Source organism: Gossypium arboreum, chromosome 5 (genome assembly GCF_025698485.1).
Source record: "Gossypium arboreum isolate Shixiya-1 chromosome 5, ASM2569848v2, whole genome shotgun sequence".
Lineage (NCBI taxonomy): Eukaryota > Viridiplantae > Streptophyta > Magnoliopsida > Malvales > Malvaceae > Gossypium > Gossypium arboreum.
This window is the reverse complement of record NC_069074.1, coordinates 21,987,239-22,059,327: the sequence shown is the minus strand read 5'-3', so window position 1 is coordinate 22,059,327 and position 72,089 is coordinate 21,987,239. Positions and strand designations below refer to the sequence as shown.

The following is a 72,089-nucleotide window of genomic DNA, read 5'->3' as shown; positions in this document are numbered from 1 at the left end:
GGACCATTTTTATTCTTTTTTGTATTTGTTGATATTAGGGTTTAGGTATTGTTGGGGTCTTCTTCATGTTGCATGCACAACTGACACCCCAGCTATGGCCGTGTTGCAATTGCTTGTCCTTTTCCTTCAATTTTTCTTTCTTTTTTCTTAAAAAAAAATTCAACTTCCCCTTCAATTAATCATGATATTTGGTCTCAGAGATTGGTTGGGTTTTGGTATATATATATATATATATATATATATAGTTTGAAATAAGATTTGTCTTAAGATTAAAGAAGACATAAAAAAAATAAAGTTAAATTTCGAAACATGATATGCAAGTTAAAATAAAGGATAAAAGCTGCCTAAAAATGAAGAGTATTTCAAATGAATTAACATGCAAATATTGTACAAATATGAGTATTTCAAAATTTATAAAAATAGAATAGCTTAAAAATGTAGGAACACATCTTATTGATTTATTTTATTTGATAGCTAATATTCTGTTTGATAAGTTGGATATTCGAGGACGCGTTACATGTATATATATATAAAGAACATATGCCAACATTGTAGAATCCAAAGTTTGGCTAGTTTAATCATGCTATACGATAAGTTTGTTTGGTATAACTTTATATATCTTGGATGTCAACGATAAATAAGATTCTATTGTCACTAATTAACTTTCCTTTCAATATTTGATTAAGGTTTAATTCGATTAGTACGGGTGTTGTTGCTAATGTAGGAGGATTTGGGTTCGAGTGCAATGAAAAGCATTATCCTCCTATTTATAGGTTGGAGATGAGCTACGGGTAATTTTAGACATTTTGTCAAAAATAGTAAATATGATCAAAACTTATAATGAGATTGTTTAAAAAAAATTTCCTTCTAATAACGTCATAACCCATCAAATCATATTTTAAATTTTCTTTTAAAAACAATTTTTTTAATTTTATCTTAATTAACATACATAGAAAATATTCGATACATTATTGGAGAGTTTTTAAACTCCACAACTAAGATTGGAATGATGATAATTATCTTATAAAATATAACTATAATCTTAATTTTTTTAAAATGAGATAATAAAATTTCTTTAACTTTGTTTATGGAATTAAAGAAAAATATATATTGTCAATATACTAAATATTAAATTCATGATTTATATCTAAGAAAAAGCTAAGAAATGATGGGATTTTTCTTTTGTCCCTAATGTTTTAATTACGCATATTAATGTGAGGTTAATTTGGAAAGATTACTTTCTTAATTAAAATGTCATTTTGGGAAAAAATTATAATTTAATGTTAAAAGATATAATGTGAAATTTAGTCTTTAATATTTATATATTTTTTATTAATTTAGGTTTTTTTATCTTAATTTTGCCTCAACCTTTTAAAAAGAGCCCAATCGCTTTATTTAATAGAAATACCTATTAAAATATTATTTTAAATAATGTTAGTAAGACAACTCGCTTAACATGAAATTATTTATCTCATATGTCATGTCAACAAATAATCTGAAAATTATAAAATACTAAAAAATATAGATTAAAATTATAAATTTTTCATAAATTAAAAAAAAAGAACATGAAGTACATGTAGATTGTCATGCGGTCTATCATAATTAAAATATTAATATTTTAGTTAGTATTTTCATTAAAAGTCAACAGTTTGACTCTTTTGAAAGATTTGTGGTCATATTCAACTCTTTCAAAAGGTTGAGGGCCAAATTTAACTATAAAAATAATAATGACTAAAATGACAATAAAATGTAAATGTTGAAGTCTAAATTTAATCTTATGCTATATTAAAAAGAAAGCCAAGTAGTTGGGTTGAGTGAGGTGGTTTTTTTTTATGGAAAAGAAAAGATTTAGGAAATTTTGAATATGATGTGATTTGAATATATTAATTAAAATGCACTTAATTATTTTTATGAATCTATTTAATTTTATAATGTTCCATCGATAATTTGATTACTGAAATTAAACTATGCTAATTTGTCATTATGTAATAAACGAAAAATATCTTAAAGTTGATTTAAAACTAATTGTTATTAAAATTATTTCAAAACTCTATTTTATATATATATATATATATATATATATATATATATATATATGATACGTGTATGTAAGTTATTATATATACTAAAATAAGGTTATTTCTTTATCCCGTTTCTTGCCTAAGAAATCTGATAAATAAATGTTATATTTATATTTGCTTCTTAAATTAATTCAAATTAAATTATTATATTATATAATTAATAATAAGGTATATAATATGATAATTAAATAAAGTTAATAATGAGTTTCTAATTATTAACTAATAATTAAAGAAATATTTTGAAACTATAAAATCTATCCCAAAAATGAATGTTTATATATTCTCGTTCCTCTTTGATATAATATAAATATATATGATGTTAAGATCAACGAGGTGATTTAAACATTAATGACCCTAAAATATTAAATGAGTACTTTATCTCTCCTTCAAAATAAACCTACTATTAAAAAGGTATAATAATAAACTTAGGTCTCAATGTTTACATATTTTATCAATTTGACTATTATTCTTTTTTAGTTAAATTTTCAATCCTTTAAAAATAATCAAATTATTTTTAATAAAAATATTGACTAAAACATTAATTTTTAATAATGTTGGTGTGGCAGTCCATTGTGCTTTGTGTTGACATGTTATTATTTACCTTATATACCATGTCAATAAATAATTTAAAATTACAAATTATTTTTGAATAATTTTTAAAATTCAAAATATATATATATAAATAGTTCAAAAGAAATATGAAATATATGTGGATTGCTATGCAAGTTACCGTGTTTAAAAACTTCACATTTTATTCCATGTTTTCGTTAGAAAATAGTTGTTCAACTCTTTTAAAAAGTCGATGGTCAAATTTTGAATTTTTTTTTTCAAAGGTTGAGAGTTAAATTTATTTCAAAAAAAAAAGAATAAGGGTGAAATTAACAAAAGATTTAAATGTTAAGGGTTAAATTTAACATTATACCTATGAAAAATAAGATTATTTAATGATAATGACAATTTGAAATTTTATTAAATGAGCAATACATAAATACAATTTTATTTCTCGATAAAAAAATTAGCATTTTTTCTGAATAATTAGCATTGATTGTTATAATTTAAAGTTAGTAGCATTTTCATATTTTATGGTCACATAAGTTGTTTTGGGTATATGATTAAAAGGTAGATTCTTTTAGAAAATTTTAACAAAAATTATAAAGACATGATTCGTGTGTACTTCAAGAATAGATTAGTCTTAAAAAACCCTTGATTAGTGATAAAACTTTCCGGACAATGCTCGGGCTGTTGGCCCATCCTTTAAGGGTTCTTTTTTCTAAATATATACAGGGTTCAGTTAAAATTAAATGAATAGATTGAATTGAATTAGTTTGGCTAATGCGCCAATCAAATTAAATTATTTTTAAAAATCAATTACAGGTGAAATGCATTGTGTTTTTTCGGTTTTCCAATTTCTTATTCCCAGACCTCGAGACACTTATGTGTAAGTTCTGGTGGTAGAAATCAGGAGGACTTAAGGGATTTCTTTTGTGTTTTTGGGCCTCATTGTGCAAGTTGTAATTCAATGAGGGTATAAGATTTCGTGATATGACAAAATTTTATATTACTCTTTGTTGAGTAAAATTTCGTCGTGTCTCATTAGTAGACTCTATGCATGCTGCATAAGTGTACTGTTCTGGGCTGCCTATTGGACACTCATTAGACATATGCAAACCAAGACCGCAATCTCCTTTGTGAACACCCCCTGGAGTATGTGAGCGGAGTCTACAAGCTCCCTCAGCGAGCACCCTTTGCGAGCTTCGTACTATAGGCGACCCATACCTTATCTAGTTTTCGGGTTGGTGATCATAAGTACATAACAATCTAGTGCCCTATATTGGGTCTAAGGAGGGCTATAAAGTGGCGATCCTTAGGGCCATCACTTCGCATTTACACAGCTTGCTGAATACGCAATGACCACTGAGACATGACATTAATTTTACCACGTATACGAGTGGATTGCGTCTGTTCTTATATGACCATTGGTGCTCCTCAGTCATTTGAACCGTCAAAATACGAGGAAGAGAAACATATTTAAAAGGGGAGTTTTGGAAACCCTAAACTTACAATCTTAACGTTTTCTGCAAACAGGCTTGATTGAGACTTTCTTCAAGGTAACTTCTTTTCCTTCTACATAAAAAACATGTCGAGAATGAGAGGTGCTGGTAGTCGATTAATTCCCCGTTGTCCACCGCGACAATGCGCTTCGAAGGTCCTTATAGAAGCCAATTTCTTCATTTGTAATACAAAAGAAGAAGAAATGAGTTGAGCTTTACTTATGCGTAGGATCCAAATCACTAATCTTGCTTACGAATTATCCATTCTTGAAGGGCCACATAGTCTCAGTGATACTAGTGATGGTAGCTTTTTGCTCCCTCTCCATTCTTTGGAAGTTGGGTTCCACTTACCCTTACACACATTTTTCTACCATCTCCTTCAAGAATACCAATTCGCTCTCGATCAACTTTATGAGTTCTCCTGGTGGATCGTGGTAGATTGTTTTATTTTACATTATAAATCCTAAAATAAATATATTATAAAAATAATTTGTGTATTTTAAAAGTTATAAGAAAAAAATTATATTATTTAAATCTTAAAATTTTTTAAAGCTATGATCAAAATTTTATTAAAAAATAATTTACATTTTATAAAAGTGTTATAATATGTTTATTTATAAAAGTTATAGCCAAGTATGAATATAACTTTTTATGTGTCCATGTTATATATTATAAAAATAATATACTTATTCACAAAAATGTTATAGTTTTTTTATCCTAACTTATTTATAAAAAATTCTAAATTTATGAAAATTTTTATATTATTTATAAGAAGTGTTATGAACTTTTGGACAATTTATAAAACCTCTTTTATAAATATTATGAATATTATATTATTTATTACTTAATTTACATATTATAAAATAGATATTTAACCTAGCATAAGATTTTCTCCTAATCAAATTTATATAAGTTTTATAATTAAAATTTTCCTTTCTTTCAGTTCTTTCGTCTGCTAGGGTTTGGCACATTTTTTTCTCTTTCATTTTTTCTTTATGTTTCATTTTTTTGTGGGCATTCATGGCGGCACAATTTAAGGTTTTGGTAGTTCTCAATTGAGGCAAGGAACCATAGACAGAAAGGCAATTATTAATGGAGGTTGATCTTGAAAACCTCAAATTGGAGGATGAAGAGGAGGAACTGATCCCGTGTGAAAAGAATCTGATTGAAGATGAGAATGAGCATCAACTATGCTTAGTTGGAAAAGCTTCAATTGACTGTGTTAATCATTTTCCTTCCCTCAAAAGAACTTTGGCTGATCTGTGGCATCTGTTAAGGGGAGTAATAATATCATATTTAGAGGACAAAAGGTATCTTTTTCGATTTTTGTACGAGGTGGATATTAAGAGGGTAATAGATGGAATGTCATGGTCTTTTAATAAACACCTTATAGTTTTTCATTGTTTGGTTACCGGAGAAGATCCTAAACAAATCCTTCTAAACCACGCGTATTTTTCGATTCAAGTTCATAGATCAGCCAAAGAGGTTAGCAAGGCAATTTGGGGACTATATAGGACAATTCATTCAATATGATGCCACATTAATCTCAAGAGAGGAACAAAGGTACATGAGATTTCGAGTGAAAATTGATGTAAGATTAGCTTTGAAAAGAAAGAAAAATTTAGCATTGGGAAAAGGGCGAGAAAGATATGCATGCTTTCATTATGAAATGAGACATAAACGATGAAGAAGTTGCACAAGGGGATTGACCAATGGGCTAAAGGGAATCTGTGTTGGAAAACAATCCAGTCATATTTCACGAAGGAAAAAAAAAGGCAAATAATAAGACATGAAATTGTGGCCAAAGAAGAGAACTCGAGTGCATTAATTCAACCTGCTGATAAATCGACGACTGCTAGTAAGCGTGCCTACTGGACGCAATGAAAATAATAAGTTGGAACATTCGTGGATTGGGGCATCTATCAATGATTAATCGCCTCCGGAACAAGGTGAAGCATGTACAACCCTAATGGAAAAAGTTCGTCAAAAGTGTGATTTTATTAATGGAATAGATGTGGGAGCAAATGGATCAAAAGCTGCATTGTCGATAGGATGGAAAAAGGGAATATGTGGTTCAGTTGAGAAGCTTCTCAACAAATTACATCGATGTGGAAATCATGGAAAAATAAGAAATGTCATTTTGGAGATTCACAGGTTTTTACGGTGCACCAAAAGAACACAAAAGAAGGGAAACTTAGTCTCTTCTAAGAAATTTTGGGATTGACCAAAAGCTATCACGGATAGTTGTGGGACATTTCAATGAGATAATGTTTTCCTTTGAGAAGATGGGGGTCTATTGAGGAATGATAGAAACATGGCTAGATTTAGAGATGTGTTGGCAGTTTGTGATTTTAATGATTTAGATTTCTCCAGAAAATGGTATACGTGGGAAAGAGGATGGTTGCCAGAAAACAATGTTTGTGAAAGAATTCATAGAGGGGTGATGAACCAAGCTATGTAGGAGTGCTTTCCAGGGTATTTCTTAAAACACTTAACACATACCATATCATATCACTGTCCAATCTTGGTTGATTTGTGGATTAATAGTGTTAGTCCAAAAACTGAAACGAAGGAAAATTCAACTTTAATACAAATTGGATACTAGAAGACATGTGTGAACAACGTATCAAGGAATTTTGGCAAGAAAATTTGGAGGACGCACCCACGAAGCTTCGAAAATTAGGAGAAGCACTTAAGGAGGAGATAGGCATTTTTATGTCAAGCAAAAGAAAGGAGGATGTAACACCCCTAACCCGTATTCGTCGCCAGAATGGGGTTATGAGGTATTACCTGACAAAATACAACTAGAAATTTACATGCATAACATTTCATACTTAATATGTTATTCTTATTCACTCAAAACATTAAATTTTAAAATCTTATAGCTAACATAATCTCTTTACAAATCATTTCATATCATATAATGAACATATATGTAATCACATAATTCATAAGCAAAAATATCATTTTTATCATTTTACCACACAAGCATATGCGCATATCCTAACTAATATAATTATTTTATTCCATTATTTCATACATAAATCATATAAATCAAACAAATCGAAACACATATCATTTTGACCATATCATAATTGACACAATAAGGATATATCAAATTGAACCAAATCATTCATGACATGTGTACATTACTACATATGATTTAAAATGACTAAAACATGAACAAATCTACTTATAAATCAATCAACTTGTGCTCATCATTTAATGATTAACCTATACACTACTCAAACATCAATTTTTAACCAAATTGAACATATATGTATCACATAAAACTCATATTATCTTCTTGTTTTACTAATGCACAATTCACTATTCATTTGGTCATTTTTCAATACATTAGCGAATGTATTCATGCTTAATACATAAGCTTTATTCAATGTATAAATTCATCATTTTTAATCTATCACTTTATAAGCATATAACCTTTCATAAAAATAAATCAATATTTATATATATCAACCATAATTTGCACATCAAATCAAACATATTACATTATATCTCATATAATATATATAAAATATCGCACCAATATATCATATACTTTTATATATATATATATATATAAATGCCAAATCATGATTAACTTACTAACATGATTCATAACAATTTCTTCACTTATTGCAAGCATATGGAACTCAAATTTATCACAAGCCACAACCGAATTACCTAGTTACCATAATACCTAACAAATATAAATAAAACATATTTCACCTATAAATACTAAACATGGCTGAATCATCAATCAAATATAATTCTATTACCTAAATTCAACATTTAATCAAAACATTAAACAATAGGTAACATATCAAGCATAATTCATACTTTTATACATTCCATAGTCGATTCAACCAAACCAAATAGAATCATCATTTGAGTATAGCATACAAACCAAACTTAGCACATACAAGAACCATGATCAAGATAGCAAATACTTATATATAAAATTAGCCATTATTAAGGCACAACCAATATATATATATCCATCAACATGTTTATTTCATTTGAGTTGAATCATAAAAATAAACATATACAAAACATACCATTATGACAAGCTTACCATAATGAATTGTCATAAGCTATACATATCATTACTTGAAACCGTAAGCATATACCAAGTACACTATATATATATGACATGCATATTACTTAACAAAAATATCTATTCACCAATTTGACATCATACCAAATATACTATACACATATACTTTGACATAACTTCATCATCATTAGCAAATATATTAAACATGATTCACATATAAATATATATATGTAACGGCCTAATTTTCAGTGGTGTCGGAAATGGTGATTTGAGATCACTAAATTCGACAAATAAGATTGAACAAGATAGTAATTTAATATTTATGAGTCAAGTAAGAATTTAGAAGAATTTGTGAAATGGTGAAATTAGTTAATTAAAAGAATTTATTAGGTCAAACGGGTCAAAAATGAGGTATCGAGACCTCAAAGTTGAAAATCGAGCTATAAATATTTTTATAAATATTTATGGAGTGTCATTGAGTTAGTATTAAAGTTCCGTTAGAAAATTTTAACGTTTGGATGGCTAATTAATTAAAAAGGACTAAATTGAAAATAGCGTAAAATTTGTTAAATTGTGAGTAAATAGCTTAAGTATTTAAAAAGATGGATTTAAAGAGAAATTAGACCCAAAGGTTAATGGCTGGACGGTTTGGGTATGAAATAAGCAAGAAAACAATGTGAACAAGGGGCAAAATTGGAAATAGTATAAAAGTTAATAGTTAAATAATGATGTAATTGAAAAATCTAGACATTTCTTCATATTTTCTCAGCTAAAACGCCATAGAAGGTCTGGAGAAATCTGGTTTTTCATATTTTACATCATGTGAGTTTAATTCTTACTTTTCTTGATAATTTTTATGTTTTTATGACTTTTACAATTAGGTCCACTTGTAGAATTCATTAGTTTTTGATTTTATGGGTGAAATTGGAAGTTACCCTGGATGGATAAGGGAATTTTATGATGAATTATTATGAAATTTAAGTTCTAATTTTATATTAAGGTGGTTTTATTAAGTGATTTTGATAGGAAATGATATTTAGGACCTAATTGTGAAAAAGTTGTGAATTGAAGGTTTCTGTTGAAATTAAGAATATAAAAGGTTTTGAAATAGTTTATAATGATAAAATAAAATGTTAATTGAGAAAAATTAGTTCAATTTATGGGTGAATTGAGAAGGGACTAAATTGTGAAAATTGTAAATTTTGGGGTAAAAGTGCAATTTCGAAATTTGAACAGCATAAATTGTGAAGTGAAATAGAATTGAAATGGATGCTAATGAAGGAATGATTTTATAATTATAGATCAAGAAAACGAACTGAATCGTGGAAGGGAGAAAAGTCAATAATAGTCCCTGAATTTCTACGACTTTTACAAATTAGTCCAGGTAAGTTCATATGGCAAAGTTCAATGTTTTGTTATGAAAATCTTATGATTGTTAAAGTATTTTATTGTTGATGAATACTATCAATTTGCATTAACTAATAAATAATGTGTAACTAAAAGTACAAATTAGTAGGAACAATGGATTTGAGTGCTTCTATTCTTTGACCCTGATGATTGACGAAAAATATGTGATAAGTGCGCCTGTTTAAGACCATAGCTGGGTTATGGCATCGGTGCAATGTGATAATGTGACTCAGATAAGACCATAGTCGGGCTATGGCATCGAGATAATGTGATAATGTGATTCCGTATAAGACTATGTCTGGGATATGGCTTCGGTATGATATGTGAACCGTGTAAGACCATGGCAAGGCTATGGCTTCGGTGTGTGATGCGTATCAATGTGAAAGTCCATAGTTTACTATGGCAATGTGATAATGAAGCACTCAATTCCTTATTGTTCCCTAATTTGACAATGAAGTAAATGAGAAATGGGCCTAAGGGAGTTAAATTGTGAGTTGCCATATGGAAATTATTCCAATGAGTTATTAATGAAATTGTGATTTGGAGGATGAAATAGTTAAACTAATAGATATATGATTGTGTACGATATTTGATATGATTTGTGTTTATATGCCTATGAGCTTACTAAGCTTCAATAAGCTTACTTGTGTGTGTTTAATATTTTATGTAGATTGACTTGAAGTGAAGTGGGTAGATCGGATCAACATAACAGGGCACACTATTCAGATCAATTCGGTAGTTTTTGTTTTATGTTTAAAGATTTATATGGCATGTATAGAGTTTGAATGAATTGAAGTAAAGATGTTATAAACTAGTTAACAATATTTGTACTAAAACAGTTTTCGGTAAGTAGCAGTAGTTTGACTTTGAAAAATCACTAAAAATAGTAGAAATGGAATTAAATAATGAATAAATTATGGAATCGAATCTTGATGAGTTTATTTTCATATGGAAGAAGCAAAACAGGTATATGAGCTATATTTTATGAGATGTTTAAATTTTTGTGAAATAGGGCCAGAGCGATTTCTGGATCCCCTGTTCTGACTTTGGAAATTCACCATAAATTTTACAAAGATAATTAGAAGTCATACTTTATATTTACAGATTCCTTATTGAGTCTAGTTTTATTAGAGACAAATGGCATAGTCATTGAAGCTCTGTACAGAGAGATATCTGATTCGTAATACACAAAGGTCAGAGTAGTCAAACCCTGAAACAGGGGAGATTTTAAATAATAAACTGTACTAATTGGCTTGACCAAAAATTCTAGAAAAAAATTGGTAAGTAGATATATGAGTATAAATTCAGAGAAAATTTACGGATTTTGATTTCGAGTTTTATAACTCGAGATATGAATTATTGAGCAACTATGACACAGTTGGACAGCTTGTCTGAAAAGTATTATATAAATTATCTAAATTTGGTTAAGTGCTCAAATAAGTTTAGTAGTGCCTTGTGCTCGACTCCGGCAACGGTCTCGGGTAAGGGGCGTTACAATATACTTATATATATATATAAGCCATAGCCGAAACACCAAAACCAAACATAGCCATCACTTGATCAAAGCAAAGGAATCCAAGCTTAACAAAATAATAAGTCATTTTCACATGGCTCATATTTACATACCCCAAAGTTAAATATATAAACTAGCCTATACATGCCATAGGTTTAAATTCAAACTTATAAAAGTACCAAAACAGTCGATAGTGTGATAAACTTCGCTGACAATCCCCGAGCTCGTAACTTGACTCCAAAATCTATAAAACAGAGGCAAACACACACACAGAGTAAGCTATCATAGCTTAGTAAGTCATAAGCAAATAAAAACCACAATGACAATATCAACTCAATTTAACCAAATCAATTTATGCTATCATAATCACATTTGATTTCAAGCTTACAATTTCATATACAACATATGCTTTCATATATAAATTTTATCTTGGCGAATATACATATATCTATTATCAAAGTAATATTCAATTTCAAAACCATGGTACCATTATATAACCGAATATATATACACTCATAAGCATATACTTTTGAATCAAACTTTAATATCACATACTTATATATAACATGTGGCCAAATATATTTCACAAATACACATATATTTACATAGGTATCATATATAATTTACATCACATATCAATTAACCAACTTACCTTATTTTCAAATAGGAGATCAACTATCACATACTTGATTGTTTTAGCTCGTTTTACACATTCGATCACAACTTATTATTGCCGATTGAACCATTCGGAATTGAATAGGGTACTCGAATAATCACACATATTGTACAATGCCAACGTCCTAGACGTGGTCTTACATGTAATCACATATTGATACCAACGTATTGAACGTGGTTTACTCGCACACATATATCGGAATCACATATCGATGCCAACGTATTAAACGTGGTCTTACTCGCACACATATATCGATGCCATGGTCTTACTCGCACATCACATATTGGAATCCTATGTCATGACATATGTATCCTAGCTATTCCTAAGGTTCGTATGGGGCTTTCGGACGTCGTAACTCGGTCGAAACGAATTCGTAAACATAGCTCCCAAGCATATTTATATTCAGCTACCACATATATGCTTTCACATAGTTCATTTTAGCATATATAGTTCGTATTTAATCAAATAAATAACATCTATTTGCTTACAAACTTACCTCGGACAACAATAATCAGAACGGGATGACTAATCGACAACTTTGGTTTTCCCCCGATCTAAATCTGATTTCTTTGGTTCTTGATCTAAACATATTCAAATTAAACTCATTCAAACATAATTTCATTCAATTTAGTCCAGAAACATATAAATAGGCAAATTACCATTTTGCCTTTGACATTTTACACTTTTTACAATTTAGTCCAAATTGCACAAAACACAAAACATGCAAAATTTGCACACGCCATGCTTAGGCCGAATATTACCCATGTTCATACAAGTCCATAAATTTCATTTATTTCACATTTTATTCCCTCAAATTACTATTTTTTCAATTTAGCCCTAATTACTCAAAATCATCAAAAATTCCAATACAAAACATATTAATCTAAAACATATCTTTCATAATTCATCAACTAACATCACAAAACTCAATTATTCATCAATGGCATAACTTAAAATATTCATCAAAATAAAAAATTAAAGCATGGGTGTTGTACAGTACATTGCAACGACCTCAAAAACATAAAAATTATCAAAAACCGAGCTAGTTACATACCTTAATCAAGCTTCAACAATGGCCGAACCTATGGAAACCTTATTTCTTTTTATTTTCTTTATATTTGGTCACCAACAGTATAAACATGCATAGCTTTTATTTATTTTATGTTTTATCTTATATATAACATTATTATCATTTACATTTTAACCTTTATTATAAAATATATAACCATTATAATTCATATCTTAAACCATCACTTTAACAATGGTAATATTGCATTATAAATGCCTCAAATTAAAAAGACAACAATAATTCGGCCCTTTCACATTTAACCATCAAATTTTCATTTTACGCGATTAAAACCTTTTTATTAAATCGACATTAAAACACGAAAATTTCATGGATATAAACTCAAACATAGTAAACACATAAAATATTTTTTTGACTTGCATTCATGGCCCCAAAACCACAGTTCTGAATAGGGTCTAAATCGGGCTATTACAGAGGAAGTATTACTAGAAAGGAAATTAACTGAACTAAATTTAAATGATCCAAATGACAAGACGTTAGCAGAAATTGAAGAAGTCAAACTGGTCCTAAATTTAGAAGTTGACAAAGAAGAACTATATTGGAAACAAAAAGCAAGGGCAAACTAGCTCAAATTCGGGGATTGTAATACCTCCTTCTTTCACAATTTCGTGAACCAACGGAAAAAAAAAAGAAATAATTTTAAAAAATTAAAAGGACCGAATAGAGAATGGGTTGTAGACGAATAAGTTAAGTTAAAGGTGGCAACAGATTATTTCAAAGTGTTATTTTCAGCATCAAATACATGGATCAACAATAGGGTGTTATTGGGTACTACAAGATGCATTCAACAAAATATGAATAAGGTGTTGATAGATGAATTTAGCATGGAGGAAGTAGCAACAACAAGAAAAAGAATGACTCATTTAAAAGCGTCAGGCATGGATGGATATCCTGCATTATTTTATAAAAAATATTGGCACATGGTGTGCGCAAAGGTTGTTGAAAGCAGGATTGGGGTGGAGAGTTGGAAATGGCAAAATAATTAACATTTGGAATGAAGCTTGGCTTTCCGAACCTAGACAAGGAAAAATAATGGGTCAGAACATCAATATCAACTATATGATGGTAGCATATTTAATTAATTTTGAGCAACATACCTGAAGAATAGATATCCTAAAGGAAATCTTTGATGAGGAGCAAGCAAACATAATCCAAACTATTTCGATTGCTGGAGTTGACATCAATGATATCAAGATTTGGAGAGGGGACAATACAGGGGTATATTCCGTTAAAAGCGATTACAAATGGTTTCTTACTCAAACCGCAACACAAGGGGAATAATTAATACAACCAACAAATATATAGAGTTTCTACAACAGATTATGAAACTTGCGAATTGCAAGTAAGATAAAAAAAATAACAACATGGAGAATAATACATAATTATGTCCATACTTTGAATAGTCTCCAATCAAGGAAGTTGGAAGTTGTGAACAACTTTCCACTCTGTCAATCAGAAGAGGCACCAATCAATCACATTTTCTGGAATTGTGCAATAGTCAAAAATACCTTGTAAAAGGGTAAGGATTGATGGCTCCGCCAGCCCCCAAGGACAACAATAGCCAATCTATTTAATAGCTTGGATGAAGAACAATATGCACGACTTGCAATAATTTTATGGGTAGTATGGTACTAGAGAAACAAAGCTTATCATCGGGGTGAAAAACAAAACACAGCAGGATTAATCACATTTATTAAGACATTCTAGCAGAAAGTAATCTTATAGACTCGGGAGTCTCAACAAATATACATCAACAAGATATTACTTGGAAACCGCCAAGAACAAACAAGGGTAAAGGCAAATTTGACGCAATGTATAATAAAAACTCACTAGTTTCGATAACGGGAATTATATATCGAGACTATGAAGGGTTTATTTTTGCAACATACACTTACCAGAACCGTTTCGTAACCGATGTAACCATGACAGAGGCGATTACATATCTTCAAGTTGTGTTAATGGTCGAAGATTTAAGGTTTTGCAACTTGGCTGTAGAAAGGGATTCCTTGATGGTTGTAACAGCCCGGTTTTAGCTAAATCAAAATAGTAGTTTTGAAACCATAAATTTGAGATTGTAAAATTATTTTAATATTATTTTTTGTGTTTATAGCATGTGAATATATATGTGTAAAAATTTCGTGGGCTAATTTTATCGTTTAATAGCTCAATTTGGGAAAAAGGACTAAATCGCATAAAATGCAAAAGTTGCATTCTACTTGTTTAAAATGCTTAATTGCCATGGCTTATTAAATGGGAGGTCACTATGTTGTAATTAGACCATTGATAGTGGTAATGGATATAAATGGGCATAAATTTGATGTTTATTAATGTTTTAAACCAATGTCAAATTAGTAAATTAATAATTAACATATTTTAATTAAACAAAACAAATTCATTAATTGATTCTCATCTTTTTACAACCAAAAATGAGAAAAGAAGATAGGGTTTGAAGCTTTGGAAATTTTGGCGTTTGCATTGCTTGATTGAGGTATGTTTTGAGCTCAGTTTTTGATGATTTCTATATTTTTGTGATCGTTACTTTGTGTTCTAGCTAGCCCATGCCTTAATTTTTGAAAGTGTTGATGATTTTGAAAGTTTCCATTGATGAATTCATGTATTTTTAGATGTTTGATGATGAAATATGAAAGCTTGGTGTTTGATATACATGTTTTGTAAAGTGATTTTGAGTAAAAATGCATATGAGGGATTAAATTGAGAAAAGTATAAATTGAGGGGTTAAATTGTGAAATAAAGGAAAAATATGGGCTACTCGGGACCTATAGAGAATTCGGTTAAGCATGGGTCTTATTGAATTTTGTGAATTTGGTGTATTTTTTAAATAAGGACTAAATTGTAAGAAATGTGAAAGTTTAGGGCCAAAGTGTAAAGTGGCTTCAATTCGTCATCTTTGTATCCGAGGTAAGTTCGTACGTGTTAAACTTTGTTAAAGTTATGTTTTAATGCTTTATTAATTTCATAAATTGCATATATGAGACTACGGTTGAGTACGACGATAAATCAACTATTTTTGGCACTTAGTGTGGGTTTCGAGATAGCTTTGCTGTATACAACACTTAGTGTGCGTATCAGAATAATTTCGGTTATATATGACACTTAGTGTGCGAGATCAAGATAGCTTCGGCTGTGAAAGGCACTTAGTGTGCGAGATTATAATAACTTTGGTTATGTTTTGGCATTTAGTGTGTGAGATTATAAAAACTTAGGTTATGTCTTGGCACTTAGTGTGCGAGTATTAAGTATTCGACAGTATCACGTAAAGGTATGAGTTTGATATGAATTTGTACAGATATGTACATATAAAGCATGAAATCCAAATAGAAGAAGTTATGAACTTGTTCGTAAACACTTGAATAAAAATGAGAAAAGTTTGTTGGTTACCATGATTTAGACATTAATTAGTTCAAATTGATGATTTGTATATTATGAACTATTAAGTATATTTAATACGAACTTACTAAGCTTTATAGCTTACCTCATTTGTTTATTCTGTGTTTTATAGTGAATTTAAAGCTAGCTCAGACTTAGGGATCATCGGGAAACGTCATCACACTATCGATCATTTTTTTGGTACTTTTGAAGCTTTGTATATATGGTATATGACATGTATAGGATAGTGTCATCTTGGTATGTTTTGAGTTATGATATTAGCCATGAGATTTGGCTTGTAAATGTTGGTATGTATGGCCATTTAAGTTGGCTTGAATTTTGTTTGATAAGTGATATATATGTGATGTATATAATGTCTTATGTGTTGGCTATTTTGGATAGTTGTAAGTTGGTGTATTAATGCTTGAGGAATGGTATATTATGGTATGACTTATAGATAATGATTTGGTATGTTTTGAGTATGGAATTGAGTAGTTGAATTGGTTGTGGATAGATGGCATGATATATGTATGAAATAGCATATTTTGGGTTGCTTAAATATGTATTGAATTGGTACCATTTTGGTTGCTATGGTGCATGAGAGAAGGGTGGCAAATTGGCCGTGTGCCTCACGAGTATGAAGACTGGCTGGGACATAACCATGTGACTCACATCGAATGCCCACACGGCCTAAGACACGGGCTTGTCTTCTGGCCATGTGGCTCACACGGCCGGCCACACTGGCATGTGTCCCTTGCACCTAGCAAAACTTTTGAAATTTTACGAAAAATTATTTGAGCTTCCGATTTAGTCCCAATTTGTTTCTAACCCATAAATTGGGCCTCGAGGGTCCATTTAATGGACAATATGATTGGTTTCAGACATAAATAGTAAATGACATAAATTAACTGTATTTGTTTCGTAAACTCCGGTAATGCTCTATAACTCTGTTCCGGCGACGGATATGGGTTAGGGGTGTCACATGATCATACTAGCATGTTGCATATTTCATAGTTTCAATCATAAAGGGAACCGAGGCAATCCATACTTCATAGAGTACATGGAAGAAGGAGATTTTGATAATTTTAATGATCTGGGTTCAAATTCAGAAGATAACGAATTTAGTTAATGACCAACATATGATAATAAATAGTATATATTAAATATTAAAGAGGGGATAGTCCAACAAATATGCACTAGAACAATTAGATAAAATTGCACATCATGCTTATTTTTCTTACAATTTTTTAATAGTCATATTATCAACTACATTTTAGACTAATGTGATATATATGATGATAACTTGTTTAAAAAATATTTTTATAATAATAATTATTTTTAAAATGTAAATTATATAACTGTATAATTATAATTTATATTACCAAACATAATGTATTCGCGAAATAGTAATCAAATAAATTGTTGAAGAAAGAAGTAATTGTATCACTTTTGATTTTAAAAACATCATACGTGTGAAACATCGGCTAATGTCATTGTAGCAAATTTTGATTTTTTTATTTTATATAAAAATTTAAGTTAGAGTTTTTAATTTTCAGAATTATTATGGGAACAGGATATGAACTCTAAAAAGTTAAAAAGGAACAAAGAGATGGAATATGAATTTCATGCTTCAAAAGCTAAAAGAAAAAAAAATATGCTATTCATAAAATGTGGACAGTTTCATTTTTTATATATCGATACGTAGAATATTTCAAAGTTAACGCTATTAAATTTCAACGATTCTTTTTAACTTTTTTAAGCATTCACTTCAAAGAATAAAAAAAACAACGTTTGACATGAAACCATTAATCTAATTAGCTGTTTAAAACGAAACACTTGCGTAGACGTGATTGGTTTTTATTTTGTATTTAGGAAAAAAAAAATGTAATTTTAAGTCTGACGCGGCACTTAAAAATGCGGGAGCTTAAGAAGAAGACACGTGGTTGACATGGGTGACGATTGTGTCCCGTTCAACGGGGGAAGATGGCAAGCACGTCGTACTTTTTATTAAGCGACGTCGTAAAAATGACCCCACTCGACAGCTAAAACACCTGGTCATGTGGGTCCCACTGTTCCAGCTCACGCGGTCGGTCCAACCGTGAAAGCGACTTTTGGATACTAAATAGGTTTGGCCAAAAATAATAATAAAATAAGCATTTTTTTTTTTGCAATGACTTGTGAATTATAGTTATATTAATTAAAAATCCTAAAATATCAATTAATGAGAAATTTTCACGCAAAAAAAAAAAAAGAAATATTTGAGTTACAGCAGATAAAACAAAGTTCAATATAAAATTTTAAAACTTAATCTTTCCTTGAAATAATACTTGATTTTACTTAAATTATATTTTCCTCCAAAACGAAGCAAAATGGTAAATTTCTCAACTGATTGGCAGTTGAAAGTTAACATCGAATCTCGTTATTCATTGGCTGGACCAGTGATGAATTGAAGCAGCAGGAAAAAGGCTCCTATTAATTTCGTGATTTGTTGACTTTGGGTTAAATTGAGCAAATATTGTATAATAAATGATGATAAACGGGACGTCTAAATAAGGTCATTGCCCTATATATATATATATATATGATGTATGAATAATTTTTAATATTATTTCACACAGTAAAATCTTTGCGAATAGGTTGTAGATTTGTCTTGAAGAAAAAAGGGTTTAAAAAAGGTTGGCCCGTCGTTCATTCTTTCTAATGTATTTTTGTCCACTTATGGAGTTAATTATTGTTACGTAGCCCAGATTCTCAAAAAAGTAAATAAAATAAAAATGATTATAGAACCTAAATATAATCGGTGACATATGTATATTACACGAATTCGATTAACAAAATTCACTTTAATTTTACTGTTAAAATAAATAATTAATTTATAGAATATAAGGATGATTTTAAAATTAAGATTTTTATTATACACTAATAAAATTTTGTCACATCATCAAAGTCTAAATATATGAAATTATTATTATACATTCATCCATAGAGAAATTATTTTATGGACCTTTTCCATTACATTATTCATGGTTTCTTTTCAATTATTTAATCACATTTCAAAATTTTTCTATACTTTTCACACATAATTTTGGTAAAAAATTTTACCCTAAATCCTAGATATAGAATCCCAAACCCTAAATTCAAAACCTAAAACCTTAAACCTAAACACGTAACCTTGAAACTTGTAACCTTGATCCCTTGAACACGAACCCATAACCTTGAACCTTGAACTCCAACCCCTAAACACAAACTCTAAACCTGAAATCTCAAACCTAAATCCTAAATGTCAGTGTCCAAGGTTTAAGGTTCAAGGTCCGAGTTTAAAATTTGGGGTTCTATGTTCGAAGTTCGATTAAAATAATTACTATAATAATGTGTTAATGACATAAAAAAGTGCACAAAATTACTAATTATTTTTAAATTTGTTGCACAGAAAAAATTAACTTAAGAAAAAAAACAAAATGATTAAGATTTGTAAAAGAAGAAGAAAATGATTGTTTATAATTTAAAAATTAATTATTTGAAGTAATTTAATTAAGTTGAATTAAGTTAGATAAAATCTTAAATATAAATGAGCGTATAATAATTTTTTTTATCTCTAAAATTTAATGACATGACAATAATTTATTGGTGCCTAAAATCACACTTTTAAAGATCATCCCAATATAATTTATTATATTATTTTATTAGTATTTTTATATTATCAACTTAAAGTTGCAGCAATATTCAAGGTATAGGATCGTGCAGGGTTTTTTGTCGGCTTGGTTATGGTTATACAACAATATTAGTTTATCTTATTCAAAACAACAAAAAAAAAATTGTAAGTTTACCCCTTAACAATTATCAAGTATTTAGTTTAAGCCCTTTAAATAATTTTTTAGCCCTTTAAATTTTCAAAATTCTATCTTCGACCCTTCAATATCAATTTCCTGAATTCATCTTTGGTAATACTAAATATATAATTAATAAATAATTTTTTATAAAATGAAAAAATAATTATAATTATTTGTTCAACTTTGAATACACAATTAATATGTATGTTTCAATTTTATTATAATAAACTAGTTTCTTCACCCACAGTTTGATTTGGTTTATTAAGTAATTTTCTTAAATATTTTCATAATCATTTAAAAAAATTAAAAATAGGTTATGAAACTCGTAGTGACAGTGTAATAAATTTTTATCCTATAATTATATTTGATTGACAGGTTAATAAATATAAAATCAATAATTTATATTATAGTAGTTGTAATTCGATCATCAAATAATGTTTAATACTCATGTTGAGTAGTGAAAATATTTTTAAAATGTAATTATAATTTTAATATATGATTGAATATATTATCAATAAAACAAATGTAGTTATCATTATCGATTGATGTGTGGTTTTATGTATTAATACATCATAAATAAAGCAAATATAATTATGGGTCTAAGCTTGATATATTTAAACATTTCATTAATATAATTATGCATTATCATTAAAAATTATAAATAAATTATAATTAAAAATGACAAGAAAATCATATTAAAAATAGAACTCACTTTAAAATATAACTAAAAAAGAAAGTAAGTAATAATTTATGTATAAAAGATAAGCCTGCAAATTTCGTTAAAATCATATCTGGGAGTAAAAAGTTTAAAATTATTTTATATAAGCTCCCTTTTAATATGAGAGTTGATTTTCTGCATGAATTCCAATGTTCTAAAAATGGACGTTAAGCTTCTATAACTACGCTTTTTATACTATTTCCATGCACTATTTCATGTAAAAGGTAGATGATGAAATAATAGAAACCATATTGTAATTTAAATTTTCAAAGTTGATGGGTACTGTATTTTGTTTGATTATTAAATTATCCACTATTACTAACTATAACATTAGAGCTACTTTTTATTTGTTTCACCAAAAATAGAGCACACCAAAAGAGAACAAATTCCAAACAGTAAGGTTTTTACTATAATTAATGGTTGGATTTATCATTAAAATTTATAAAAATAAAATGAATTCAACCTATTTTAATTCATTAATCTTTAAAAATCACAAAGTATGCATATTATTATGTTAATTAATGGGTAATTTTTATTTTTTAAAAGAAGAAGGTATAGGTTTAAATTAGAAGGACCATTACAAATAATATATTTGAACGATTAAAACCAAAATTAATAAATACAAATTGCAATCATACTGAAATACATCTGGTTTTAGACAAAATTTAGTCAAACTAAAACTTTGGTTTGATCATGTAAAGTTAGGAGTGTAGGTTAAATGGGATAACTGCAATTTTAGGTCATCATAAAAAGGAATTTTTATAATTTTATTTCAACCCAAAAAAATGAATAATCTTGTTGAATCTGTTTTATCTCTTATTTAACTATGGTCAAGCCATTGGCATCAACCCAATCTGTAATGTAAGAAAGATAATTGTTGAAAATTTATTAAATAACAAAATTCTCATAAATTCTATTATAGAACCAAAGCGTAATTTAGAATTAACATGAATTATACACATCATTTAAATGCATGGTTATTTTTTATATAATTTAGAACCAAAGAAGAATGAATCATCAAAAATTGGACCAGCAATCTATATGGGACCAAATCAAGACGAAGGACCACTCTCCCCCCATCTTTTTTTTCTTTTTCTGAGAATAAATGAAAAGGAATGGTGTTTATGTAATTAAAGTGAATGGGGAGGACAGAAACAGAACAGAGACACAAATGACGCACTTATACCCTCCGCATTTCCTAGACTATTCCGTCACGTCGCAAAGATAACCAGTGGAATAAAAAAAAAAAAAATACTCACTAGGAGTTGGGGGATACCGATATTTCGCACGAAAGATAAGGGCATAATCGATATGAAGGAACTAAATAAAAAAAGGAGAAGAAAAGAAAAGAAAAGAAAAGTAGTCTCTGAAGCTGAGCTGGTTTTGTGTGGTACTAAAACATTACAATTACTGAGCATAGTAAACAACGTTTCCCTATGCAAAAGCCGCCTCCCTTAGTCCCTTCCTCTTCTCTCTTTTAATTTCCCCTTTCCCTTTTATTTATTTATTTATTTTCACTTTCTTTTTTATTTTGATATAATTTTATTTCATTTCATTTCATTTAGGATTCCCCCATTCCCACCTATTTCTGCAAACACACAAAAGCACCAAACAGAAGAAAAAGAAAAAGTAGAGCAAATAACGAGAAATTTATTTTTCGAGAAGCGGTTGCCGGAGCCGGAAATGCTCTTTTCTCCGGCGTGTTTCGGAGTTGGGAAATCCAGTAGCTAAGGAGGGAAGGAAGACATAAAATAGTTAAGACAGAAAAAGCAAGTTTTTTTAAAAAAAATAAAAATGGAGGAAGTAGTGCTCAATGAGCCGAGTGACGTCGTTTTAAACGCCAAGAAGAAGAAATCCGACGAGGAGAAGGACCAGTTGGTGGTTGCTGTTACGACTCCTACGGATCACCATCACCGGAGCCGATCTCAAGCTGCCACACGGCGCGTGACTCCCACGACTACCGCCGCGTCTTTCTTCACCATAGGTTCGGGTGATACTGTCGAGAAATTCCTCCCTAACGGTGATCTTTACATAGGTAGCTTCTCAACCAACGCGCCACACGGATCCGGGAAGTACCTTTGGAAAGACGGATGCATGTACGAAGGAGAGTGGCGTCGTGGGAAAGCCAACGGGAAAGGTAAGTTTTCTTGGCCATCTGGAGCCACTTTTGAAGGTGATTTCAAGTCGGGTCGGATGGAAGGATTCGGGACGTTTATCGGATCCGACGGCGACACGTACCGTGGTTCGTGGAGCTCCGATCTAAAACATGGCTTTGGTCATAAGTGTTACGCAAATGGGGATTACTACGAAGGATCATGGAGGAAAAACCTACAAGAGGGGCACGGCCGTTATGTTTGGAGTAACGGTATCGAATACGTCGGTGAATGGAAAAACGGAGTCATCTCTGGCCGTGGAACCCTGATATGGGCAAATGGAAACCGGTACGATGGGCAATGGGAAAACGGTATGCCCAAAGGAGACGGAGTTTTCTCTTGGCCGGACGGAAGTTGCTATATCGGAGCATGGAACGGAGATAACATGAAGAAAACTCAAAAGTTGAACGGGACGTTTTATCACGGGAACGACGGGAAGGAGCATTGCCTGAAAGGAGGAGAGAGTTTGGTGCTTATGCCGAGGAAAAGATCGTCCGTAGATGGGAGGGGAAGCTTAGGGGAAAGAAACATGAATTTCCCAAGGATTTGCATATGGGAAAGCGATGGTGAAGCCGGAGATATCACCTGTGATATAATTGATAATGTGGAAGCTTCGATGATTTACAGAGATGGGTTTAGGCAATTTAGAAAGAATCCTTGTTGTTTTAGCGGGGAAATTAAGAAGCCAGGACAAACTATTTCCAAAGGCCATAAGAATTATGAGTTAATGCTTAACTTGCAATTGGGTATCAGGTGAATACACTTGGAAGCCTTGGGCGACACTTGATTTCAATAGGTCGATTCTGAGGATTTTGTCTGTAACTGTGAGTGTTTTTTGTTGTAGGTATTCTGTTGGGAAAGATGCCTCAATTTTGCGCGATTTGAAGCCAAGTGATTTTGATCCCAAGGAGAAGTTCTGGACTAGGTTTCCTGTTGAAGGATCAAAGCTTACACCTCCTCATCAATCTGTCGAGTTCCGGTGGAAGGATTATTGTCCGGTGGTTTTTAGGTCCGTTTGCTTTTGCTTCTTCTTCTTAGTTGAATATCTGTTCTTTGTTTGCAATTCGTTGGTTTATCTGCAAATTTTGAAGATAAGTGTTTAGGTACGGTTGGTTCAAAATGTTTTGTTGCTCTTCCTATTTGTTTTAATTGCTTTGTGCTATATTGTTGATTGCATTCCTTTTGGATTTTTTTTGTAGACATTTGAGGGACCTATTCCAAGTTGATCCTGCTGATTACATGGTGGCTATTTGCGGTAGTGATGCCCTTAGGGAGCTTTCTTCCCCGGGGAAGAGTGGAAGCTTCTTTTACCTTACTCAGGATGACAGATTTATGATAAAGACAGTAAAGAAATCTGAAGTCAAGGTTAGTTGGCACCCTTTTTGACTTAACGTGAAATTTGCTGTGTTTCCTGATGCATTCTTTAAAGTTGGAAAATTGTTTGCTTCTCATTTTTCAAATTACTTAAACTAACATTTTTTTAATGGTAGGGATGCTTAGACTGATTTAAGTCTATGATTTGCTGTATCAGGTTCTTATAAGGATGCTTCCAAGTTACTACCAACATGTTTCTAAATACGAAAATTCCCTAGTGACAAAATTCTTTGGTGTGCACTGTGTCAAACCTATAGGTGGCCAAAAGGTAAGTGTGAATTTATTCTCATTCAACGCTTTGATCATTGATGAAATTATCTCACTTGCTCAAAAATTGTTGTTGTTAAATACCAGACACGGTTCATTGTGATGGGGAATCTGTTTTGCTCTGACTATCGAATTCATAGACGGTTTGACCTGAAAGGATCCTCCCATGGCCGCTCAACTGATAAGCCAGAAGAGGAAATTGATGAAACCACTACCCTTAAAGACCTGGATCTTAATTATGTGTTTCGCCTCCAGAGGAATTGGTTCCAAGAGCTTATGAAGTAAGCTATATTTTATTACTTTACTCCAGTTATGTCACAGTGTCGTGTATTTTGCTAATTTCCTATGACTACATGGTGATAGGCAAATTGATCGAGATTGCGAGTTCTTGGAGGCTGAGAGAATTATGGATTATAGTCTTTTGGTTGGACTACACTTTCGGGATGATAATAGAGGTGATAAAATGGGGTTATCACCGTTTCTCTTGCGCACAGGTAAGTTAATAGAAAACCATACTATTCCTCATGAAATTTGAATGGATAATATCTGTTGAAATAAGAATCGGGATTTGAATATGCCTTCCCTATGCAGGCAAAAAGGATTCATATCAGAATGAAAAGTTTATGCGTGGCTGTAGATTCCTTGAAGCTGAGCTACAGGACATGGATCGGATTTTAGCTGGCCAGTATGTTTTGCTCTCTTCCTTAGATAATACTTTTGGTTCTAGTTATTTCCTTATTGTAGATGTGGAATTAGGCAAGGCTCCTCCATGATGATGCTTAAATTTTAAATTTCTTGGTCAACTGTTGATACTTGATCATATTCGATGGAATAATTGAAGGTTGATTGTGTTGTCTGAGTGATTTTGTGGAAATAATTCAGAAGACAATTTTTTTTTTTGGTGGGGCATGTAGCAATTGTGGCCCTTTATGATCCTACTAGATAAGAATCAAGGGTTGCCTTGATTTTTTGTTACCCATTATCTAGTTTCTAGGAAATGATTCATGAACTCAGTGGATGAGAATGGTGGAGAATGTGACCCGATGGTTTGGTGCATATCACTAGTTCTATTTTAAGGTCTCTTTCCCTTCTAATGATCTTTGGACTGTCACCATATGACATACCATTTGTTCATCACCCTCTTGGTGAAAATTATATACGCATTTGAGATACTTTAGGGAATTGGATCTGAAATGGACTTTGATAGTATGCAGTTAGAATTTTATGTGTTGTGGATTGATGCATCTTCTGCGAGTTGTGATTCTGTAGGGAAAGAAAACTTAACAGAAATTCTAAATAATTTTCTATGTATTTTTCTTTTGGCAGGAAACCATTGATACGGCTAGGAGCAAACATGCCAGCAAGAGCAGTGCGAATGTCAAGAAGAAGCGACTTTGATCAGTATACACAGGGTGGAGTCGGTCTCTTTTCACATAGTGGCGAAGTTTATGAAGTAGTGTTATACTTTGGCATCATTGACATCTTACAAGACTACGACATCAGCAAGAAATTGGAGCATGCCTACAAATCACTACAAGCTGATCCTTCTTCAATATCAGCTGTTGGTCCAAAACTCTACTCGAAGAGGTTTCGGGATTTTATAGGAAGAATTTTCATTGAAGAAGAGTAGAGCATGATCAGAAGGCTAATTGGAATAAAACATCTGGCCTGTGTCTAGTCTGAAAATGCCACTTCAGTTCTCCCATATAGGGGAAATCGTTCAGGCCCCCGTTACAAGCTTTGAGCTAAGACTCCACAGGGCACACTTAAAACCAAGCTAGTGAGCAAAACATCTTGGGATAGCTCAATCTCAGTCGACTGCAGCAGGGTTGGAAATGGTGGTGGGTGAAGTGAGGATTGATTCATCATCATCATATTTTGATGGTGCAAGCTCCTGTACATTCAAAGGAGGTGGGGGGGGGGGGACAGAAATTGGGGGATTATGGTGGGGTTCCTTGTTTTTATTTTATTCAATTTCATTATGATTTTCATGGGGGTGGAAATTTTGTGAATTTGTGAAGATTTAGGGAACAAGATGGTTCCAAGAGATAGATAGATTTAAAAAGTAGGGAGGTGAAGAGAGGAAACTTGGAATAACGAAGTGTACAGCTTATAGCAAGGAGATGGGAAATATCATGATTTTTTTATTTTGGGTGAGATATATTTTTGTTAAAAGTTTTTTCTTAAAAAGAAAAAATATATTGAATGAGATAAATTATAAAAAGAGGAGGATCAGTGAGAAGTCCCATACTGCCATGGGATTGTCTCATCATCTCTTTTCCCTTTTATTTATTTGATCAGTTTATTTATATATGAAAAAGTAAAAATGGGGGGGGCTCATTCGCTTTTCTTTTTGCAGTAAAAGAGCAAGGGTGGGGGTTTAAAATTTAAATCACATGAAAAGGCGAGAAAGATGCGCTGTCGTTTCTTTTTAATTTAATCCTCTTGAAAACCAACTCAAAATAGTACCTAAATTATTCTACGCGTATTATATGGATAATAATGATAATGAAAGCGAAGTTTGGGGGGACAAACAAGAAGACATATATTGGGAAGGGTGTGGTATTTTAATTGAAAATGGGGTAAGGGTCAAAGTCGGGCTAAGGAAACAGTAGAGTGATGCTTTTAATTTAAAGGGAGGTTGGGTTGGGGGGTTCTTTTGACCTTACTTCTCTTTTTGGGAGCTTCTACTGTCTGATTGCGCAGACCCAAAGCCACGAGTCTGGTGATAAGTGGGACCTTTTTCCATATGATCCGTCTCTTTTCATAATTCAATTTAATAAACCAAAAATGTGGTCAATAAATTAAAAAGAAATATGGTTATAGGTTTATCCCTTCCAGTTTCACAAATATTTTCCCTCCCTGGGTAGATTATTTTACAAGTCAACTGATTTATACATTATTTATTCCTGGATGTTCGAGTCAAAGAATGTTTTCGGGTTTTGCTACATTTAGTAATTACCAACTTATTCATTTTCTATATATTTCTTCTCCTCAACACCACAAATACAATAAAGAAAGAAGGAAAAATTAGAACCGTCATGTCATTTTGTTTCATAAAACAATGTTTTCCTTTCCCTTCTAGCCCATGAGATTCAACCTTTGCCACTTCTATTTACCGTTTAGGTTTTTTTTTTTTATTACATAAAATAAAATTATGCCCATAAAGTCTTATCTCACTTAGAATAAGTATTGTTACAAAAAATGGATTCGAATACGCTAAAACGTATTATTCACTTATTTATGAATTGGAGAGATGTTATGGTAGTTTAAATTATTAAAAATATAGTAAATTATTAAAAATATATATTAAAAAAACATGTCAATTTTTAAGGCTACTAGTAGAATAAAAAAAAGTACATTGAGTGTACCAAATACTCCTCATTTATTTATATAAAATATACAAATACCCTCAAAATAATATTTATTGCTTTATAAAAAAATTGACATTTTGGTATTTTTATGATTGAGTTGGGACTTGATTGACGGCTAACACTAACTCAGTCAAACTTTTATAGTAATATATATATATATATATAATTAATAATATTAATATTTTTCTAAATAATGGTTTAGTGATATTTTCAATTTTATTATATCATATAATATTTTTAATTTACTAAAATCTAACTTACAATTATATCAATAATTTGAATAATAAAAGTATATTAAAAAATATAATTTTTAAAATAAATAAATACATACATTATAAAATTTTAAAAATTGAATCGATATTTAGACGAGTTTTATATTTATTTACACTAATATCAAATACATAACAACTTAATCACATTAAATTAATTTTTGTACAATACAAAAACTATATTAAAACATATCTGTTACGAGGAGAACCAAAATAGCAAGAAATTAATTTAGTTTACCATTGAAGTTAAAAAATGCTTTTACAAAATAAAATGTCCATGTTTAATATTTAATTTCATTAATATTATAATATAGTAAATATATAAACTTAATTTATAATCGAAATATTTAAAATAATGTATTAAGTAATTAATATTATGATATATAGAATAAATATATAAACTTAAATTATAATAAAATTAATAATAGAATTAAATGTAAATTATTCTTATTTTTACATGTTATTATTACTACGATGCCAAGTTAGTATTATTTTGGTATTAAAAAAATTCAACTTGAACGATAGTGTAAATATAATAAAATAATTCACGGCAACTCATTGTTAATATTGTGGTATATGAAATATAAATTTTAAGTATTTTTAAATAATTAATATAAATAATTTTAAATTTTAATTGAGTCTCTTTTTTCACTCTATTCTTTCATTTCTTTACGATAAAGTCTCTAGATTGACTTAAAAGATCAGAGAGTGTTCCAAATCTTATACTCTGATTCCTTCAAACTTCATGTTTATCTTACAAGAATCCAAAAGCATTCGAATTCATCTTACTTATCTACAAGGCTTATTTTAAGCTCAATTCATAACCATATATAGGGTTTTTGAAAAAAAGAAAAATAAATGAAAATTGATGTTTGGATTATTTTTGAAATGTAAATTAAAAAGTTGTAGATACTAAAATCGAATTGGAGCGAATTTTATTTTTTATTAATTTATTATTTTTATGATGTAAAAATATTTTATATTTAAAATTATAAAATAATTTAAATATATTTTTTAACAAGAAAAGAACACGAGTTTAAAGAGACAATATTGTTAAAAGAGATATTTACAAATCTCCAATATAGACAATAAAATAAACATAAAAATATAAAAATATATATATATTTAAAAATAATTCATAGAAATGAAGTAAAAAATTCAAGCCCTAAATAAATAAATATATATATATATATATATATAAAAAGGAAAACCAAATTATTACAAAATGATTAAAAAAAAAAACATAGAGCGAAATATACACGGGGAACATACGATACGAGTAGGACGGTGCAATAAATTGAAAATTTTGGGTTGAAAGAGGTAAAGGAAGTTGAAGATGAATGATATTAAATTTGTAAATTGATTTATTTCTCGAGAACCAAACAGTGGAAGACGTGAGAGGAGAAACGTTTAGGAGATAGCTAGGCGTAGGCCTGCAAATTTTAACAGAGACGAGATCTGTTTGGGGTTGAAGGTAGGTGGGCGTTGCCTCTCCTGCAATTGCATGCCTAAAAAGTATATCAGTGTTTACTAAAATAAATAATAACAAAATTTTATAAACTCAGTCAGTCGATCCATCTTTGTACGGAAAGATTTGATTTAATCTGTTTTCCTGCCCTTTTTCTTTCTTTGTTTTCTAGTTGGGACCATTTTGAATTAAAGCATTATGGTGGTGGTTGTCATATGGGAGTATTATTGTTTTTTATATTATTCAGATTTTTTTTTTGTTTTTCAAATTATAAAATTAATATTTTTTGAGTTCACAGTTACTTTCCTAATAATCAACACTTTTAATCTTTGAATTCAATTCTTTTTTTAAAATATATAATATAATTTATCATCACACCTAATATTTATTAATATAAAAGTATATATTTTATTTTTTAGATCTAATTTACAAATTTAATGTATGATTAATATTTGTTTTACATCATTATTGGTGTAAAAATGAAAAAAATTTGAAGGACTTGAAAATAAATAATATTAACTGTATTAAAGATAGTTAAATATTAATTATAATTATTTTGTTTTTCTTTCTGTGTTTAAATTTTGAGTTTCAAGTTTTTATTTTAAATTAAAGATTTGGGGTTTTGAATTTCAAGTTTTGTATTCAAAATTTTAAACATAATTAAAATTAAAATTATTTTATTTTATTTTTCTTTCAAGCCTTAGGTTTCGGATATTGTTTTTAAAGTTTCAATTTTGAATTTAGAAATATATTATATTATTATTAACTGATGATGACGCATGAGATATTTAATGCCTTCAAATCAAATTATATTCAAAATGTTGCATTTTAATTAAATACATCAAATATTTGTAACTACAAATTAAGTGGGTTTTTGTTAATTTTTTTCAACAATTCTTGATTAAGGTTTTTTTTCAAAATTCTTATTTAATATTTATATAAAAAATATGCTTAAATGTGCTTAAACTCAATAATGATATCAACTAAGTTGAAACTCAATCGGCTTGATTGATTAGGGTTTCTAAATCAAGTACTGTCCATGAATTTAATAAGTTTGAAAATATTAAAAAAAAATACTTTTTAACAGCTTTAATTTTCTTTCAAAAAATAAAGTCTATAGCTAGGTTCCCTCTAGAAGATCATATATTTGCCATTGGAGGCTTGATTTCACCCGAAAGTTTTAATTAGAACAAGTGGGGAGTAAAGAAAATGTAGGCTTTTAGGGTTTTTAAAAAAATATAATATCAATAAATAACAGGATAATATTGTTTGAATTTGTACAAGAATTTTAAATAAGGCTTTACTCAAAATAAAAAATAATTCCCACTTATTTTTTAATTTTTGTTTTGAATTTAGATATTTAAATGTTATATTATATTTGTGTAATTTGTTGGTTTTTGAAGAAATAATTCTAACTTATATTTTCAATTTTTTTAGATTTTTCTAGCAAACAGTGGCTTGAAATAAACTCCTTTAAAGCAAACTGTTGGGTCATGAAATGTAAAATTGTTTATTAGAATTCTACATTCCTTAATAATATACTTATGTTTGGCTTGGATCAATATCCAAATTAATTAATCTAACAATTCGTTTATCATTTTGTCTATATTATTAATAAAATTTTTGATTAAATTGATATAACAAGTCAATCAAGTATCAATTCGCTTAAGAAAAAAAAACCTTTATGTGTTTAAAATAAGTTATTAAATGGTAATTTAAGATTTTTAAATTTAAAAAATAATAAAATATACATATAATGAGATTTAAACTCATGCTAATTATATTGAAAAATATTAAATTTACTATCCAACCAAGGCCTAATTTGTTACATTTTAATTTTATTCTCTATTAATTATATACCTATACTGTTAATAAAATTTCAGACTAAGTTATAGTAAGAGCCAATTACACCAACTCAATTAAAAAATTATAAAATAACTTTTCATATTTAAAATAAATTATATTATTTTTAAACAAACAACTATATTCTAAATACGTGATTTTCAGGAATGATAGCAGTATTAAAGATTTTAAAATGTTATATATCAGATTTTATACCCAAATAGCGAATAGGTCAGCAATAATAGAAAAAGGAAGAATTTAGTGTAATTATTAACACTTAATTTCTCCCCATTCAACTTTTTGAGTTAAAAATAAAGTGGCCATTTCGAGAGTTGTCCTTTTTTGTCAAGGCAGGCAGACATTTCATTTACTACGCACTTTTTATTCTTCATTTACTACAAGCTTTATTAATCTAAAAGCCGTAATTTTTCCAATAAACCTAACACTGACAATAACTCAAAATGCACTTTTTCTTTTAATAATGTAAGGGAAATTAATAATGTTAAACAAGTTTTTGTAGCATACGGCATCATATGGCATGAAAGTGACGAGAAACTCTCTTTGTTACCTAAGAAAGCTGCAACTACAACTCACTAAAACTTGTTCTCGTGTCTTCTAATGTTTTTTTTTTTTTTTACTGAAGTTTCCAGGAAAAAGGAAAAAGAAAATTCAGAAAACTGCTTTATTATTATTATTTTTTATAATCTGACTTGCTGACTATAGCAGCATATAATTATTGCTCACACGATTTTAGATTTTTAAATATAAATATTTTATCAGTAAAACGAATTTTATTATTCACATGCTGTTAATATTCTTCATGTTATACCAGAAAAATGCCTTGTTAGTTGAAGACAATAAATTGGCTCATGATTTTATTGATTTAATAATCTCAACACTCTTGTTTTAATCATATAGTTTATATTAATTTTAGGTATTATTTTAATTAACTTTAGTTTGTTTTATGATTTTTAAATATTATTTGATAAAATTCTAAAATATTTTTATAAATATTTTCAAAAAAATAAAAAGTTTTTCAATTAAACCCTCTTTGGTATTTAAGAAAGCTGCAACAACAACTAATTAATATTTATATTTTCTTTTAATGCTTCTTGTTCCTGAATTTTCTAGGAAAAAGAAAGAAAAATCATTAAACTGTTATATTTTTTAAAATATCTGATTTACTGACTGCAGCAGTAATATAATTATTGTTAACACAATCTCAGAAAATTGTTCCTTATTAAGAGGTAGAGTTAATCCATGAATTAAATTCGAAATTGAAGTTAACTAAATATTATATTATTTTATCATTCCTTTGAATTTTTGTTTATTTATCTTTTACATGTACCAGAAAAATATGCCTTGTTAGCTCAAGACAATCGTTGGACATATCTGTTTACCAAGAAAGAATATAAATAATTGAATACATTATCATGATTTTATTTATTTAAAATCGGAATATTATTTTCATAATCATATAATTTATATAAATTTACATTTTGGGGGTGTTAGATAAATTTCCATTATTTTTATCAATATATTAACATAAATTGTATTGGCTGTCCACAGTCCACACGCATAAATATGAAAGCAATAGGTCTAAAACCAAAAAACATAATAAAAATGCACGTGCATGTGCATTTGCCAGCAAGCACCGTAGAAAGAAAACTGTCGCAAAAAACCCCATAGTTTGTCAACATGTATTGGCAAAATCTCCATGCATGCACATGCACATGCACGCCCAGGAACATCAACAAGCCTGCCCACTTGACTCCTTCCTAATTCAACCATAGTTCCCCCAACACCTTCTCATGGAAACAAGAAAATAACAGGCAATGTTTCCCAACTCTTCCACACTTGCTTCTGCCATGTCCTCTAATATATATGAATTTATTTCATATTGAACTACATGTATATATATCAAAGAGAAATAAGTCCTTCAATTTCTGTGTATCGGCGTGAATCTAAAGAATTATCTCGTACGATGACTATGAAATGTTGGGTTTCCAACTTGAATTTCGTAGTAGTAGTTGGGAGTTTAATTACATGAAACTGAATCCAAGGCTAGGTTAGGTTAGGTTAGCTTAGCTTAGCTAGTTTGTGATCCACTGGGCAGCAGCTATATAAATAAGAGGGAGAGCTAATCTCTAGTAAAGTTTTTAATGAGTAATAATGAAGAATGGAAGGTGACTGTTCACATGCAAATAGTATAGAAGTAGGTATATATTGCCTTCAAAAATGAAGTGCGTTTTTAATTATGACGGTCCCTTTGGTTAAATGCCTTGAAAACAACTCCTTATTACCTCCCTAACCCCAATTATATTCATGTCACATTAATTCCACTGTACTGATAATTAGTGACTACATTATTAACGAATTTGTTTTTAAAATGTTCAATTAAATTAATTAATGGTATTCTAACCCTGTTTATGAAAAATAAAGAACTACACCATACAATTATCAAATAATTACTATGGATATGATTATTTGTTTGTGATTGATTAAGCTTCGTACTATGTTTCTGCATTCAAATTTTAGTATATTCATTTGAATATCTCAAGTTATTATAAATGTATTTAGAGATGAAATATCGCTACGACACCGTCAATAATAATCATCCTATCAAATCTAATCTAATTAATGTTTTTAATTTGCTAAGTTTGTTAACTCATACCTTAATCTTGACTTAAGGGGGACTTTACCAAGATATTATCATGAGAAAAATGGCACACTTCAAGCCTTTATAGATATCCCTTCTTTCAATAAAACCTGCAGACAAGAGACAAAGCTCATTACCCAAACTTTGCTCAATTACGGCCTCGACTCCCTCAATCCATTAGTTCTAGCGGCTCTCCACATTATTCACTCTATTTTAACGACTCTTTGTACCTCTTATAATATAAGCTGTTTCAACATTTTGTATAACTTAATTAAATCAATTCCAAGAGTTTGGTTGATACCTAGGGCAGAAGGGAGAGCCATTTTCAAAGGAATAGTTAGAGATTGGTGGAGGGTGTATAGCGGCGGAAACTGATGAATACAAGTATCAAATATCAATGAATGACCAACAAATTTTTGCAATAATTTAGGTTTAGTACATGGGTGCATGTGCTATTGAAATTATTACTTTCTTCTTTTCAATTTATTGTGATGAGAGTTGTAGCAACTTTTTCGTCCCTAATTATGAAATTCAAACTTCACTATTAATTAGGCTCTACAAAGAAAAAATAAAAATAAAAAACTAAAAACAAAAGTCGATTCCAACGGCAATGTTTACATGATTTTGGGAATATACTCAAAACAAAATTTTGTTTTTTATTTAAATTATAATTAATTTTATTTTTATTCATTTGAAAATTATATCGAAATTTTTTCAATGTCAAAAGCTATAAAATAAAGTTAATTTTGTCAAAGCAAGTTCATAAAAATAAAATTAGTATGAAAAATCGAGAGTCATATTTAATTATAATAATCGATTTGAAAATTCCAAAAATCTTGATTGAACTAAATTGAATCAGATTCACCACTATGATTTATTTCTCAACATAAAAATAGGTTATTACGTTAACCTATCATAGAATAATCAAATTTGATTATACAATTAATAGGTTAGGCATAACCCTTTTCTCAAATTTATTCAAACTATCCTTCAATTATAAATCTCAAATCTAATGATAACCCTTATGGATTACTGCAGTTTGCTTTGGAGGACTTGAAAAAAAAAAGTTAAGGCCTCAAGGGTGTGTATAGAATTCTTAAACAATATATTTTTGAAAAATAAAAATATAATTTTACTATTATATTAACTTTTAATATTATAATTTTTAAAAGGTTTTAATTAAAAATTTATCTTTTTTAAAAAGGTAAAGTCTCCTACTTGCTACTTGAGACCACCCTTATGGATGATTTTTTTTTTTAAGCTAAACAAATTATTAAATTTTTTATTAAAATTATTAAAATTTTAATATATATAATTTATATGAATAAAATATGTGATAGAAGAGTCAAAAATTTAAGTACAAAATGTGAGAGATACATGCTGGGGTTAGGCTCAAGGAAAATAGAGACATCCACAAGAATAACATGGAGTGTTGTGTGGGATTACAAGTTAAAACATGTAGCCAAACATATCTAAAATGATGCGAAGGGGGAAGCTTACATTATGAGATTGATAAAGACTAATGGGCTCTTTGCCTTCCTTTTCTTAAATGTGGTTCCACCCCATGTCGGGAAAATGGCATACTCGTACCAAACATGAGGCTTGTCTAGAAGGGGACATGATCTCCCCCAACAATTAATTTCTTCTTTTTTTATACACCAATTATTTATATTTCATCTACCCAATTTAAAATTTTATATTAATTTATATATGCAACAAAAAGTAGCTTGAATCCCTAATTATATGTCCCTATGTTGACCCAAATACATGCATTATTACTGTACTTAATTATTTCTTCTTTTAATAGAAATACTTTAGTAATTTAGGCGGAGGGGTGGGTTGGTTGGATGCATTGAAATTGCTAATTCTGCTTCACATTTTTCTTTTCCTACCCATTCATTTCTTTTCATGGAAATTTAAACTCTTCAAAGTGGGCCCTCTAACCTTATGAAAAAATCATTTTAGCCTTTTATTTAATTTTTGTTCTTTGTAACTATTGAAATTGTATTTTTTTTGTTAAATCATCCCAAAATAGATGAAAACGTTAATATTTTTTTACTTTGCTAATGTGACATACACGTGGATTACCAAATAGATGACATGCCAATATTTAATTATTTTTTTAAATTTTAAAATACTATTTTTAATAATTTTAAGTTTTTTAAAACAATTTATTATATATTTTTTGAACTTTTAAAAATTTAAAAAGTTAATTAAATGCTAATGTGTCATCCACATGGCAATCCACGTGTATGCCACATTAGCAAAGTTAAAAAATGTTAACTTTTCCATCTATTTTAGGGTAATTTGACAAAAAATGCAAGTTTAAGGGTTAAAAAATAAAAATTAAATAAATGGCTAAAATAACTTTTTATAAAGTTGAAGGGCCAAACAAGTCATTATGCCATTTAAGTTTTTGTTGGTAATCCTAAATTCTAAATACTGAAAAACTAATTATTTTAAATTTTGGTATTTAAACTTTTTATTCTTATTTAATTTGATAATCTCAAATAGATTTATTCAAGGGTTTAGTTATTTATTTAAATTTTATCAGATATTTAGAAAAGGTTTAATTAATATTAAACTTGAAAAATAAATTTGTATAAGCTCATTTAAAGTTTTAAACATAAACTAGGCTCAATTTAAATATTTAAGTGAGTTAAGCGAGGTTGATTTTTAAAATTTTCATAACATTTATAGTATAATATTTTTTTATTTAATATTTAGTAAATATAATTTTTTAATTTGTTTATATTTAAAAGGTTGATCAAAAGAATTTTCAAAAACAAAAAGAAATTTGATCAAAATAAAAATAAATTTTAAATAAAAATAAAAATAATATGTAATTTTTAAAATATATATAAATTTTAAACAAACTCGAATTAATTTTAGATAAAATTTGAAGCAGTAAAATCTAATTTTAATGAAGTAGATATAGAAGTGCATAAATTAATTTAAGTTTGGAGGGTTGAAGCCGAAAGGCAAAGACACAGGCAAAGTCTAATCAGATGTACTGTCTGCCTGCTATTATGTAACCTTAAACAGCTTATTTCAAAGCTCAGTCTAATCTTAAACAGAAATAGGGCTCAGCCTTGACTTACCATTTACCGCAATGTCGGGGGCTTATATTGGGATTTACATTTAGATATAATTTCCAAAAACAAAGCTGTTGAGTGATTATTCTATTCTAATACTACTTTTTGTTATTAAATTTTAACTAATGCTTTGTTTTACATGTAAGTGAGAGAATTTCTTGAGATTAGGCAGCAGAATCTTTAGTTTATTGGAAAGCACATATGTGGGAATTCATTACCCTAATATTTATATTTAAATGCAATTTGTTATTATATTATATCATAGAAATGCTAGAAAACGTGAGTGGCAGCACCAAGAGCTGTGCATGATTCACGTTTTCTTCCCTTTAACAAATTAGTAAATAAAAAAGATCCCATTATTCATCTACTAAATCTACATAGAAATTATATTCAGGAAAACAAAGGAAGATTATAGACAGGGTAAGGGTACCACACCATAATATTGTCTCTATCTTCAGAAAAAGGCATAGTTTATGATACCATTTTCCAGTTCCCTACTTGCCTCCCTTCACTTATTATTTTTTTTTTTTAAGGAAAGATCAAAATAAAATATATCATCTTAAATAATCATTTCTGTTTTGGTATAGTGGAGTGTGTTTAATCAAGTTTATTGTTGGAAATTGTTTCACCAAAATATACTACTCAATTTAGTGTCAACTTTGAGCTTCCACATGAGTAGTAAGTTTAATCATCTTTATTTTGATTGAGTTTTAGTTTGATTAGTGTCGATATAGTCGTCAATGCAGGAGGATAAAAGTTTAAGTTTGTTGAAGCGTATTATCCTCTTATTTATGAGTTAGGAAGGACTATATCTAATTTTAGAACTTATGTTAAAAAGAACAAATATAATTCTTTATTTTATTTTTAAATATATTATATTGAGTAGAAAAAGTTTGAATGATTGCGTTGATTTTTAAAGATTGTAAAGTTATGAAACACAACCATACATAGCAATGGAACAGGATTTTATTGGAAGGCAATGTTGTCAACATCCCCAGCTATATAGTGGAAGAGTGAAAGAGCTATTGTCTGTTGAGTGTTAAGGATGGAATCAATTTAAGTTTGAGTTGTAAAATAATTTATTTTATTTTTTCTTTTAAGGATTTGATACATCCCGAAATTTGCTTTATCGTTTAATTAAATTGTTTGATATTTTATAGCTAACTTAAATAACAATTTGAATCAATTTTGTTAGATTATAAAGGTGACCCAAATCTTAAACTATGCACTGGTTTTATGGATTATATTAGAGGTGTTTATGAATTGAGTTTAAGTCGGCTTACGAATGGTATTAACATACTTTATATTTGCTCAAGCAAAGATTCGAAATATTGACCTAAAATTTTACCTAAGCTCGTTCATATTTGTAAATGACTAACCTAATAACCCATTTTAGGCTGTTTATATATATATATATATAAATTTCAAAAATATATATTTATGTTATTTTTAATTTAACATTTAATAATTTTATATATTTTATTTATTAAAATTTCATATATAGGCACCTTAACACTTATTAATGTTTACATCATGGTAGTAATATTATACATACTATTATAGATTTAATTTTTATGTGTCATAAATTATATAATATATAAAAATAAAATAACATAAAACATTACTAGTCAGGACGGGCTTTGGCCTTAAATGTTCAAGTCCGAGTCAAACTCATATCTTAAAAGGGTCTAAATTTTTTGCCCGAACCCATATTTCGAGCCTAATGTTTTTGCTTAAATCCTTCTAAATTTCGAATAGATTTTTAGACTTAAACGAGTAGCTAAACCTATCAACAGGTAAACTGAAATGAAATGGAATGAGACTTATCATTCTAGTTAGTTTTCAATGTCTTTTAGTTTTGAAATTATTGTTTTATAAATACAATTTATTTTTCTCGTGGAAGAAGACCTTGGTGTTGGACAGAAATTATGGTGATCAAACATACAAATTGGTTGCTAGCGACTGCCACTTGAAAATTTGGGACCTACATGTCCAATTTTCTTGCCAACTGTTTTTTATTATGATTCCAAATGTCATTGCCCATCACCCATCATCCTCATAATAATTGTAAATAAAAAACATCAAGACAATTTAGGGTTTGGGCATCTGCAAATTTTGTGACTAACAGAGAAGTGTATGAAACCCAGCACAAGTAGGCTTCTTATGGCCCGAAATCTCTTCCTCGGCTCAATAGGCCCCAAAACTATATATAGCCTTTTATATCAAACCCAAAAAATTTATGAAAGGAACGATATTATATCCATTGTTGGTGTATAAGTTTCATGTACTATTAGTAAATAATAATATGATAATTTTTCATTAAATTAAATATAAAATTATGGAGGATTTGTTAATAAATATTAATAATTTTATTTAAACATTAATCATAACTATTATAAACAAATATTAATAGCTCTCGAATTTATGATATTTGGGTTTAAGGGTTTTACTATTTATTTATAATTAATTATTATTTAATTATATTTAAATAAAGTTATTAGTATTTATTTATAAGTCCTTCATTATATTTTTATTTTATTTAATGATGATGTGTCATGTTATTATTCACCGATGGTGCATGAGACTTATGCATCAAATATATTGTAATATTATATATATATATATATATACACTAATTTCTTATCATGTGTGATGTATGAGTTTGATTGTATATATCAATTAAATATATTATTTTATTTCTTAAAAATTGCTACAAAATTGTAATATTTTAGAAAAACTATGATTAAGAAATTAAAATAATATAATATAAATATTTAAATTTTGAAATCTTTATACTTTTGTATTATTATTAATATAATATAAGAATAAAAATTAATATTTAAAACAAATTTGAATTGTTTTCTATTTGTGAAAACATATTCAAAGTCAAATAATGATAATGTATTATTTAAAATTTTAAATAAAAATTCACAATTTAAAAATTATACAAACATGTAATGTTAATATTAAATTATGATAGTAAAATTTGTACATGAGCATTAATAAATACTAGTGTTGTTAATTTATGGATTGTAAAATGTTTAATAATAATACTTATTTTTTGTGTGATTATAAATGTATAATTTTGAATAATGTTATGTAAATATTAAATATTAGTAAAATAATGTTAAAATAATATGAACATGTATTATTTATTTAATTAGGTTATTGAACATTATTTATCAGAAAATTATTTTATTTTATTTATTTATTTAAAATTACAAAATATAGTTTTTAACATGTATTAATTAAATATTAATTTAATTTACATTTGATATCTAAAATAAATGTAATTTTTAATATACATTAGTGAATTTTTAATACTTAGTTAAAAATACGTAATATAATTTTTAATATTTATTAGTTAAAATTTTAAATATAACAATAAAAATTCAATTAATTATTTGAGTTATATGTTAATTATTAAAATTTTTATGTTAATTTTATAAAAATAAAATTTTATAAATTAAAAAAAGAGAAAAATAACAATTTTTTCATAAGTGATTGAAAATATATAGGGTTTTGTTTTTGAATCTAGAATAACTATAAAACTTTAGAAACTAAATTAATAAATAGAAAATGCGAAAAAATTAAAAGGATTTATGTTGCAAATAACTCGGTTTATTTATTTAGATATTAAGAAAACTTTACTTTAGTGTGTGTGAATTTTTATTTGATAGCATTTGATCAATATATTTTTTTTTATACATAAAGGAAGAAAACTAGAGGAAACTAAATCCTAAGAGCATCCTTACCACAAGCATCGGCTTTGTCGAGATTCGTCAGATAATCGGCACACCCTCTTGGCTCTACTTTAATTACCCATCCTTGATTAATCAAACTTCAACTATTGAATAAGAGTGTAGTCAAAGGATGAGTAAAAGCTTAAGGTGTTGGGAGAATCTTCACAACCGTCATAACATCAATTCAATGACGAGTAATTGAATGCAATTCTAAAACCTTCTCAAACACCCCAGATCTCCGCTTGCAAATTATCCCTTGCGCTGACTTCATCATGAAACCTAAAACCTAGTCACCCATGTCATGTTTTAATCAAATCCCAAGCTGAAGTCGATTTCACAGCCCCATTCATATTAAGAATATAGCTTCCTGCAGGTGTGGTTTCAACCAATGAACACAAAGCGGTATTCGTGCTATCTTTGCCACATCATTTAACACTGCCTTGCAAATATCTTGTGCAGAAGACTTCTCATACAAAAAGACTGCAACTGTCAGTTGCTGATGCAAACCATGAAATACAACTCGTTTCTACATTTTCAAATTCCCCACAAGATCATAGCGAAAAGTACACACCAAGGAATATTGAATCATAAGACAGACTTGCTAACTTACAATTTCGCCTAAACTATTCCTCGAAACTAACTGAAAAGAAGTTCGCTTGGATATTCAAAGCGCATAGCTCCATCCAGATTTCTTGGGCAACATTGCATTCTATGAAAATATGATCCTTCGACTTTGTAATACTCCCATACTGTGGACAAGCATTCGTAGTTGCCATGTTTTTTTTTCAGACGAACGTGGCTAGTATTTTGTTTTCTCTTATGTGATCAATATTTTCTCTTATGTGAATTCTCTCTTTTTTGCCCTCAACAAATTTAGTATCAGAGCTAAGTTTGATCTTGTTTTTGGGTGATTAGTGAAACATAAGAACTTTGGAGCATGAGGATGAAAAGCTTATTACGATCTCCGGGTTCTTATTAGAGATGGGTATGTTGACCTCGATGACGTAGCCATACTGAAAGAAAATAAGAAAAAGGATGCACAAGCATTATTTTTATTCAGCGAGCTCTTCATGAGGATATTTTTCGAAGAATTATGACAGCAACTAAGCAACTAGATCAAACGAGGCTTGGGTGACATTGTAGAAGGAGTTTCAAGGTGACACCAAAGTATGAGCATATATGCCCATACGTACCATCTCATTAAGTGTTTCTACCCCTTGAACCATTACTTGTTGACTCAATATTTCTGTACCGAACCACCAATCAAGCAAAAAACGAATGCTATCATCCCACCAATTTCCCATTTACAACTCTTAAGAGTCACCTCCCTAGTTATTGTTAGCAATGCTCTCCATGTAAATGAGGCATTTTCCTTCAATTTTGCCATTGAAAACGATTCATTATGGAGATATTTATTTTGAAAAACACAACACCTTAAAGATTTCTTATTCATGAATAATTACAAACTTAATTTGGCAAGCATAGCAAGATTATTAGGTCTTGCTTTTCGCAGCCCCAAACCTTTTAATCCCATTTCATGAGAAAAATATTTGCTACTTAGATTTTATCATTCACTTCTTTATATCTAATTTTAGATTAGAATAAATTTAAAAAATACTTATTTAGTGGTACTTAAATTTAGAATAATATCAGAAACTCACATATATATATATTTTTAAGTGGTGGGATTCAAGCCTCTTATAAAGATGTTAAAAACTCAGCTTTTGCCAAAAATATTTTTCTATAAATTTTTGTTTGTGGTTTGTAAGGAAAATGTGAAATTTCAATTTCCCGATATATTTTCAAAAAGAAATTAAAATGAAAACTTCCATTGATTAGAGAATGGGAGACCACTTTGTATTCGCTTTCTATTCATAGTAAGAGAAGAGAAACACAAACATGCAGTACTTCTGCTAGTAATATTAATGTTTCTTGACTGATCTTTATTCCCATGCATGGAAATACCACAGCACCCAAGGCGCATATATAGAGAAAACTTAAGTTTAATATCTAAAATAAGGAATTAATTATGAGTCTGAAGTCCTCCAAGCTAACAGCTCCATCACCATCAGCATCCATGGAGGCAATAACACTCTGGCAATCCTCCAAGGAAAGCTGATCGATGCCAAGGTTCCCCATAACCTCATACAAGTCGGCAGCAGTCAAAGCATCATCCCCTTCGACTTCAAAAGCTTGGAAAGCGGTCCTGAGGAAATTGGCAAGCTCCCCAAGCTCCATGTCCTTGGTGTTCATCTCTAGGAACTCTTCCATGCTCAGTAATCCGTCTTTGTTGGCGTCCCCTTCTCGCATCATGGCCCTCACGTCTTGCTCGCTAGCGTTGTACCCCAGCGAACTCAGGATTCCCCCCAGCTCTGCAGCATTGATTGCGCCATCGTTGTCTGAATCAAATGCTCTGAAGGCCTCCACCAGGCTTAGGACATTGCTCAGTGTCTCGGTTTCTGCTGACAGAGACGACCCTAGTTGAGCCATAGATTGGTGCTTATTATTTTATATATTTAAATATATAGATACTTGGGTATTTAGCTTACCTTTGCCTAGGCTCCCTTGCTCATCCCTTCCTATAAATAACCGGTGGAGTTATTCTGTTTTGGGGCAAGGTGGCACCTTTATGTCGACATAAAGTTGAAGTGAAAATAATGCCAGATTCTTATGCTTATATAGATAATTATCCTACATCCTGCAAACCTTTTGGTTTACTGCATGTTGATCATATATGTATGTACATATCAACTTGGCAAAGAAAAGATGCCTGATATGAAGGTGACTACAATTCAGGTGTAAACACTTGTTACTTTTTAGGATTCTAGATAAGGTAGATGCCAATTAACATTCCTTTGTACAAGTAAGGGTTATCTTTTCTCTTGGGAGAAAATAGCCAAAAAAAAAAAAAAGAAAAGAAAAAAAGACCCATTGGTTACCGGGTTCAAATTCCAGGAAAACTAATAAATTTGCCAACATTGAAACCCTTAACACAGCAGCACAAGATCCTGGTGAAGGATTGGGCCTTGATCATAACATGAGGGATTGGAGTAGTTTCTTCTGCGCCAGATATATTGTTTGGGTATGGGCCTAAATTGTTAGGGTCTTTGGGATTGAATTGTGTCGTTAAAGTTTGATTCTTTATTGAACTTCACTACTTAATTTTAATGAAAACAAATTTCAATATTTTAATTTAATACTTACAAACAATAAATTAATTAATACAACATTAAAAATTAATAAAAATAATTTTATTTTATAAAAAGTAAACTTAATTTATTGAATATATTTTTCAAGTCTTTCTATCATTAACTACAAAATGTTAGTTATTCTTTTAACCTTTATTATTTTATAAATTAACTTATTGCTAAAATAAAATATTTAAATAATATTTTATTTTTAAACCATCAAAACCAATAATAACTTATTAACTTCTAAAGTTTAATTAAAATTAATAATAAAATTCAATAAAAATTAAAATTCAATGGCGAAATTTGATCACACTCAAATTGTGGGTGAAATTTAATCATATTCTCAAATTATAATGACAAATATCAATTAAAATAAAATATAATCACAATTTTTAATATGGTAATAAATTTACATTTTAACTAAAAAAATAGAGGGCAGCGAAAGATCCAGCAGTAAAAAATACAAAAGTAAAATATCATCCTTTACCATTAATGAAGAAGAGTAAGCATAAAAGCTTGTAGTTTAATGTAGGATTTGACCATACCACTCAATCTCGGAAAAATAAAAACTAGGGGATGGATGTAATGCGAAAACGAAAAGAAAGCAAAGGTAAGCCTTCAACATGGTTTGTTAGTTATGGCCACAGCAAGCTTGTCGTAGTCAACAAAACCACTCTTCCTGGTGCGTAATGATGACAATGGCTTAGCTTCATCTCCCACATTATGACATACATTTTTTTTAAAATAATTTTATTATAAATTTTAATTATATTTAATTTTTGATATAATGTTTAGAACTATTCATAACCCCTCCCTAATATATAAAGAGAAGGATAATGAACTTCAACACACTCGAATTCAAATCTTTCTACTTATATTTGTATGAGTAAATTTTTTTATTCGAATTTCAAAAATGATCTTAAATCAATTATCTTAAAACCACCTCTTTCTTAATTAATCATTCATTATCTTGCTTTCTTTTTCAAAATTATTATTTTGTAATGTAAACTTTTCTACAATTACACACTTTTGAAAAAAAATTACTATTTTACTTAAACCAAAATAAAATAATAATATTTTTTACTATATATTATTATTTCAGTTGAGGAAAATTAAGATTTTTGTCTATACAAACATTTCAACTATTGTTATTTTTAGATGAAGAAAATTAACAATTTTATCAATTCTATTATTTTAATTAAATTTAACCTTAAATCATAAAAATAACATGTTTTAGTAAAAAATATATTTTTATTTCTTTCTTTTCTTGTCACTTTAATCAAAAGATAAGCCCTAACTATGTATTACTCTTCCTCATATTTATTTTATTTATTTGAGAAAGTAGACATGAAATTAATTTATTTAAGAAATTCATTCATTTATCAATACAATAAAATATTACAAACTTCAATCTTTTTGTAGTAAAGAATAAAAAGAGCAAAATTTATAAAAATAATTAAGTAAAATTAGTTTTAAATTGTCTTATATTCTATCAACTAAATAATAAAATTTTACATTTCAACTAAATAAACCAAATAAAGTAATGTAACATATTCAGTAATGTGTCAAGTAATCTTACGTGTTGTTGATATAATTACCAGAGATAATCTTTAGATTCGTGAACCAAACACACTTAATATATATATTAATTTCCGAAAGAGTAGTTTTATTATTTCTTTATATATATTATTAGTACAAAATTTAAAAAATTTATTTACTTCCATCTACGTTATACTTAAAATTCTTAATTGAGTCGATGTCACGAGTTAATCAACACCAACTCAATTGAAAAATTATTAAAATGAGCATTCCTTTATAAAATAAAATAAAATAGATTGTTGTTGTTGTTGTTGTTACTATCATTATTATTAAGGTGTTTTGTCTTTTACATTTTTATGTAAAATTAATAAAATATCACATAAGATAAAATTTGAATCTCGGTTGTTATATAAATTTAAAACCTTCAAGTTTACTATTTCAATCAAATGTTATTTGATTAAATTTGTAATAAATATATTTGTTGTATATATATATTTACCAACATTGCGAATATATTGTAATTTAATAATTTTTATACAATTAATATTTTAATAAATTTACCATTCAATTTAGTCATATAATTTTATGCCATCATGTACATCGAATCAACCTATTTTTATATCATACTAATTGAGAATTCTTCATGATGATGTTTATGATATAGGATATACGAAACTATTAAACTTTTAACACCTCTTGTATGAGTTCAAGAATATTCAACTTTATCTCAATCATTTGTCTAAACTCAAAAGTTTTCTTATTTGTAAGAATTTAAATAAAAATATTAAATTTAAAAATAAGTTCATAAAAATTAAATATTTTAAAATATGAGTCAAATTCAAACTTTAATATTTAAAAATTTGAGTTTGGCTCAAGTCGTTTTAATTTTAATTTTAATTTTATAATGTTATTTTATATGTAATTTATGTCCTATAAAAATTAGTTGGATGACCTATTTTCAAGTTTAAACAAATCTAACTCAATCCAAATGTCTATTTTATAAAGTCGTTGAGAGGAGATTGATGTCAAACTTTTAAGGAAGATATTGTTTTCAAGTTTGTTTGTTTGTTTGTTTTTTTTTTTTAATGTAATCTGGCTTAGTACAGAATACCTGATATCTATGGTTATTCTTTTCTTAATCAAGCAAACAAAAATTTATACAATGTCCGGATTTTATTTATACGATAAAAGTTACAATAAAATGTTATCGATTTTTTTTATTCTTTTAAACATTACACAGTTAACTATAAAATACAGAGATTGTGATTGTAATCATAAATTTCCTTTTTCTAATTATTCTATAAATAATTTCATAGCACTATGATTTTTATTTATAAACGATAAAAATAAATTGAGTCTGATAAATTAGTTCAGGAATCATGATGGTGCATTTTATTATAATCAACCATTACCCATTTATACTAATTTCCAGTACACTGGTTGTAAAGAGAATTAACATCGCAAAATTAGATAATCATAATGCAAATAGAGGTACTCGTGGTTGGGCAGGTAGGTTGAGTCCATTAAATTAAAGTTTTAAATTTGAGTCTAGTCGGTTTAAAAATAGATTTATTTTTTAATAATTTAATTTAATTTAAGAAAGTTAAACTCAAGTTTAACTTGATCCATTCATATTTGATTTTTTAGATTAATTTTATTTAAAAATATTTTTAAATATAATAAACTAAATACACTTAAAAAAGGCTAAAATAAAAGTTTTCTAACACATTAAAATATTTATATTAAAAACACTACCATAAATATAATAAATATTTTATTATATTAAAAACACAAATAAATATAATAAATATTTTATTGTATTAAATATAAATTTTAAAATTTATATTTTGAGTTAAGTTATTTAGTTGGGTACGTTTTTAAAGTTTTAATTAATAAATTTAATTGTTATTAAATTAGTAATTTAATATAAATATAAATATATATAATTATTTAATATATATAATTAATATATTTTTTAAAATATAATATTCAGGCCAGGTCAAACTTGAGCCCAAAAAAATCTTACCTAAAATCTAACCCATAATTTTTATCCAAATTCATTTTTCTAACCTCAAATCCAAACCTCTATTTTTAAGCCAAACCTCCAACTGCAGGTCTAAATGCAAATAAATATATTATTTATGGTAATAACAATCATAAAGTGACGTAATTCTCGTAATCTCAATATTAGATATAGTCGATACATAGAGCAAACTAGTATTTATTTTTTGCATCAATAATGAGAGACATATATACAAACTTTCTAATTGTTACTACAATTTCTCCTACAGCTAATGTTTCACCCAAATCCCAAAAAAAAAAAAAAAAAATCTACATAAAATAAGGGCTAAATCAAATCCCAGACCTGACAAAACTATAACAAATAATTTTAACATTAAGAGCAGCTCAGCTCTCTACAGCTTCATCGTGGGTTCATGGTCATGGATAGTTAAATCTAATGTCAATGCCATTAGACCATAGCCAAAGCTTCAGAATTGCTTTCTGCCTACCAGGTTTGAGACTCTTTGAGTCTCTAGGAGCAAAACTAAAGGTAGCAACATCAGAGCCCGAGAAGGCAAACTTGTCTTCTTCCTCATGAAGGACGGAGCTGCATGCAATAACTAGACTCCGTGAATGTGTAACTTTCTGCACACAAATACAAGAACAAAGCTCTGAATGAAGCTAAACTGATACCAAAAATGTACCATTGTTACCGGATAATATTCAGGTATCTTAGGATATGGATAGCTAACATGTTGTGATAATGAAGGTTCCAGGACAATGTTTCTTCTGAAACCTGACCAAAGGAGCATGTTGCCAACGGATTTATGATCAGCAGAAAATGTTTACCTGATTACTTGTTGCAATTTAGTTTCATGGCTAAACATTCATATCCGACGACCAAGATGAGGAGATGCTGAGCCTGAGTGTGTGGGAAAAGACCTCTTCACAAATGGATGCTGCAAGAGTTTAGCAGCAGTTGGACGAGCATCCGGATTTACTTGTAGGCATTGCAAGATAAAATCCCGTGCATCTTTCGACAATGAATCAGGAACTGCAGGTGGCTCACCTCTGCCAATTCTAAACAATGCTTGCATCTGTTTTGAATTACACAAACGATGACATTATTGCACAATAAAGGAGATTATAAAAATTTAACTCAATAGCTCTTGTAGAAGGAAATTATTTGAAACAAATATAATATTCGTCCACACCTTTCTGGACAAAGCTTCATGGTAGGAACCAAATTTCATGCTTTAAAACCCTATAAGCCTTTTTGAAATTTGGAGATGACAGCATAGAAATTTCCAGATCCTTTTTTCTTCTTTATTTGGATTTTACATAAACTTAATTGTCAAGTAAACTAATGTTCATATCAGGAAGAAGAGGTACATACATGTTCCAAATAATAGTATGGAATCTGACGTGTTAACATCTCCAACACAGTACAACCAAGGCTCCATATATCAGCAGGAAGTCCATACCCTTGACCCTTCCTATTGACAACCTGTAATTCAACAGCTGATAATCAGAATTCGGGAGGACTAATCATCACCAGTAGTCTGTGTCACAAAAACAAATAACTACTACGTAGAAAAGACAACAAGAATGGTGTGTTTCTAGAAGAAAAAAAGTACTGAAACCCATCCAACTAGAAACTGAAGACACCATTCAGGTATGATTTAAAAAAGGGCCAGCAGTGTTTCAGAAAAGGAAAGCTGCCATCACCAAAACATTAGCAATTATCCGTCAATGAAAATTGTCTAACCAAATACTACTTAGGAAATTACTAGTGAGCTAAAAGATAAAAGAAGTGTTCACTGTAAACTAAATGTTAAGATCCAGCCAATTGAGTGAAGCCTGAGAAAATTATGATGGATCAGCAAAGAGTGATTCACACCTTTTGTACACTATAGATAAATATCTGAAAAGAATTATGTTATCATCCTTTTAATAATTGAGTATTCTCATAAGCTGTATATCTCTAGTACAGGAGAAATATTTACCAAGAATGCATGTCATCATTTCCTAATATTCAGTATACTATGAAGCTAAATATCTCAAGCAGGATCCCCAATACAAAAGAAACTGATATTCTACACAAATCAAACAGCAGCTATTACAGATTATCATTTCTGAAAGGAAAGAATAGAAGCACACCTCGGGGGCCATCCAGAATGCTGTCCCTTTGCATGATTTAACATCATTAAACTTGGTTGCCTGGAAACAAGCATCAGCACCAACATGAGTTCGACCTGCTTAAAGATAATAAAACAAGAAAGACAATTAAAGTCTTAGGTTTCGGAAAAAAACCTTTGCCAACCCAAAATCTGAAAGCTTCACTGACCCACTTGCATCCACCAATATGTTTGCACACTTGATATCCCTGTATCAACATACAAGTAAATGAGCCTTGAGAGAAGAATATTCTAAGTGCATGGAAACTTAGGTAGAGCATAGAAAAAGAACACAATTTTACTTTCAATATCATAACAATAACAAATGCGCAGGCATCTAACCTTAAGGGAAAAATAATACAAAATAATAGCAAGTAAAATGCTGAAAAAATCTTCTATGCATACAGATTATGATTCATATTCTCGACTTCAAAAGTCTTCCGAGAGGGAATATGACATATGCATACAGATTATGATTCATTACAACAGATCCCAATAGAGATAAGGACTGAAAACTTCAATCTGTTAAAGTGAAGAAATTTTTATTTTATTTCTCATATGAAGCAATTTGCTGTTAGCAAATACACCTAAAAGAAGTACAAATAAAAACTCAGATTTGGCTAGAGAAAACAAACAAAAGTTTTTTAAGTGGTACATAAATAATTAAGCAGCAACATAAGGTCCCTTTACTTACCTGTGAACCACATTTTGGTCATGAAGATACTTCAATCCATGCAAAATCTGTCTTGTATATGCAGAGACTTGAGAATCTCTGAGATGATACCTCTGATATAGATTTAAAAGGGATCCTTTGGTTACAAGCTCAAGAAAGATGTATAATTTTGACTGATCCTGCAAAGACCATAAAATTAAAAGAAAAAAAATTAGACAACTAGGAAGAAGAACATTTATGAGGTTATCCTATTAAGCTGAGTGTCAAAAAAATAGAACCTTATCTGTGCCATAATACTGAACTATGTTTTCATGTTCAAACTGGCTTAAAAGAGCAATCTCCTGAAAACGAAAGGAAATAAAGAAATTATATCAGACAGAAACAAGTAGAAGATGGGTATTTCATGAAAACGAACAATTAAAAAAGTAGAAGAGAAAATCTGTCTTACATGTTCAAGTTGGATAATACTTTGTTTCCCCTGACTTCCTTGATCAAGCAATGAAACTTCCTTCACGGCAAAAAAGAATCCATCGCTACAAGGACATGAATAAATAAATAATTAGTAAAGCATGAGTAAAAGAAAAACATCTCTTTCCTAAATAAAAGTAATACGTAATCTATTGGACAAGTAGATAACCAATTAATAGCTAATAAGATAAAATGGGCTTTTCCTTGCAATTTTGAAAGTATTTCTAACAGTACTTCATTCAGTCACTACAAGATGATGTCATTCCATAGCTTTCCAAAATATCAACAATTAGCTTCACATCTCAAAGATCGCAGTGCAATGAGCTTCCCTAGGTTTATTTTTCAACTCTTGAACAATAGGTAACAACTAAATTCATACCGACTAAGTGCTAGCTCAGATGGTATGCATGCTGCTGACAGACTCCTGGAGGTTGTGGGTTCGAGAGGCCTTAGGCACGTAATGTCCTTTTGATGTGAGTTAATTACATAATGATTGGGAAGGTTAAAAGTAGATTAGGAGCTTGGAGAAAACAACTAAATTCGTCATCTTAAAATCAGCTATAGAACAGGATATCTCCAGTTAACCAGTTTCTAACCACATAGGATCATCGGAAGCCATAGACCGGAATCAACAAGCAGAACCCTTCATAAGTCAATAATGGACTTTACCTGTACTCACCATAGAGGAAGGGGTTCATAATCATCCATAATTTGCCCACAAAAATGGCTACATGAGTGTATCAACTACGCAAAACTTCAAGCAGCAAACAAAGTAACACTTAAAGGCTAATGAACCTTAAGGCTAAAATGCGTCAACGCCTTAAAGTTCGAGGTAGAAAAAACACAAGATGTCCAAATATTAGGTATTTATTGGTATTAACGGAATTAATGATATCTAGCAATCTTTGGATGCAACCCTGAAACATGTAATACAGTGCTCCCCAAAGAACTAAGGGAATGGGCGATGGAAACTAGGATGACCAAAGAAAATAAAAACAAATACAAAAATGCCTTTCTCTGGATGCTTAACCAACACCAAGAACAGCTTTTGACCCTAGATGCTTTCTAACCTCTAAAAGAGTGCCGCCCAAAGCGACAAAATTATGACAATTAGGCATAAGGCAGTTCCCAAACTAATTTGCGCATATCAAAAGATAGATAAATTATCTTGATTAAAAAGAACTAGCTATAAGCATTTAATCAAGCTGGAAATAAAGTTGGGACAGAATTTCATCACTTACTCAGAAATCCCTTCGAAAACTGATCCAAATGATCCACGCCCCAGAAGCTCACCTTTCTCCCAATAAGTAATTGTTCTTTTGAACCTACCGTTAGGGGAAATGTTTGACATAGGTTCTGTGGTAGAACTCGAAGAATCGTCATCATTTGAAGTTATAAACGAGCACGACTCAGAAAGCACTGCAGTCTCTCCCATTCTCATTGAATTATCCTCCTCCTTAGCATTTTCTTCATTACCCCTATCCTTCTCTCCTTTAACTTCTTCTTCATCGGAAGATGAATGTAAGTGAACCTGAACTATACACCCTCTATCATCTTCGGGGGCGAAATCCCTAAACAGATCCCAAGTTGAGCAAGCGCTATCGACTACCGGTAGCTTCATCACCGGCGGCGGCTTTAAACCCGGTGGCCTAATCCCTTTAATTCCATAATTCCCTCCTCCATCGACAACATTCGAAACCCAGCATGCGTTTGACTTCAATTCAGTTGAAGTAGCAACATCGACCAAGTTTCTATCATCACAGCAGCACTCGTTTAACTTCAACTCGGGCGAGTCATCTTCGGTCAAAGCAGAAGCCAAAACCCTATCAGTTAATTCAGAGACTGTTACTTCAGTGCCGTCTTCTAAAATTATCTTGCCTGTCTCTTCCTCAGGACTATCCAGCCGGTTCAATCTGGACCGAGGCAGAAGATCCGACGAGGATCGAATTTTACGGGACTCCCAAGCGGCGGCTGGAATGGAAAAATCTTCAGGACCAGAAAGGCCCAAGGTCCGACAAATAAGGTCGAACTCTCCCTCTGTTCCTTGGATACGGAAGCTGGTTTTATCGGACAAATCGAGCGATCGCGTGATTAGAGAAGAAGATGAAGAGGTATCATCGAGAGACGAAGAAAACGACGCTGCATCGTAGTCGATGTGCTTCGCTGCATTGCGGCGCTCGAGTCTCGGCTTACTCCGGCTCCTCTTCGAATACATCGCGCTTCTACGACTAAAGAATCGAGGTAGGTAATGCATATGCAGCCAAATCCATCTAAAAAAAGGTCTACAATCGAGGTAAGCTAGGGTTTCCAAAAATATCAATTCAGAAGGGAAACGAAACTTTTTATCTTCTTGGCCAACTTTCAGGGAAAATTCAGGTGAGAAGAATATGGGAGCGGAAAAGAGGCGAGTCGAAGAGGGGGAGAAAGAGAAAAAAGCTGAAAGAGGAGATAGAAAAGACTGGTAAACGCCGTCGGGAGCGAGTGAGAAAGATAATAAATCAGAGTATACGCGGTGCCACGTGGAAAATGAGAAATGTCATTTGGAAAGATTATATTGTTTGGCTTCCGGAGTGGTGGGACCATTATTCCACCTCTGCATCTTCTTCCAACATAACATAACCATGTTTTTATTATTTATTTGATATTTTAAAAAAAATTATAACAGCAAATACTTTTATTTCATGATTATTTTATTTGAGCGAGTTGAGTTAAATTCTGTTCTCAATGATCCGTACATCATTATTTTTTAAGGTAATGAAAGGAAGCTACGTTTTCAATATAAGTTGCTTTTCTTTATTATTTCAATATGAGAATATTGAAGTCTGACAACAAAATTCAATACATAATATTTTAATGAAGCGTGAAGAGGAATATCGGATCCTTTTTTTGAAGTCAATTTTTTGGGTTTTTGAAGGGATAAATGGTAATTCATTTCTCATCATTTTATTTTTAATTTTCTCCAATTTCACACCTCAATTTTTCTTCCGTCTAATCTTTTGGTATCCGGATTGACGATGGTAAAATCTTTCAAAATTTTACACGCACGCAAACCGTTGAACGCCACGTGGCATGATAGGCAAGGATGTGAACCTTTAAATAAATCCTCCTTTTCTTTTCTCTTAGGTTTAATATATATCAAATAAAAGATTAAGAAAAACTTTATAAAATAATATACTACTATGTATATCTATGTAAAGATATGGATAATTCTTTTAAAATATATATAGATAAATCTAAATCTTAAATATCAATTATTTTATAATAAAATTAAAAATCCTATCACTGCATGCACATGTGAAAAAATATAGATATATGTTTAAAAATAATATAACGTAAGATTTGAAATTAATTAATCATATTTTAAAAGAAAACTTTAAGTGGTAAATTTTAAGTTTTACTAATACAATTGGTATGGTTTCAAATCCCATCCTAAGCATATTTTTATGGCTAAATACTCAAATAAGACCTAACCTTTTCAAAGTTATTTGAATAAAGGGCAAACGTTTTAAAACGTTCAAATAAGGGCCTAATGTTTTCGAATCTATTCAAGTAAGGGCTCATTACATAGATTTCCCAAGTTTAAAATACATGCACTTAAAAACTTGAAATTAAACGATGTGGAAGCGGACTCATATATTAATTGGAAAAGGGCTTAAGATCACATTGAGTACCTCAAATCTATGGGTGTTTTGTATCCATTGAGCAAAGACGAGTTATAATTATATAGCAGTATCTGAAAATATATATTGTGAACACCCTAAAACGCTTATAGAGACTTTTTTCTTAATTTGATGTCTAAATTATTTTTAGATTCTATTTAGTACATAAAATTATTAAATGTTATATCTTTACTCCTTATCTACTACAGGTCTCCCATGAAATTTGAAACCTTGATTTCAATAATATGATTTTTATGTTTTTTTTTCTTTTTAAATCCCTAACTCATTTCCAATTCCACTTAGGACCCACTAAATCCCTAACTGTGAAACCCAAATTCCATTAGGAACCTCAAATCGACGAAATCCCCAATTTATAGGCCCTTTACCTTAATCGAAATTTGTGAAAGTTCATTGGTATAGACGAGAGACATTGTATTCGATTGAATGGTGGAAAGTGTAAGAAGAAGATGAAGAACATTGTTACTTTTTTTAGATTTTTATTTTTATTTTTTACTTTAGAAATCCCACCTAAAAACCATGTCAGTATTATTTTATTTATAAATGCCATGCTAACATTGATTTGCTTTCATTTCAAACACTTAACTGTTAAGTTCAAATGTCAAAATTAATAAAAAAAATTAGGTATCAATTTAATAAAAACAGTCATGTTTATGTATCAAGTTGTATAAAAAAGATGAAGTACCAAATAAAAAAATGTCAAGTTCAGGTACCAAATTAGGAAAAGTGTTAAGTTCAAGTATTAAATTGGACTAAAAAGTGTCAAGTTCAAGTACCAAAATAAAAATATAAGACTAGTTTTAACAAATAAAAATATAAAAAACTATATTAAAAGATATGGAAAAGGAGAAATCGAAGATAATGGAAATTAAAGAAAAATAAAGTTAGAATAACATAAAAGAAAATAATTAGATTACTCAAAACAAAAAATATAAGGACCAATTATATAATTTAACTTAATTTTTTTGTTTGAAATGATAATTTAACGTACTACGTCACCTTTGTAACAGTCTAGTTTAGACCCTAGTAAGAACAATGGTTTCGGGACCACGAATCCGAGTAAAAAAAATATTTTAATATTATTTTCTGTGTTTAAAGTATGTGAATTGATATGTGTGAAATTTTCGTATGAAAATTTTATCGTTGTGTGCTTGATTTAATAAAAAGGACTAAATCGCGTAAAACGTAAAAGTTGCATGCTATTAGTTAAAGGTGTCAATTGGCCTTGGCTTTTTAATATGATGGCCTTAAATGGTAAATAGCCCATTTATAAGATAGTGGATGATATTTGGTTTGGCATTTGTGTATATATGAATTTATTTTAATGGTAAAATGGTAAAATGTTAAAAAAAAAGTTTAATTAAATAAATCAAAAGCCATGTGTTTTTGTCTTTTTAAGCTATCCGAATGTGAAAAGAAAAAGATGAGTTTGGAAGCTTTGAACATTTGGCACTTTGAAAGCTTATTTTAGGTATGTGTTTTACTCGGTTTTTTATAATTTTTACGTTTTTGAGATCGTTGCTTCGAGTACTAGTAAACCCATGCCTTAATTTTTGGATTTAATGAAGAATTTGAGATTTTCCATTGTTTATTATGTGATGAAATTGTTGTTTGATGATGATTAATAAATCTTTGATGTTTGATTTTCATGTTTAATTAAGTGATTTTTTTTGATAAAAATGTGTATTAAGGACTAAATTTAGAAATTTGTAAATTGATGAGTCAAAACGTGAAATAAATAAAAGATATGGGTTACTAGAGACCTAAGGTAAATTCGGCCTAATAGGGGTTTGATGAAATTTTGAGTAATTTGTGTTATTTTGAAATAGGGATTAAATTGTAAAAATGTAAAATGTTAGGGGATAAAATGCAAAATGCCCAAATTATGTGTCTTTAGATAAAATTTAATGAAATGTTGAATAAGTGAGTTAATTTTGATATTAATTAGATTGGCAAAAGTGGAATTCGGATTTGGATCGGGGGGAAAATCAAAGTGGTGGATTAGTCATCTCGTTCCGATTATCATTGTCCGAAGTAAGTCCTTAAGTAATTAAATTTAATTTGTCACGCGCTTAAGATTATATAAAATGATAAGTAATTATTTGACCTTTACAAGTTCGATTTGCAATAAGTATATTATATTTAGGCTATAAAGCCGAATATGAAATGGATGATTTATGTATATAATGTGGCCGAATGACTATTAAGTGATGATGTGCAAGTGTGTAATATGTATACAATTTTATTGTACTTGTTTGTATAAAGTCGAATGTGAAATGTAACACCCCTCGCCCGCATCCGACGCCGGGACGGGGTTCGAGGTGCTACCTGACTTTTACTAACACTTCCATACTAAACAGGGCCATGAAATCTCAAATAATTAAAAACTTTTCTTTTCACATGCAATTTGTCCCTTATGCGAGCTTACGAGGCCCAATACATGCATTCAAGGCGATTCGAACCCAATCGAGAACTCATGAAAAACTTAGAAAAATCTCTTGCGTTAAGGCTTCACACGCCCATGTGCTCGTGCCGTGTGGCGAAATAGTCTAATTATCAAGCCTTTTGTCACTCTCACACCACATGCATAGATACATACTTATCCAATAACATACAACGTGGCATAAATGAGCTCTTAAACATCTACAAACATGTTATGCTCGAGTTATTTTCTTATGTAATAAATATTATAGAATTTGCCCATATCATTACCACATACTAGACATAACTATCATTACATCACAAACCATTCATGAAGCATTATTAACTATTTACCAATCACTTAATCCTGCATTAGTTACTAGCTCATCAATGAATCTCAATTCAATCTCTAGGCATACATGTTGTAAGCCACATCACAAGAGATAATAACATACATGCATAAGAATAATCATATGGGCCCATAATGTCATTAGCCGACATAGGCCAATTTACATGACTAATACTACCTTAATAACAAGCCAATGCCTTTGGCTAAATCATAATATTACATACTCACATTAAAACCCTATACATGCCATAGACTCGAATCACTTGAGTTTACTTATCTCGATAACGTTAACTCGATAGGGTGATAATATCTCTGACGGCCTCCAACCCGAGCTAACCTGGAAACTCTAGAAAACATGGGAAAGAAGGGGGGTAAGCTTTCGCTTAGTAAGTTCATATGAAAACAATTAGCAACTCATTAACTTGTTTTATCAATGTTTACAACATATGTTCAAGTTCACTACAAGCTGTCTTTCTGAGCAACGGTCACTAAATTATTTATATCTGGAGCTACGAAACTCGAATTAAGTTCCGTTAATTTTCCTGAAACTAGACTTATTTTCCTTTCTTCCATAAAATTTCCAGAATTTTGGTTAAGCCAAATAGTACAGTTTATTAGTTAAAGTATCCCTATTTCAGGGTATGACCACTCGACCCCTGTGCACTACAAACAGAATTTCTCCTGTACAAATTCCAACGACCATGTCGTTTATTTCCCTAAAATAGACTCAATAAGGTATCCATTCATATAAGGTATGACTCTTAATAATTTTTGTACAATTTTGGTGAATTTCTAAAGTCAGAACAGGGATCTCGAATTCATTCAGACCCTATTTCACAAGAATTCAAATATCACACAATATGGAATTTTTTTCTTCCCTGTTTCTTTCATGTGAAAATAGACTCATTAAGCTTTAATCCCATATTTTATTCTGCCTCTAACTCATTTTCCACTATTTTTAGTGTATTTTTAAAGTTACACTACTGCAGTAACTCAAATCTGTCAAGGCTAAATTACTCATCCATGATCATTGTTCACAAAATTAATACAACATCGTTTGTATAATCATCACCGAGACATTCATATCACATTTTCATTTACCATCTTACCATATTGTTGTTATGTTGAGTTTTCAACCCGAGGGTTAAGTACATACCTGTTCAAAGTATTCATTTTACAACATTTACCAATACGTCCCTTTCATCTCGAGTATTCCTCCATTTGAGTAGAATTTTACCCGTTGAACACATTGGAATATAATTCGGATACATGGAAAGTTTGCACATAAGTGCCACATATGTAGCCAAGCTACCATGTAACCCGCCCATAAGTGAACTCGGACTCAACTCAACGAGCTCGGGCGTTCGATCCATAAGTGAACTCGGACTCAACTCAACGAGCTCGGATGCCTAGTTACATCTCACGAACTCGGACTCAACTCAACGAGTTCGAACATTCGCATCCATAAGTGAACTCGGACTCAACTCGACGAGTTCGAATGCTCAACCATCCTAGTGACATGTCACTTGTATCCTAATCTATTCCTAAGGTTCAAACGGGATTTTCCTCGAACACATATCCTTGCCATCTTCCGTAAAATACCGAAACCAATACTCGGTAGCACTTTATATTTAATGATAATACACATATCTTGCATTTTATTCAAAATAACCACAAAGCATATATTTCATGATAAAATCAGCATATCATATATTTAACATCAATAACTTAAAAATAACAATTATGCTACATTATTTACACATGAACTTACCTCGATACCACAAAGGTGAAAAGGACATACTCGTCCATAAATCGATTTCTTTCCGTTCTAGGTCCAAGTCTCAATTTTCATCATCTATAACATCACATTTAGCCTACCAATCAGTCACAATATTCATATGGGTCTAAAAATCATATTTTACAAATTTTCATTTTGACCCTAAACTTTTGCATATTTGCACTTTTGCCCCAATGCTCGTAAATTAATTTTATTCAATTTCTATAAGGTTTAAGACATGCTGAACATTTTCTCTTCTATGGAAACTCTAAATTTTCACTAATTCACACACTTATGACCAATTTGTAACTTTCACAATTTAACCCCTTTTTGACATTTTTACCGAAATTCATTGAATAAAACTCATATTTAACACATCAAACATTCATTATCCACTATAAATCATCAAAACACAACCATATCATGAATGGGTAAATTTTAAACTCTAATTTCTCTTCAATCAATTTGTAGAAATAGAAAATTTAAGCTTCGGGATCTCAAAATACGAAAATCATTAAAAGCGGGACAAAAATCGTACCTATATAAGCCATAGAAGCTTGGCTGAATGGAGCTCATCCATGGCTGCCATTTTCAGTTCTTTCCACGGTTGAAGAAGAAAGAATGAAAAAAATGATAGCTTTTATCATTTATCTTATTAGGTTATTTTAATTAATTTACAAAATTACCCTTTTATTTCAACCAAATTTCAAAATACCAAACAAATATCCATTCACTAACTTATTAAAGGAATAATTGTCACATAAGGACTTTCAATTTAAAACTCATAACAATTAGGCACCTCATATATAAAGAACTCAACTTTTGCACTTTTTACAATTTAGTCCTTTTGACTAAATTGAGTGCTCAAACGTCAAAATTTTCGAATGAAATTTTTACAAAATATTTTCATAAATTTATAGACTATAAAAATATAATAAAATAATTTTTTCGTCAGGTTTGTGGTCCCAAAACCACTGTTCCGACTAGACCCAAAATCGGGCTATTACATGAATTGAATGGTATATATGTGGTGACCGAATAGCTATTATGAAACAAAGTCAAAGAATGGGATATTTGTATAATAGATGAATTGTGACTATTGTTCCTGCTTGATCGAGGTTGTGTGTGAAATAATTTGTGAATATGGCCTATAGCCGAATGGTTATTAAAAGTGAAACTGGGATAGTGAAAAGATTATGTGTTCCTTGTGTATGATTATTGAACCGAAAGTTAAAGGGTAGGTGTACATTTTGTGCTTATATTCGAATGAAGCAATTGAATTGCTAATGTGATATGTTATGTGAAATGTGTTTACATGTGAATAAATATGCAAGACACTAGAAATGTATCCAGGCTAAAGTCTCGCAGGCTTCGTGCTGGAAATGTATCCGGGCTAAAGTCCTGCAGGCTTCACGTTGAAAATGAATCCGGGCTAAAGTCCCGCAGGCTTCGTGCTGGAAATGTATCCGGGCTAAAGTCCCGCAAGCTTCGTGCTGGAAATGTATCTGGGCTAAAGTCCCACAGGCTTCGTGCTGGAAATGTATCTGGGCTAAAGTCCCGCAGGCTTCGTGCTAGAAATGTATCCGAGCTAAAGTCCCGTAGGCTTTGTGCTGGTAATATAATTTCGGGTTTTATACCTAGCAGGCCAAGTACCGATGAATTTGATAAAGGTATACAATTACAAGATCCTACACTAAGTTGACAAATTGAAAGTGCATTACATATAGTTGGCCAGGTATGTATCATGTACTCATATGCGATTTTGATTTGAATTAAATTATAAATATATAAAGTGATGCATCTGTGAATAAGTGTTATGACTATAAATGTGATCGTGATATATTCAGTAAATGTGTGAAGTTATGTGAAGTGATTCTATGTTTATATTCAAATATAAACACTTGGTCCTTGTGGAAAGGTTTGTGGAAGTATATGATTTTATTTTTAGGTGATTACGATCATGGAAAATTAAATGTGAATATGATATTGTATTTTATTTGTTTCAATTGAACTAAAGCTGATAGTGAAGCATTTTAATGCTTATGTTATATGAGTTCGATCTTGAATGACATGATATACATGTTTAGATAATTTGAATGCAAGGAATGTGTGAAAGAGCAAATTTGTAATAAATCTGCTTGGGACAGCAACAGTAGCGTGATTTTGGAAAATCACCATAAATTTTGGAAATTGAATTAGAAGCTGAATAAATTATGTAATTAAAGATTAATTAGTCTAGTTTCTTATAAAAGAAACCGTGTAAACAAAAGAATTGTAGATAATGAGATATTTGAAGTGGCGTGAGATAGAATCAAAATGACTTTGAAATCCCCTATTTTGTTTTTAGAAAATTGTTGTAAATTGTATAATGATGATTATAAGATAAAATTTATATTCTTAGACTCCTTAATGAGTCTAGTTTCAAATGAAATAAACGATAACATATTTCGAATTCTGTATAATGAGAAAATTGATTCGTAGTGAAGAGTGGTCAAATTAGTCAAACAGTGAAATAGGGGAAACTTCAATAAAAATCTAGTATTGATTGGTCAAACCAAAAATTCTAAAAATTTGATGGATGGAAGATATATGAGCCTATTTTCAGGGAAAATTAACGGTACTTGATTTGGAGTTTCTTAGCTCCAGTTATAAATAATTTAGTGACTGTTGCTCAGGAAGACAGCTTGTAGTGAATTTGTGATTTTGTTGCAAACATGGTTAAAACTAGTTAATGAGATGCTTTTCGAGTTCTTATGATCTTATTTGTGATTTCAATATTTGGTTTTAATTGAGTTCAGATTCAAGTGAGGTGAATTTGCTAAAAATGCATTATGTTTATGGATATTTGGCCAAAATGGCAATTATCTAGGAATGATTTCTTGAAAATTTGAAATAATCGATCTATAAGTAAATTAATTGTTTGCATTGCTTAAAACTTACTAAGCATTGAAGCTTACTCCGTGTTCTCTTTTCCATTTCTTATAGGTTTATACTTTAGCTCGAGTTGGAAGAGCCGGAGATATCATCACACTATCGAGTCATTATGTGAGTTGAGAAGATTGTATATCATCATGGTTTAAGGCATGTATAGGATAGACTATAGGTAGAATGATATTTCGACTTTGTATACTTTATAGCCATGCGAAGATGGCTTGCTCATTTTGTTTAGAGAAGCCTTATAATTGAACTAATATGTTGAAATGTTTTAGTTATAACTTGATAGTAGTTAATTTGTTATTAGATATTCGGTTATGTTTTGATAGTGAGTCATTTTGAAAATTTATAAGAGCTCTTATGGAAAATCAATGAGATAGGTTTGCATTGTTGATAATTTATGTCTGGTAAGTATCTTTGACCTTATAGAAGTTTTGTTCAGTCAAGTAATACCTCATAACCTTATTCCGGCAACGGATACGGGTTAGGAGTGTTACAACCTTACCGTTACTTAACGACAATTAGTGGTTCAGTGACTAAAATGTTACAACACGATAACGTAAGTGATTAAAACATAATATTTTAGACATAAGTGACCAAAATATAACATAAGACAAACAAAAATAATTATTATAATAGTTCACTTAAAGTTTTATTTTATATATGTAAACTCTAAGCAAATATAAGAATTAAACATGTAATAATATTCCATAAAAATTAAATTTTAGTAACAAAACTTAACTTAGTTCATTCATATAATTACTTTTATATGGAAATGCAATAAAATGAATTTAAATTTTAATTTTTTAATACGGAGATATTATATATTTAAATGCATTTCCATTAATAACGATTATTTTAATCAAATTAAAACTCAAAATTAATGTTAAAATATAACGTAAATTTCTATTTAGCGTAATGAGAGAGAGAAAAGAAAAATAAAAGTCCTACCAAACTTGATTACTACAAAATTTCTGGAAGCATAGTTTAATGTAAGCTCCAAATGGCCATGTGAGATTTTATTCGAAGATTAATCAATATAGCGTTAATTGATTTAATTGATCAATAAATTATAGTTTCATAAAAAGAAAAAGATCAGTACTGTAGACAAAAGAACCGCACATACCATATATATATATGGAATTATTTAATATTTATTATTTGAATTTGGAAAAAAATTTCAACTTAATAATTGAACTTGATAATTTTTTTAAATTTTAGTCTATACGATGATATGATATTTTGAAATTATGCCACTTCGTCACCAAAATTAGGAAAAGTTATCAAGTTTTGAGACTAAATGTTGCTTATCCGATATAGATATAAGCAAAAAATTATCAAAGCAAGTTAGTATGTAAAAAAATATATATATTTAGAAAAAGAAAAGAGGCAAAATTTGTTGATACTAGAAAATTGGCAAGGAGATCAGAGTCAATTTACCCAATTTAGGAAGCTCAGAGGTTAGGATAAAGGAGTTAAGCAGAAAAGAAAGAGGAGCAAAGGGCTTGAGAGAATGAAGGGATGAAGTTGGAGCTTGAAGGAGAGTATGTTTATGTGTATATCCTCGTCCTTTGCCTAAAGGCACGAGGGACAATATAATACGGGTCGACCTCCCTAGCTACATGTCGCCTCCTAAAATACTAGCTAGTCACGTGTTGGATGAAGCCAACCAACCCCCATTAGTCATTTATTAGATAGTTCTTCTAGTTTACATTTCTTGAAAATTAGTCTCTAGAGAAGAATATTTAATCTTTTTTGCAAACTTATCTTTTATGAATCGTCGTAATATAAAATCGTATCAATAATCACTTAGCCTCTATTGTGTATGCTAGTTATTGCCCAATCGCCTCTTCCTTTGGGTTCGATCCTTAGAATATTCCAGTATTTCATTGTAACACTATAAATATTACAACTGACATGTATACTTACAGTAAAATTGGACTTTAAAAATTATTTCATAAATTAGTTGTTTTAATGCGCACGCATGTAACCAGTCAGTATTCAAGCTAGCTTTGTGTAATAGAAACACTTCCATATTCTCCCAACTCTCTAGTGTTGTCTAAGTGCTCTCTTCTTTGTTTATTTGCCTAGGCGATGTGTGCCAAGCCTATAAGTGTTAGACTCGTTAGTGAGAAATCAGAGTCTAAGGCTGCAAGCGACCAAAGCTAAAGTCTTTGCACGTGACAAGTGATATCAAACCTTGCATTTCTAACATTGTGGTTGGAACGATGGCTAATGTGATCGAGAAGTTAAGTGAGTAAGAGGACAACATGGTTGAGAATCGAGGTGCCATGAAGGGCAAGAAGGTTTCGTCAATGGGCTTTGTGAACATTATGGAGACCCGGATGGCAAAAATCAAGTTGGTTATGAGCAATGTCCTTATAAAGGTGGAGGACACCAAAGATTCCCTTTATGAGATCAAATCTGAGATGAGGTAGTCTCGAGATGAGCTAAAGGAAAAACTTATGGAGGAGTTGAATGGGGCTATAAGGGAGGCCTTAGGTGAGCTTGCCAGAAAGAATGAGGCCCTCTATGCATTGGTGGGGGTGATGAGTAGAGAAATCAAGAAGTTTAAGGGTGAGCTTTTAAGTGTCAAGGCAACCAAAAGTGGCAGCATGCCAATGTGGTCGAGTTATTGAGTAGATGTATTGAAGCCAAAAGAGTTCAAAGGCACGAGTAATGCCAAAGAGGTGGATAACTTCCTCTAGAGCATCGAGCAATACTTTTATTTGATCGGGATTGAGGAAGATGCCCTCAAGGTAAGCACTGCTTCAATTTACTTTGCTGTTGCCTTACTTTGGTGACACCGTAAGAGCGATGATGCAAGGCGTGAAAGTGGAACCGTTGATACTTTTGAAGCCTTTTAAGGGAGTTTAAGCTACAATTCTACTCAAGTATGCCAATTAGGAGGCTTGATCGAAGTTTAGGTGGCTTACTCAAAGTGATACGGTGCATAACCATGTGCATAAATTTTAAGAGTTGATACTTTAGATGTCGAATATGAGCGAGAGTGAGGCCTTATTCAGCTTTCTTGATGGAATGGAGTTCAACGAAGGGTGTTTAAACCTTATGCGAGTTATGAAAGTACCAGAGTCCTTAGTTGATTACCCTAGTGAATGAGTTGAATTCCCTAAGAATCGTGGTAAGGAAAAGAGTAGGGGAGCCAATAACAACCATTAGTCGAATGAGGAGACAAGGTGAGCTAAGCCCTGACGAGATAAAGGGTGCCTCAAGGCAACCGTAAATGAAGTGGGTGAGAGAAAGCCACTTAATTGCTTCTTATGTAAGGCCCCTTAGGGTGCAAGATTTCCCCATCAAGGCCAAGTTGTCTGCGATTGGGAAGATCTTAGATGAGTCTAAAGCCGAAGGTAGTGGGAGCGACCAAGAGCCTTAAGTAAGGAGGCTTTGTGGCATTTGAGTAATGAAGGATGCGTACAATGTGAAGCTAAAAGTGTTAAGACTAGGTGTTATCTAAAGTTGTCTCAAGGCGGAGGCCAACCAAGCACCAAGAGATAATATGAAACTGAGTGAGAAGTTTGATTCCTCCTATTCGAGATTAATTGTAACCATCAGATCAAAAGAAGCTTGCCTAAAGGAGAGGCTCCCTCCTTTATTTGTATCCAAGTTAGCTTTGAGTAATAAAAACACTTCCATATTCTCCTAACTCTTTAATGCTTTCTAATAGCTCTATTCCTTGTGTACTTGGCTAGGTAAAGTGTGCCAAGCCTCTCTTTAGTGAGGATCGGAGGCTAACTTAGACTCATGGGCAATAGATTTGAGTTTAAAGCCACAACGTGACCATAACTAAAATCTCGGCACATGACATAAATACACTCTTAAGAAGATGATGAATAGTGGTAGAAAAAGGCTAGTTGATTTGTTTGTTGGCAACATGCTTTTGAGTGTAATATCAAGATGGAGGAAATTACAATCTTATTGGAGTGTGATGGTGTTTAGTTAGACAATTGTCAATTTGAATTTTTAAATATGAAAGGGATCATAAATTAAAAGAGGTAGATGGTATTTTTATTAAAATAATATAAAAAATAAAATTAATTTCCAAAACGATATAGGTTATATAAATTATGAAAATCATAGTGATTTTAAGTGTTGCACGTACGATGAGCAACAATCCCAAAATTCTAATCATTATCAAATAATTGTTCAAATAAAGAAATAAAAAAGGTAAATAAAAGGTTGGAGTCGCACAAACACTAGGAAACACCATGTAAACTTTGCATTCACGTGGATGGGAAAGGAAGCTAATGTTTTGTATTTTGGGATATTTTTATTTAAGTCCCTTGATTTTAACATTTGATTTTAACATTAATTCGTAATTTTCAATTGCTTTTTATTTAGTTCTTGTTTTAATAATTTTGAATTTAGTTTATATCTTAATATAGTTTTTAATTATTAATGCCTTTCTATGTATACAATGAAGATTTAATTTATTGTATAATAGTTTTAATGGTTTTAATTACATGTCCTTTTAATATAGATTAACTATACAATAATTTTAGTAATTTCCAATTTATACGCTAATATGAATTATTTTTCTTAATAATTTTAGTTTAGTTGGGAAATATTTATTTTAATTTTTGAGTATTTTTATATATTATATATATTTAAAAGTTATATAAAATAATATAAAATTAATACAGGTGTGTCGGGTCAGTCTTAATTTTAGCATTTTTATTTGAGTCAAGCTTTGGCAAAATTTTAGGCTCATTTTTGGGTTAGGCCCGACCCGGGCCCAATGAATGTGCCTAAATTTTTAGTTGAGCTCGGCCCGACCCATGAGCATCTCTACATAAGAACCCCGTTGTTTATTTTTAAAAACTTTTTGGTATCTTTCTTTTGATTCATATAATCAACGTATGTAAAAATATAAGGAAGGTCATTTTGATCAAGAAGGTCAAGATGTAGGGAAGAAGAAGATCTCCCTCTTTGATATGTCTGTAGAATTTTATTATATTAGGTCGGATCTCGAATTGAGTTATCTTTATTGTAAATATATAACACTGCTCGAGAAGTAGAGAAGAAGAAGATCCCCTTCAAGATATCTGTAAAATTTTATTATATTGAGTCGAACCCTGAATTGGATTCTAAATCGAATTATTTTTATTATAAGTATATAACACTTTTCAAATTTCATGAACACTAAGCAAGTATTTAAAGCACAATTAACTTCTGCACCACTCTCATATAAACCAGCAACGTATAATTAGAGATGTGCTATCCATGAATTCATTGCATAAAACCCAATTAAGACAAATTCATAAAACATCATTTAAGACATACCTTGTTTCTAGATGAAAGTTGCATTTTATAGAACTTCAATTTAGATCATGAGTTGTTTAGTTATCCTTTTATGCTTCTTTCACTTTAAAGCAGATTTCACTTGGACATCTCTTTCGTCATTACAAGTCATTTTGCCTTACTGGCAACTCCGTTTTCAACGTGTTATATTAGGTCACCAATTAAAGTTAAATCTTTCCTTTCTCCTTTGATGTGATCAAAATTACTATTGTTGAATTGAAAATTTATATCAAATTATTTAAAATCTGCATTAATAGAAAATTAATTTATTCGTAAAAATAAATTTAATATATTTTTATTTTATTTTTGAATTGATAAAATTTGAATATTAAACTTTTATTTAATATTTAATTACCAATAAAGATGTTTTAAAATATTTAAAATTATATTTAATTAAAAAACAACAAATAAAACTTATTTATATTTAGATTGATTTTCCACTTTCAAAATATGCAGAAACTATATGAAGCGTCTCTGGCAAAAGATTTAAATAGCCAACAATAACATTTCAAGTTCACCAAAATGGATAAACAGGGTTCATATTGGGGAAGAAGAATCCGAAATTCTGCTCAACTGTGGGTTGCTTCAAGTTCTCGTTGAACATCTCGAAGAAAAACGTCGGCATTATATATTCAGGTCTTTTCGGAGTCCCTTTCTGCGTCACATGATTCAACAAGTTCTTGTTATAAGTTTGAGCGTTCGCGACACTCGTGTAAGGCTCGTTACCGGCGGTCGGCCATCCAGTTTCGGCTACAATGAGAGTAATTTGGCCGAAGCCGATCTTATCTAGGGCGGCATTGAAAGCATCGACCATGCCGTCAAAGAGGTTGTAGTATTCCAAGCCTTGGTCGACCACCACCGGTGCGGTCGAGGTGAACAAGGCGTAGTTGAGGGAAATATGAGTGGGGTCTGAGGCATAGGCAAAATAAGGGTACACATTGATCAGGAGGGGCGAATCCTGTCGAACCAGAATGGCCATGATACTAGTCATGATCGATGTTATATCGCTTCCAAAAGCGCCGTCTGAAGGAGGGTACGAGGTACTTAGGGCATTCATCGGGACCACGGTCGTAACCTTCGTCGTGCCTAGCCCAAATGAGGCGAGCGAGTTCATTATGTTGTTCATGGCACCAGGAATGTAAGAGCTTGACTGTCCTGGAATGGCTTCATTCCCAATGATGATGAACCTGAATTGAACATCGTCCTTATAAGGGACGATGTTGGTGTTAACCCATGCATCGGCTGCACTTTGATCCGTTGCGAGGCTTTGTATGTCCTCGTTTGTCGTACTCATCGAGAGGGATATTCCCGATCCCCTTGCTCCTTCGAGCACTTCAGGTAAGGCTGGTAGAGCCTGATATTGTTTATGCCACTAGTTTTGTAAAGATTAATAACATCTCCTGGAGATGGAAGATTGTTGCCGTTCAAACCATAGCAAACACCAATATCACGGCCATCTGCAACATATATAGTAGATCAGTAATTAAAATGGATTGAAGATAAATGTTTTGTTGTATATTTTTCAAAGCCATATTTACTCTAAAATCACTGTAGAGAAGTTTGTTTTACCTGTTAGAGAGAGGAGTTGAGTTAAAAACAGCATTGCTGAGATTAAAAACCCAGAAAATCTTGGACCCATATTTCACTATATTTCTTGATCTCAGCCCTTTTTTTTTTTTACAAAGGAAAGTCAATAACTGGTGCTCGTTTCTCGTGCCTACTGCTGGATTTATATACTCTCTCTGGAAGTTTTTTTTCAAAAAGGATTCCGAGTTTTTGGACAATATGAGTTATCAATGCACGAGGGTATCGTGTCCCATCATATTTGTATATAATGAAGAGGTTTTGACACTTCCTCTTTCTAATTTTATTTTTATTAGGATATATATTTATGTAAATTATTTTCTTAATTGTATATTATTAAATTTAAATTTAAATTTTACATATATATTTATATGTATCGAATTAAAATTTATATATACATTTCATCAAAATCGAAAAATAATTTTAAAAATTTTCCCATCTATAAAAAACTTGAGTATTATCAAAATAACTTCTCTCAAAGTATACATTTGATAAATGCGAGTACATTGAATTTTATGGACATACAGCAACAACACCATCATAATTTTTCAATACATTTACGTTTTGAACACACAATATATTAAAATATCAAAATATGAATATTTTTCATATCTGATTTTTTGCATGTAGTTACATTTTTGGTATTTTGATGGGCGATTGAAAGAAAAAATAGATGAACCGTCTTTCCTCTTGTGTCATTTTATTTCATTCAAAAGGTGTCGAATATAATTTAATTGCATTAATGAGAACCTATAAATTCAGCAGGAAGTATATGGCTATCAAAATTAAATGCTCACTTTCAATTAATTATCATTACTTTTCATTGATTGTTTGTGATTTGGTGATCCATCTTCTGGTAATGCTTTGGATCAGTGTTGTTCAAATATAATTTTCCCACTACTTTATAATTTCATCTTTTAGTAGCGAATTCAGAATTTTTTTAGAAATGCCATAAATTTATAATTTTCTTTCCATTTTCGAAGAAATTAGATATACTTTTCTCTTTTTTTTAGGTTAAAATGTAATTTTACTTTAAATTAATTTATAATTTAATCGACGTAACAAATTTTTCCTTTGGGTCAAGGACCTTACATGCTACTTAAATCTGTGTTTGTTTGTGTTCTAATTAATTTATCAACCTTTTCTTTTATTAAAAATCTTCAACATTAATGTTGAATGAATCTTAACTAGGTTGGTATTGATATTATTGTCAATATAAGAATATGTAAGTTTCAAAGACACTAAAATACATTTATCCTCTTATTTAAAAGTTAAGAGAAACTACGAATAGTTTTATAATCTATCTATAATCTCTATAAGAGTACATGGTGGAAGAAACTTTTGAACTTCTTATATAGCCTTTGTACAATGATTTTCATTTTAAATATTTTTTATAATATTTGTACAATTTTTTCATTTTAAATATTTTTATAAGATTTATCATATTTATAAATAAGAATATTAATTTTACTAAATATTTGGTTCTCACAAATATACTTGATAAGAAAAGTTATCGAATTTACAAATAAAAATTTTGATTCTATTAAAAATTTTACTAAATGAATTTATATAATAATAAATTAAAATAAAATTTATATCAAATTACTTCATACGTAATATAGATATTTAAACCATTATGTTGCAATTAAAAAAAGTAAAAAGAAAAAGAAATTACTTTAGTTTTAAATATCAGATTTTAATTATTTGTATAATTAAAAACTTTATATTTTAAATATAAAAATTATAAATAATATATTTATATACTGGGCTAAGCTAGAAAAAATTTTAGGGTAAAATCAAATTGTAATTTTTATGATAGTAAAATGTAAATTTTAAAGGATTAAAGTAAAATTTTATCATTTTAAGAGGTCAAAGTACAAATTTACTTTTACTAATTTAAAATTTTAAAAATTTTAATAGGTCAAAATAGAAAATTCTATTTTAGGGTCATGCCACTCCTTAGATTCGCCCTATTTATATAATCTAATATGTTATGATTATTTTAATTATATATTTTTATGAGTTATTATGATTAATTTATTGAGTATTAAGAAAAAAATGAATAAAGTTTAATTTACAATATATCAATTTCTTTATAGTTTATACAAATGATTTAATAATGATTAGGAAATTTTTATTAGCGTTATGTTTGAAATATCAAAATAATTAATATATGGTAATTATGTTTATTAGTTATTATTTTGAATAATATTTTTTGTATTAATTGTATGAAGTAAAACTATATTGTATATTGAATATTGTAAAATGCTATAATTATAATTTGGATTATTATTATATTTGAATTGTTAAATAAGTTAGTATATTTTAATTTTGTGCAATGATTCAAATAATAAAATTATTTTACATTAATTACAGTAATTAAAATATATTATTTAAGTAATTAATAAAACAAATTAAACACATAAAATTATATGCAGCAGATATGACATTAGAAACCATTATATATAAAAGAACATCTCTAAGAATATTTGTATATAAAAGAAAATGACCAAAATCACTTTTTATCCTTCTATTATACTCACATTCGAGATTTAGTTTTTATATTTTAATTTTACATAATTTGAACCTCTAATTTTATAATCACATTAGTTAGTCTAAATAGTTAATATGCGAATTGTTTTAATTTGATTTAATTTAGACCTCTAAATTGATCATCTTTAGCCTCTATATTTTTTTTTAAATTTTGAAATTCTAATCCTTACTAAGTAGTAGCCATTAAATTTGTTAAGTTAAATTCTACTATTACCAAAATCTCACACGGCAAACATATTATAATACTCACAATAAACCCCGTACATTTTAGTTAATAAATTTAACGACTATTGTTTAAATTAAGCTTAAAACTTAAATCTTAAAATCGAAAAAACAAACAAATAAAAAATAATCAAATTAGTGAACATAAAC

At 29.9% G+C, this 72,089-nt stretch overlaps 3 protein-coding genes, 1 long non-coding RNA gene and 1 pseudogene across 6 annotated transcripts; 1 reads left to right on the top strand and 4 right to left on the bottom strand.

Annotated features, from left to right (window-relative positions):
• The first annotated feature begins 21,854 nt into the window (after positions 1-21,854).
• On the top strand, positions 21,855-26,828 carry LOC108453580 (phosphatidylinositol 4-phosphate 5-kinase 1-like). Of its 3 annotated transcripts, none has more exons than XM_053027982.1 (9): positions 21,855-22,200; positions 22,376-23,716; positions 23,808-23,972; positions 24,163-24,328; positions 24,495-24,605; positions 24,692-24,885; positions 24,968-25,098; positions 25,196-25,289; positions 25,931-26,828. In XM_053027982.1, exons 2-9 carry the CDS (start codon positions 22,605-22,607, stop codon positions 26,232-26,234), a joined length of 2,277 nt encoding a protein of 758 aa, XP_052883942.1. In that variant the 5' UTR covers positions 21,855-22,200; positions 22,376-22,604; the 3' UTR covers positions 26,235-26,828. The 3 variants fall into 3 exon arrangements, with proteins under 3 accessions (XP_052883942.1, XP_052883943.1, XP_017607256.1); XM_053027983.1 differs by having other exon boundaries at positions 21,855-22,229; XM_017751767.2 differs by having other exon boundaries at positions 21,995-23,716.
• Positions 26,829-42,885: 16,057 nt separating this feature from the next.
• Positions 42,886-43,650, bottom strand: LOC108452140 (probable calcium-binding protein CML29). The gene has a single exon (XM_017749894.2). It carries the CDS (start codon positions 43,542-43,544, stop codon positions 43,065-43,067), a length of 480 nt encoding a protein of 159 aa, XP_017605383.1. The 5' UTR covers positions 43,545-43,650; the 3' UTR covers positions 42,886-43,064.
• Positions 43,651-47,946: 4,296 nt separating this feature from the next.
• Positions 47,947-53,643, bottom strand: LOC108489891 (mitogen-activated protein kinase kinase kinase 1-like). The gene is made up of 9 exons (XM_017794614.2): positions 52,345-53,643; positions 51,084-51,168; positions 50,914-50,976; positions 50,657-50,814; positions 50,099-50,171; positions 49,946-50,005; positions 49,182-49,292; positions 48,635-48,882; positions 47,947-48,430 (listed from the first exon to the last, which is right to left on the bottom strand). The coding sequence occupies exons 1-8, from the start codon at positions 53,355-53,357 to the stop codon at positions 48,673-48,675; spliced, it is 1,773 nt and encodes a 590-aa protein (XP_017650103.1). The 5' UTR covers positions 53,358-53,643; the 3' UTR covers positions 47,947-48,430; positions 48,635-48,672.
• Positions 53,644-57,434: 3,791 nt separating this feature from the next.
• LOC128293240 (uncharacterized) lies at positions 57,435-59,936 on the bottom strand. Its single transcript, XR_008283387.1, has 3 exons — positions 59,866-59,936; positions 59,322-59,405; positions 57,435-57,896 (listed from the first exon to the last, which is right to left on the bottom strand). It is a non-coding gene; the product is annotated as an uncharacterized LOC128293240 (long non-coding RNA).
• Positions 59,937-68,094: 8,158 nt separating this feature from the next.
• LOC108451044 (glucan endo-1,3-beta-glucosidase-like) lies at positions 68,095-69,219 on the bottom strand (annotated as a pseudogene).
• Between the last annotated feature and the right edge of the window lie 2,870 nt (positions 69,220-72,089).

Bases quoted from the DNA above. Each gene is read 5' to 3' on its own strand.
- LOC108453580 (XM_053027982.1), top strand. From the start codon at position 22,605: ATGGAGGAAGTAGTGCTCAATGAGCCGAGTGACGTCGTTTTAAACGCC. The intron at 23,717-23,807 runs GTGAATACACTT...TTTTTGTTGTAG, and splicing joins AACTTGCAATTGGGTATCAG to GTATTCTGTTGGGAAAGATG. The intron at 24,329-24,494 runs GTTAGTTGGCAC...TTGCTGTATCAG, and splicing joins TAAAGAAATCTGAAGTCAAG to GTTCTTATAAGGATGCTTCC.
- LOC108452140 (XM_017749894.2), bottom strand. From the start codon at position 43,544: ATGGCTCAACTAGGGTCGTCTCTGTCAGCAGAAACCGAGACACTGAGC.
- LOC108489891 (XM_017794614.2), bottom strand. From the start codon at position 53,357: ATGCATTACCTACCTCGATTCTTTAGTCGTAGAAGCGCGATGTATTCG. The intron at 49,293-49,945 runs GTGTGCTTCTAT...GTTGAATTACAG, and splicing joins CATTCTGGATGGCCCCCGAG to GTTGTCAATAGGAAGGGTCA. The intron at 48,883-49,181 runs GTATGTACCTCT...AATTCAAAACAG, and splicing joins CATACTATTATTTGGAACAT to ATGCAAGCATTGTTTAGAAT.